At 40.2% G+C, this 72,089-nt stretch overlaps 1 protein-coding gene across 1 annotated transcript; it reads left to right on the top strand.

Annotated features, from left to right (window-relative positions):
- Positions 1-19,173: 19,173 nt before the first annotated feature.
- Positions 19,174-65,022, top strand: kcnh4b (potassium voltage-gated channel, subfamily H (eag-related), member 4b). The gene is made up of 17 exons (XM_056253670.1): positions 19,174-19,677; positions 29,168-29,401; positions 33,567-33,698; positions 34,040-34,170; positions 39,263-39,503; positions 39,885-40,042; positions 40,377-40,584; positions 52,970-53,164; positions 54,311-54,510; positions 55,138-55,387; positions 57,088-57,302; positions 58,691-59,097; positions 61,026-61,126; positions 61,198-61,274; positions 62,692-62,950; positions 63,095-64,067; positions 64,788-65,022. The coding sequence occupies exons 1-16, from the start codon at positions 19,602-19,604 to the stop codon at positions 63,781-63,783; spliced, it is 3,573 nt and encodes a 1,190-aa protein (XP_056109645.1). The 5' UTR covers positions 19,174-19,601; the 3' UTR covers positions 63,784-64,067; positions 64,788-65,022.
- The last annotated feature ends 7,067 nt before the right edge of the window (positions 65,023-72,089 follow it).

Below are 72,089 nucleotides of genomic sequence, written 5' to 3'. Positions count from 1 at the left end.
AGAGGGTTTTTATAAAATTGCCGGTAAGATATATTGATAGGGTGACATCACGTTTTTTTTTCTTTCAAAAAGCAAATTTCACAAATGTACTATACAGTAAATGTTAAGCATTATTTTAAATCTTTTTTTTATTTTATTCGGTTAATCTTATGATAGGATTCCCTATAGAGTCATTGGAGCAATAGCCTGCACACATGTTGCAATCTCCACTTCTCTAGGAGAACATGAGGCAGATTATGTTAATAGAAAGTCCTTTCACAGCCTTAATGTTCAGGTAGAGATTATGTGAACATGTGAAATTATTATTTTCTGTGAGATGAATCTTTAAATTAATAGTAAAATTAACAGATAACAATCTACTTTCCGTGAATATGTTGTGTCAGCGCTTTGAGGAAAGCTAGTTAAATGTGGTACAGTACAAAACACTGTTAATTTGAATTGGGACAGCAAAACCTACACAATAATCCCCTATCATGACCCTCATGTGTCAGTAAAACCATAGTAAAAGTTAGAGATGATCTTTGGCATCCTAAAGGCACGTTTCAACTGTCTTCGGCGCTTAAGAGTCACCAGAGTGGGCATCACAGATAGAGTGGGCATCACAGATAGTGTCTGCATGTGCCATTCTGCACAATATAGCCACCATAGAAAGGAGCCAGAACACCACAGAAAGCTTCTCCCCGATGAAACTGACCCGAACACGCTTGACCACCCAGCTGGTGCAAATGTAGTTGCAATCACCATACAATATTACACTTAATAAAAGCACATTGAAACTGCAGACAGGTCTCAAACTGTTTTATTGGTTTTGTGGGATGGGGGGGAAGAGAGCAATAGAAAGTTGCATTAATAAATATTCATGCTAAAGTGTTACTTGGTTAAATAAGTTCACATACTGAGATCAGATTAATCCAGCTGTTGCATTTATTTTTTAAATGTGGAGCCTCCTCAGCTCACAGTCAGGCTCCTTTAGTGTGCAGTCTAGCTCCATAGGCTCCTTTTGTAAAGGGCCCTGACTGAGTCTGTTTCCACCTGAAAAATAATTCCACCACAAACATGATCATTACAAGTTTTCTGGAGGTTGATCAAATCACAAAAAGTGGCATGACTATCTACAAACATAGGACTGACTGTAATTTATGTCAATGGTTTAAAGCATTACCTTGTTCACATTCCTTCTGTAGCCCATTGAGGTAGAGGCTTCAGTTTCTGGGGCAGGTTGTGAAAAATCCTACAATAAAAGAGATGTGTAAGGGCCAGTCACTTAATTATGACATTCAAATGTGTGCCGTAATAAAAAGCCCAGTGCATTCACCTCAGCAACTGTCTCAGAACACACAGACAGAGTGTCTTCATCATTTGGTTCACCCTAATAAATAAAAGGCAAATATAAAGCATAACTGTTATAAAGCAGGCTATGTTCATGGTGTTCTGTCTGCTGCATATACTGACCTCTGTGTGGGAGACTGTGTGCATGTGTGCTGGCTTCAACAGGGACACTGTATTTCCCTCTACTGCAGAACAGAGTCAGCCAAATTTAACCCTTTTTAAAACATTAGTAATGCATTGCACACACATACCCAGTGTCACTTGCTTCGAGGAGCCAGCACCAGGGTCAGACTGTACAGCACTTGCAATGCCATCCATAATCGGCCGTCCCTTATTATTACTCAGCGCCAACTCCTCGGCCACAGTGTAATTTTGAGGAGGTGGCCCTCCCCCAGTTTTCCTGATTTCACATTTTTTGCTGTTTGCTGCAAACAAGTTTTTATGAATAAATGTTCACAAAAATAATAAAAGGTTGTTGTAAATACTCACCACTTTGAATTATATTTTTATATTTTGTCTTGATCTGCTGCCAAGAACGTTTGGAGTTGGGGTTGCATCTAAAAATATATGAATATCAATCTTTCTTAGGAATAGCCTATACATTCACATTTTACATACATCTACACACACGTATGTACAGTATGCATGCATGCATGTATATCAACACGAATACACACATGTTTATTTTAGCATTTAATACATTTTTAATATGATTACATCATTTTACATTAATTGTTTAAAGGAGCACTTCACCCATTTCAACATTAATCTTTATTGAAAGTGGGTCATATATGTAGTCGAAATGTAAAAGAAATTTTGAATTTGGTGCCCTCTTGACCGAGAAAAGACAGAAAATAACTTTTGGGCGCATTTATATGTAAGACAACAACTCCCACAATGCACCACATTGCACAGCTCCGCAAGCCACTCCCACTAATCCAGAACAGCAGCGCAAACATCACAAATCACTCTTCCGTCTACAAGGCTAACGTTAGCTGCCAGCCTGCCACCAGAGTTAGAAATTCATTTCGCACAAAATTTATAGTTAGTTGGCTGTGGCGAGCAGGACGAGGGCGAGCCGAGGCACGTGAGATGACTGCGCGAGGCCGGTGGCGCGAGTAATAATGAACGACACCTGTGAGACGCACCGGTCTCTCTCGGAGGAGCGGACGCATAAAACGAGGAGCGACAGGGCAGATCGAGTGAGGAACAGGCCTGATTTTATGTTGTGTTTTGTTTCTGTTGTGTGTGGCCAACAGTGAGGGGCTGCTGGCTTATACTTTTGTTTTGTATTTGTTTATTTTACTATTAAAATGTTTAAATGTTTGCCGGTTCCCGCCTCATTCTTCCCACAACAACGAACCCCGTTACATTGGCAAACTCATTAGCGAATTACTCCTCGTTTGTATTACTTTCTATATGGTGAATTATTGAGTAGGGGGAGGCTGCAGACCTGGAGCCGGCAGATATACGCCCCTGGCAGTTTTACGCCCCGGCAGTTTTAGGACCCTGTTGTTCCTGATGCGTCCAGTAGAGGGATATACTGCGAAATAACATCATTAAATCGACGCTTAATAACCCGTCCATAGACTTGACAATTTTGTGTTTTTTTGTTAATTTAAATATAAACGTTATAGTGTAGATCTGCACGGATTAAATGATCTGTTTAACAAAAAAACAAGGGGGGTAAACGGACATCAAAAGAGATTGAATTAGGTTACACAAATCAATGCAATATTACATTTTGTCAATATAAAAACATGTAAGGTTCTTTACAACAGACTCAATGATATTATTTGTTTTATAAACCTTTGAGTTTAAAGGTTCTGACATTTTCTTAAAGGAAGAAAAAAATGAACTTTATATCAGAGGAGAATATTCTAGAATCAGGATTACTTTGAATGATTCTGTCTTTATGAAGATGAAACTTGCCCAAAAGACAAAGTAATAATACCGTATAAGCAAGTTTAACATCGTTAGAATTAAAATCTGACAAAAATAGATTCTGTCATTTGTATGTTAAATAATCTGCTAAAGTTATTGTTTTTTAGCAATGATGCAACATTTATTATTTATAAACGATTAGCTCGATAGAGCTAGGGTAGGTAGATATCAATTCATTTATATATCAATGGATGGGTCTATAATGTATTTTGACAGGTTTCTGTTCTATCTGGCTTAAACTTAGCTGACCACGTGTAGGTTTAGCTTCCCCTATCTTCTCTACTCAATTTAAAATTTTAATTTTAATTTTCTTTTGTTGCCTGTCTTTAGCTTGGCCTCTTCTGGTAAGACTCTGTTTACTCCTTGCATTAAAACATACTCCACATGGTTTATAGAGCAATATTACAGTAGATAATGGAAATATGTTAAAAAAATTTACAGTCTATGGTGTGAACACACAAAAGACACATTTATAATAGGTATGTAAATCTCTCTCTCTCTCTCTCTCTCTCTCTCTCTCTCTCTCTCTCTCTCTCTCTCTCTCTCTCTCTCTCTCTCTCTCTCTCTCTCTCTCTCTCTCTCTCTCTCTCTCTCTCTCTAAGTAGAGTTAAACTGCACACTCACTTAAATACGTTAACACATTAAAAACTTTCCCCATATGGTTTGAATGTAGATTCTGGTTTGAGTTGTTTCTTATAAATGAGATGATCTAATGATCTCATTTATATCTTAATATACATTTTTTCTTAAAATAGCTTACTGATCTGGACTCAAATGTAGGGTATGTGCACTTAATGTGGGTTTAATCATACTCTGTCTTTACCAAGTTCTCTTTAACTTGGATCTCATAAAGGTGTGTTTGCTTTAGCTACTTAAGGAAATACACACACACACACACACAGGGACAAGGTCAAATTCACCATGGATGTCCTTTTTAACTTTTTTAATGTTTCATTTTTAAATGTTTCATCAGTGAGCAGGAGCAGTTAAAGAAAAAAAAACAGTTAAAGAAGAGTGGCAAACCATAGGGGAGTCATCATAATTCATAAATGGTGTTAATAAATATTTTTTTGTGAACAACAATATTGTCTATATCTTCTAAATGGCCCATGGAATTTTAGAAAAGGGATAAATTGTGTTTGTCTTCATAAAATGCTGTGTAGGACACTGTTTTGTAGCTGTATGATGACCAATAGAATAGTACAGCAGATATTTCATCGAGGATAGGTACTGCATGTCTAATGGGCTAAATATAGTTAATATCTAAATGTGACTTTATATAAATTCACAAAAACATATTTCACTCAGTCTCCTGTATATAAAAACCTACGGTGAATTGGCCTAACTGCAGTAGGTCATAGCATCACCTGTCATAACACATAGTTGATCCAACTATGTGTATTTTTAATTTTTCAATTCACAAAAACAAATAGTCTTCTGTAGGTTGAGTGAAGAGAGTGAAGCCCAACTGAATATCTACAGAAAATTTAATCCGTGGAGATCTACACTATAACGTTTATATTTAAATTAACAAAAAAACACAAAATTGTCAAGTCTATGGACGGGTTATTCATGTGTAAGCGTCGATTTAATGATGTTATTTCGCAGTATATTCCTCTACTGGACGCATCAGGAACAACAGGGTCCTAAAACTGCCGGGGCGTAAAACTGCCAGGGGCGTATATCTGCCGGCTCCAGGTCTGCAGCCTCCCCATATAGGAATTATTGCATGATACCTGGTTCAGTCAGAACATATGCGCTGCGACACGAGGATGGTTCACATCACAACACAAACGTCCGTGTGCTCGTCTGATTCAGAGATTTCGTCCAGGAGAAATTGCTATCGTTGAAATTCTCTACAGCAGACGGACTCTATCTATGTCCGTAGCGCACAGCGAGAGCACAGGCACCAGCAGTCCGCCCAGCTCGAGCCAGTCCGGGCTCCTCGTCCGCCTCCTGTTCCTCCATCAGCCTCAGCTGCTCTTCACTATATTGCGGCTCGTATAAATAGCCACGAACATCAGTTTCGAGCAAAAGATTTTCAAAATCCTCGTCTTCCATATCGTGTGTCGTAAATTCAGGCATTATGGTAAATCTAACTCCTTGAGCGCTTGTTAGCTTAGCTTGCTGTCTTCCAAGCAAGATGGCGGATTAATAGTTTAGTTTCTTCAGGTTTAGTCCCACCCACTGATCTGTAATAGGCCGGTGGGGTGAGTGGGTCCCACGCCCTTGAATAATAATGAGCTAAAGGCTGTAGTTTTCTTAATATGCAATGAAATTTATCTTCCGTCCTATCGTGACGCAAAATGACGATATTTACGTCACGATAGGACGGAAGTAAAACACTTAAATCCTTTTTTCTCCCATCTCAGAAAAAAAACAAGCAAAATTCCACCATCATTATAATATATGACTGGGTTTCTAACAATACAAACCTTAATGCAAATGGGTGAAGTGACCCTTTAACTTACGCATTGACGCAATCAGCAATTTTCCTCCAAGAATCTTCTCTTGGTTTGGCAGCAGATACAGTGTTACTGCGTGCTTGAAAAACATTTTTTTATTCTTCATATTTTTGAATAATTATCTCTTGCTCCTGCGGAAAAATATATAGCTCTCGCTCTATCCATTTCGAACGCGATTGGTTGTTCAGTGCCGACGTCACTCTTTTATGTGCACGCGCTCGTGGATTAATCATAAGTTAAGATCAAAGCCTGAGTTGACAGAGAAAGTTGATGAGCTGCGTCATGGTACCAATAAAGCCTGATTGCATCGGTTAGGTTTTGTCAACTCAAAACTTATCCTGTAACCCCGAGTTTGTTCAGCTACCTTCATGGTACAGGCCCCTGGTTTCATGTATTTTGGTTTTTGGATTTCTTGCCCTGTTTCCTGGATTACTCTTTTGCCTCTGGTTCCTCCCTGTTTTGTTTGTTTGTTTGATTCTTTGTTTGTTTCTTTGTTTGGACTGCCTACCTGTGTTTTGACCCATTGCCTGTACTTTGGATTACGCCTTTGGATTGCCCACAAATAAAGCTGCATTTGGATCTTTACTTGCCTGTCTCAGAACAGTTTCGTGACAATAATATGACAAAATTATTTGATTTTGAATTGTGTAAATTTGAATTATTGACAAGTGTAATCTGACAAAATTGAAAATTATGTGGAGTTTTAAATAGTTCTGAATTATATTTCTTTAAACAAATATTGAACATTTGAAATTGAACGAATTGAAATGTTTTTATGGTTACATTTTATAGACATGTATTTTCAAACAGCTGTTTTATTTTGTTCTGAATTCATAGACTGCAAATATCAAGTTTTAAAAAATACAGATTCAAGTTTTCAAGATGAAGAAGAAATTCCCAAAGATAATTGAGGAATTTACCACTTCTAGGAGATCTGCTTCTAAGCAGTTTAACACACTTTTGAAAAAGGAAGTGGGGATTGTGTCAATGGCGCAGGTTGATGTTTTAAGGTGCTGTACTGTTTCTTCCAAAATGTTACCACTAATTTCTTCAAAATCAGACATAGTAACTTTCTGCGGATGTTAGGGGTGTAACGGTACATGTATTCGTATTGAACCGTTTCGGTTCGAGGCCTCCGGTTCGGTACGCATACAAACCGAACGATTCCTTGGACCATTTTTCGTGCAGACAAAATTCACGCTGGCGCGACCACCACAACGTTGCGCAACATCAAATGGCAAGCGGAACGAAACTGCGCTATTTATTATGTGCTTCACGGGTCGTTTATCAGTTCGGAGCAGCAACATCTGTGCAGCGCGAGGCGATCTTGTTCAAGCGACACTGTTACAACACAGCGCTAAGATCCAGTAAAGAAAACATTTGAATTCACCACTGAAGTAATAACATCGCTGCGAGATCTAGTGAGAAGCATTCACATTTCTCCGTTATTAACCGTAGATCTCTATTAGATCAAACAGCGCTGACGTGGACACCAGGAGAAATATTGTGCCGTGAATGAACTAGTAATACTTTACGTCCACAGACCAGCAACACTCACCATGGATTTAATATAGTAACACTAACTGTAACCAGTTTGGCTGGAATAGTGAAATGCTTTCAAGTACTTCACACATCTTTTTCCAGCACTTCAAAACTCAAATAGGCCTATATGAAGAGTTCAGATGCAAAAGCTAAGTGCCATTTGAAATTTTGTTCTAGAATGATCATTTTTATGAAGCTTGTATATTTAAGTTCAGTGATTTCACTCAAATGACAAATAATTGGTAATCTTCATTGCCATTTAAGTGAAATTACTGAACTTAAATATACAAGCTTGATAAAAATGATCATTCTAGAAGAAAATTTCAAGTGGCTTTTGCATCTGAACTCTTCATATATTTAAATGTTATTTTTAATGTGATGACCAAAACATTATTTGTTCATCCTTCAAAGATGACACCCATTTATAAACCTGAAAGTTTCAAGATGTAGGAAAACTCACACTTATTTAAAAAAAAAATTTTCTTTTAACAAATAGGAAATTTCTCTGGCATTTCTTACTTTTTGCTGTATCGAAAATGTACCGAACCGTGACTTTAAAACTGAGGTACGTACCGAACTGTGATTTTTGTGTAAAAACATCCTAGCGGATGTGGTCTGATCTGTCTGACCTCAGTGTCACACGAGGATATGCTGATTGCCTTTCTGATATTATTGATTTTCTCAGAGAAGAAGGAAGCAAACTCACTGCATTTGCTGTCTGAGAGCATTTCACTGGGAATCTGGCTTGGGGGGTTTGTTAAACTCTCTACAGCAGCAAAAAGAGTGCGTGTGTTGTTTATGTTTCTGTTTATAATATTTGAGAAGAAAGTCTGTCTAGCTTTGCCTAGTTCCACATTGAAAGCATGGAGGCTGTCTTTATAGATGTTATAATGGACTACAAGTTTTGTCTTCCGCCACATGCGCTCAGCTTTTCTGCATTGTCTTTTCATATTTTGCACTGCTGTTGAGTTTCTCCAAGGTGCCACTTTTCTTCCTGACTTTCACAGGAGCAATATTATCTATTACACTCTGTACTTTTGAGTTAAAGGACTCAAGGAGAGAATCAACAGAGTCCGCAGATATGCTTGGTGTTAAAGATATGGCCTTCATAAATAGCACACTAGTGTTCTCATTTAAGCATCACTTCTTGGCAGACACAGATCTAGCTTCAATAGTAGGAGAGATCAATATGTCAAAGAAAATACAGAAATGATCAGACAGTGCTACATCCTTAATAACAATCGATTAAATGTTTAGACCCTTACTGATAAGTAAATCTAGTGTGCCCACGATTGTGTGTAGGTCCGTGTACATGTTGAGTCAGATCAAAAGTATTTAAAACAGTTATGATTTATTTTGCCACATTGGTTTCTGCATTATCTATGTGAATATTAAAATCTCCAGCAAAAGCACAACATTCGAACTCTGAGGAAAATGTTGTTAATAGCTCTGTAAGGTCCTCAGCAAAGGCTGGAGAGTTTTTTGGAGGCCTGTAAATAATAAGTAAAATGCGTGGAGCACCTTTTAACACAATACCCAGATATTCGAAAGACGGGTAATTCCCAAATTATACTTGCTTACATTGATAGACATCTTTAAATAGCGCAGCTACACCCCCACCTCTCCTAACCGCTCTGCAGACACTCATAAATGTAAAGTTAGGAGGGGCTGTTTCATTGAGGACTGTTGCACTGCAGCTGTCTTCTAGCCAAGTTTCATTTAGAAGCATAAAATCCAGGTTGTTTGTGGTTATTAAGTCGTTGACTAGAAGATTTATTTTTAAGTGATCGGATGTTTAAAAGTGCTAACTTGACAGTATACATTTTTTTCCCCCACAGCAATCTTAGTTTGACATGTAACAGGCAGCAGATTAGATTGGCCTGCTGTACGGCTTGGGAAGACCTTAGATTTCTATTATGTAATATAACAGCAATAGAAAAAGATACAGAAACACTGGGTTCCCGCTTGTTCAGTAAACATCTGAAAAAGTTACTCTTATCATAGCGGGGACCCGAAAAATTTCTGAGAGCTGGTATCAGTTGTTTTTGGTTCACCTAGATCAGAAGGAAGGAGGGTGTGGGCCCTGGCGTTGTGGCAGAGGTTGAAGAGCTCTTAGGAGGAGGGGGAGGGTGAGCTGGGCCCGCAGGCTTTGGTGGTCGCCCCTTTTTGGTTAATATCTGGGGGCTTGCAGCAAAGGAGTGGGATAGTTTAGTTCCAGCATACACCAGTTCCTCCAATTTCTTGGAGAAGCACAGAACCGGGGAAGCTGGAGAGAGGAATAACATGTCTGGTGAGAGGGGCTGTTGCTCTGGTGTTACCGGAGGCTGTGATATGTTGTCGTGGTTTTCCTGGCTGTTTTCCAGAAAGTCATCCTTTGGTACTTAACCCTCTGGGGTCCAAGGTGTTTTTGGGGTCCTTGAGATGTTTTGACATACTCTGACATTTGTGCTTTTTTCAGTTGCTTATAAACAAATTACTGGCAAAAGGTGTAATTACACTCTATTTAGCACAAACAGGGCTACCATAATATGTTATCAACATGTATGTACATGTTTGTATTTTTGAGAGAATATTGTTTATGCGTGGTTATTGAAAAAACTAAAACTTAAAGTTTCTGAAATAAGGCCACAAAACACATACTAAATATGTGTCCACAAGACTTTTGACTAATGGATGTTGTCGCCTAGAGTTTTTTCTTCAAAATGATCTGAAAATCATCCTGCCTTATCATTCACATAAAACAATAGATTGGTTTAAATTTAAAAATGACACTTTTTGTTTGGAAAGGCAATATGCGCAGGGGTGTGACCTGCTGTGATTCACACCTGAGAAGACAATGGGCCCGCATAATGGGGCTGCATACTAATGACCCTTTCATTCAGGTGTGTCACTGAGCCACAAGAATGCAATGACAATATATATATATATATATATATATATACACTCACCGGCCACTTTATTAGGTACACCTGTCCAACTGCTCGTTAACACTTAATTTCTAAGCAGCCAATCACATGGCGGCAACTCAGTGCATTTAGGCATGTAGACATGGTCAAGACAATCTCCTGCAGTTCAAACCGAGCATCAGTATGGGGAAGAAAGTTGATTTGAGTGACTTTGAACGTGGCATGATTGTTGGTGCCAGAAGGGCTGGTCTGAGTATTTCAGAAACTGCTAATCTACTGGGATTTTCACGCACAACCATCTCTAGGGTTTACAGAGAATGGTCCGAAAAAGAAAAAACATCCAGTGAGCGGCAGTTCTGTGGGCGGAAATGCCTTGTTGATGCCAGAGGTCAGAGGAGAATGGCCAGACTGGTTCGAGCTGATAGAAGGGCAACAGTGACTGAAATAACCACTCGTTACAACCGAGGTATGCAGCAAAGCATTTGTGAAGCCACAACACGCACAACCTTGAGGCGGATGGGCTACAACAGCAGAAGACTCCACCGGGTACCACTCATCTCCACTACAAATAGGAAAAAGAGGCTACAATTTGCAAGAGCTCACCAAAATTGAACAGTTGAAGACTGGAAAAATGTTGCCTGGTCTGATGAGTCTCGATTTCTGTTGAGACATTCAGATGTTAGAGTCAGAATTTGGCGTAAACAGAATGAGAACATGGAACCATCATGCCTTGTTACCACTGTGCAGGCTGGTGGTGGTGGTGTAATGGTGTGGGGGATGTTTTCCTGGCACACTTTAGGCCCCTTAGTGCCAATTGGGCATAGTTTAAATGCCACGGCCTACCTGAGCATTGTTTCTGACCATGTCCATCCCTTTATGGCCACCATGTACCCATCCTCTGATGGCTACTTCCACCATGTCACAAAGCTCTAATCATTTCAAATTGGTTTCTTGAACATGACAATGAGTTCACTGTACTAAAATGGCCTCCACAGTCACCAGATCTCAACCCAATAGAGCATCTTTGGGATGTGGTGGAACGGGAGATTCGCATCATGGATGTGCAGCCGACAAATCTGCGGCAACTGTGTGATGCCATCATGTCAATATGGACCAAACTCCCTGAGGAATGCTTCCAGCACCTTGTTGAATCTATGCCACGAAGAATTGAGGCAGTTCTGAAGGCAAAAGGGGGTCCAACCCGTTACTAGCATGGGGTACCTAATAAAGTGGCCGGTGAGTGTATATATATATATATATATATATATATATGCCTATATAATACAAAATTGGTTCACAGACACAGTTCCAATTATTTATTTATTTTTCAAATTGTGCTTGCAAATTGTATAATATCAAATGTAAACATTTCTAGTAATTGTGCAGTTAATTCTCATACTGTTTTTTACAGAAAGTTTGGGAATATATCCCAAATGTGTCACTAATAAAACACAATACAAATAATTTAAAGAGGAGGCTTATATTGAGCTTTTAAGATTTACCTAAGATTTATTTATATGTAGCCTACATATATTTTTGCTATTTTAATAAAAAGGTTACAATTACAACAACAATTAAAATTAACTATATTTCAAATGTAATCTTTCTTTGTATATAGTAAAGTATACATTTTATCATACATATTTCACAGTTGCGGATTAATTAGTTTGAATATAGCCTACAATCGAACAAACACTATAATAACATCTTAGCAAACAAGCTTATTTGATGTGGCAGTATTTTACAGTAAAAACGACATCTTGTCTTTCATATGTAACATATCGTTTTAATGATTAGGACATATAAATGTTAATTTGCAGTTTAATACGTTGCTTATACAAAATTATTTTATTTCAACATATTTCAGTCGATTTTTACTCATCTCAGTATTGGAATATAGTTAGGTAAAAGCTGTTCATTCATTCACACACAAAAATGCGATTCACATTCAAACAGTCTTTTTGTTTACAGACTCTATTTCATATCGCGATTAGAACAAAGCACTTGAAAGTAAAGAATGTACCTATTCCTCAGCTGGATCCGTTGCTCCTCCAAATGAAACTACCTGCACTTCTGAGGTAATTTTTTCCAGGATTACTATTAAGATAGTATTATTCCTCACAGCGTCGTAAATATGAGTCTCTTTCGGTGGGTTATCCAGCTGATGTGGGCGTGGATCGCCTCAGAGCATTTGTGTTTGAATAGAGCGCGCGCTCCGTGGGCGTGGTCAAATTAACTTTAATGACCTGAGACGAGAACGACTATCATCTCTCTTTTCGTACAGATTACATAAAATGAGAAAATTTGTTTTTTATATAAATTACTTCATTTAAAAAAAGATAATTCAGGCTTCATGCCTGTGTGCCTGTATACCTGTTTGACTGAGTATTTGCAGAGTTACAGTTCATTTTTCGGACGCGTTTCAGAATGGACTTCACTGACAGAGAGAACGCAGAACGCGCATCATGTTTATTTTTCTTTATTAGGCGAAAAGCACAACACTTTGTTTTTATTATGAGGTTCCACAAAAAAAATACAAACTTAACAGGATCGAATGATGTACAACACTTATATGTAAGATCAAAATCAACAGAGTAATTTGAGTCTCTTTTGCACTGATAAGGAAAAAAGTGAGCTGGTATCGCCGACGAGACCGCCGACCCCAGAGGGTTAAACTTCGAGCAGTTCTAATCCGTCACAGTCTGTTTGTGGTGAGCTTTGTGGGCAGGGCTCAGTTGAGATTGTGTCCGTGAGTAGAGGTTGTTGTGGCTGCATGGTGTTATCATTGTCCTTGTGTGATATGTCAACCCCATGTCCATTCAGGTGCTGGAGTGAAGTCCTGTGTTCATTTAAACTTTGTCCAGGTGTGTGTGTGACATTCAGGTTGAGTGGATTGGCCCACACTGCTGAAGGGTGATGGAGGGAGTTAATGTTGTCCTTTAGCACTCTTGTACCAAGTTTGTTTGGGTGGAGGCCATCCTGTTTGAACAGTTGCCTCTGACTCCAGAAAAGATTGAAGTTGTCAATGAAGTTTACTCGTTTTATATTGCAGGTTTTTTGCAGCCAAGTATTAAGCCCAAGCAATCGTGAAAACCGATTTGTTCCTCTCGCTGGAAGTGGTCCACTGATGAACGTCTGAACTTTCAGTCTTCTAATTGTTTCTAAAAGTTCATGGAAATCCCTCTTGAGGAGTTCTGACTGCTCTTAGTATCATTCTTCCCCACATGAATGATGAGTCGATTTGCAGTCTTATGTTTCATCAGAATGTTCTGAAGTTCCCTGTTTACATCAGAAGTTGTTGCTTGTGGAAGGCAGCACGTAGTTGTATCCCTGCTGCTGCTCGTTTGGAGATTCCTCGGTAATGCTTTATTTTACAGCACAGTACTTACGTGTACTTACAGTGTACTTACCTAGAAAGTACTGGCTAATATAAGGTAAGTACATGGGTTAGGGGTAGGTTCAGGGTTAGTACCTAGTTATGACCCAGTAATTGTAATTACTATAATAAGTACATAGTATGTACATGGGTAACAGGACTGTAAAAGGAAGCGTTACCGATTCCTCATCTACATTCATTAATACTTCAAATCTGTTCTCAAGATGTAAAGGCGGTGGTAGGAAACCAGTGTTTGCAATCCTTGTCGTAGCCGTATCTGGGGTAGAGGATGCTACTGCGGCAATATGTGATGCTTGTGACAATCTGATCTTGAGTGCCTTTGGGTCTTGCTCCCTGTTTGTGCCATTGATTAGTGTGTTGATCGGCTTGTTTCTCTACACTCAGTATGGCCTGTCGAAGAGCACTAGATTCATTGGACTCACCAGTTGTATGCTGGGGATGTCCATGACGAAGCTCTGTTGTGTGTTCCGTCTGGTTTGGTAGTCCCGTAAGTAACTTTGTTTCAAGAACTGCAATCCTTTGTAAAAGTCTGTGGCAGTTTGTGCAGCAAGTAGATTCTAGAAGAGGCATTTTCTTTCTTATCCTTTTGGATGTAGGTGTTTTCCCTTCTCCGGAATGTAAGCTGATGGCAGTGAGAGGCTGGTCGGATAGGAAAACCGCTTTTTTTGTAGAAATCTTCCAGTCACAAAAGTTTCTAGTTTTAACATTGATGCTAAGCTATGTCGATTTAGCACTGTGCTGATTTGCTGAAGTTAAAATTAGGAGATAAAATATAAAAGCAATAGAGCAACACTGTAAAAAAATTGCTGTAGTTATGCAGCTGTTTGCCAGTAACTTACTGTAGATTTAAATTGATGTATATTTACCGGCAACAGTTTGTTCAAAGTTAAATGAACATTAAACAATTAACAAGTCTTTGTCTTTACAGAATAAAATGATAAAATAACAATCTAATGCAAAGCATTCTGGGAATCAGAAATCTTCTTCAACCTTTTTTTTTTTTTTTTCTTCTTCAGATTTTGGTTCCCAGAATGCTTTGCATGAGGCTGTTATTTTAGTTTTATTCTGTAAAGATAAAGACTTGTTAATGTTTAATGTTCATTTAACTTTGAACAAACTGTTGCCAGTAAATAACATCAATTTAAAACTACAGTAAGTTACTGGCAAGCAGCTGCCAGTAATACTGTAATTTCTACAGATTTTTTTTACAGTGAAGGTGCAGTGCAGTAAGCAAGAGTGTCCGAACAGTCGCATCCTTTTGAGATATAAATTATAATACATTTGAATAAAATGCAAGGCCTACATCATAAATAAAAAATCAAGCTGAATTCTTGTTTTTCGTTTTTTTTTTTTATGAAAAAAAAAAACGAAAAGGGACAGTTTTCTCATTTTTCTACTTTCAATATTAAAACAAAAAACAACTGAAAGAATGATACAAAGATTCTCTTGAACCACCACCAGAAAACTACTGGAGTGCTGCTCTGTAATTGGCCGAAATGCTTCGTTCGGCTTTTCTGAGATCCTCTACTCTTCCCTGTTGATGACCTGTGACCTACTTTCTGTATGATCTGAATTCTGCGTTTTGAATTTTATAAAACGGAATTTGAAGTTTCAAATTTTTTCTTAATCTTGAAAACTTGAATTTGTATTTTTTAAAACTGGATATTTGCAGTCTAAGAATTCAGAACAAAAAAACAGCTGATTGAAAATACATGTCTATAAAATACATAAAAACATTTAAATTCGTCAAAATTCGTTTAAAGAAACAAATTCAGAACTATTTAAAACTCCACATAATGTTCAATTTTGATAATTACACTTGTCAATAATTCAAATTCAAAGCATTTTTTTTATATTATAAGCTCCATAACATTTGACCTACCATTAACTAAGTGCTTTTATTCATAATGAAATTTCTCAATCTGCATAATGATCCATTTCCTGTATAAATGAGGCAGGGTTGAATGTCCTGAGCACACAGTGTGGGTATCCTTTGGTGACCCAGAGAGGATTTACAAGAGTGCATCTGTCAATGTATACTGTGGAAAGTCATTCCAGGGATTTCATCCATCTATCTTTTGCATTTCTTACTGTGAGTGAGAGATCATGGGAAATTCCTCTGAGAAATTAAAATCTTTGGTTCATTTAAACAGATGGAAGTTTTTTTTGGCAACACTTTCTATGAAGACCATGCTTATAATGAATTATAGCCCCATTTATACTTATTTATTATGAAGTATTACTATTCTATAAATATTTATAAAGACTCATTAAGACCTATACTGCATTATAAGAACAGTTAAAGTTACATTTATATTATTTTTATTTGTCATGCATTTGCTTTTTCAATGTGCATACACATAATCCATTATACACTGATTTATCAATGATCAAATATAAAATAGATCCAGAGACACTTGTTTGCTGTATACCAATTAGTTATCAATTATGTCTTTAATGGCTAATGTTTGCATTAGAGGTCATGAATGGTAATTTGGATTTGTTAAAATCTATATCTCCTCAGCCATATGCATGATATTGCTTATAGAAGTTTGGAATTATACTTTAAAAAAAATATACTGTTGTAGGGTTTTGCTAGTATGTAACATTATATATATATATATATATATATATATATATTAACTGTTTGTATTAATGATTAATGGTTCATATTAATGTTTTCCCCCCATTCTTTTATTACAGGAATTATTGTTCAGTTACATTTACAAGTAAACAACTTAAAATGTATAATGAGCAAATCTTCATGATTTCTTAACATTTGCTTTAGGAAAATTGCATCCTATGTTTTCACTTTACTTAAAGCCATCAATGATGAATTTATAGATGTTAGTAACTGTATTATCACTCACAATAAGTATAACACAACATGGATATTAATAACAATGTATTCACTTATTTGACAAAAATAAATCTGAATTACTAAAAAGTCATAGTAACTATAATATAATAACATTTTAGCAATGCTGGTTGCATCTTTATAAATACATTCATGGAACCATACGACTGCCTAATTAATTCTTATAAATCAGTGTATAATGATTATGAGTATGTGCATTGAAAAAGAAAATGCATGACTCATAAGTAATTATAAAAAATAATTTAAATGTAATTATAACTGTTCGTATAATGCAGTATAGGTCAATGAGTCTTTATTAATGTATTTATAAAATAGTTATGTTTACTTTTAAATAAGTTTAAAGGGGTGGTTGATTTTGATTTCACTTTTCTAACTTTAGTTAGTGTGTAATGTTGCTGTTTGAGCATAAACAACATCTGCAAAGTTACAACCCTCAAAGTTCAAAGCAAAGGAAGATATTTGCTTTTAAAGAAATTGTTTTTTAAGGACTGCAACTGTCATGATTCTGCCCTCGTGTCCTTGATTTTCTCTAGTCTTGAGGCAGGATCATGACAGAATCATGTTTTGTGTGCAAGCACATGGTCTTGTGTTTTGGCCATGTGCTTGTGTTGTCTCGTTCCCTTGCCTCGTCTGCACTTGGGTTCTTCTGCTATCATCATAACAGCAACAAATGGCTGGTAGGGACTACACGACATTCCTCCTGGGTTAGTGACATCACCAACCCTAAAATGTATATAAACCCCGCAGTCCATGTTGAGAAGAGAAAGAGTTGTTGTAGTAGAGCACATAGAGTCTGCTCAAGCTGTCGCATCCGTCTTTTCACATGCGCAGTAAGTAACACAATTCCAGTTCCCACACGAGCGATTTAGAGATTATCATGACAGAACATGCTAATCAAAGACTTGAAGAAAGTTAACTCCACATCAGCGACAAAAATCCATCAACTAACCATTCAGAAACGTTCTGTTGCATTCTACATGTTGTCACTTCTTGAGTCTTTCCATCATTGTCCGACTTCAGTTTAAACATAAAAGGCAGAACAGTTTCTGACATTTTAGTGCTTGTCTGCGTGAGGTAATCGGAGCTTCTAAAGCCTAGTTCACACTACAGGATTATAAGCCCGATTTAAGCCCGATTTGCAAATCGTTGAGCTCGCCGACAGGTCAGGGTGTTATCGCGTGCAAATCGCGCGGATTAGCGGACGGTGGACGCTTGCCAATCTGTTAGTATGAAAGAGCCAACAACGCATCAAAGACGCTCGCTGACGCCTCGCAGACGCGTCGCCGAGCCCAGAAAAATATCTAGCATGCTAGATATCCAGAGCTGTCGCCCGACTCAACCTCAGTGATGTCATGAGCTACAGCCAATCAGAGCAAGGCATGGGTTGCTCCAATCAGAGCAAGGCATGGGTCTTCGTCTTCTTCGCTGGGTATTAGCGCGCGTGATGTTTTGCGTCATTTCCGGTTCGTTTTATCGCGTGATTTTTTGTAACAAAACGTGGTTTGTAGACAAGATTGAATCGTTGGGTGACAGAGTTGTTGTCAACTCGTGTAGTGCGTTACCTCCTGTTGCGGATCAATCACGTTGTGTCGTGTGGTGTGAACAGCTCAACAACTTGAACACTCCTGATTTCACAGAGAGCAAGTCATGTAGTGTGAACCGGACAGTTGAGCCCGACGTTTTAAAATCATGTAGTGTGAACTAGGCTTAACACACACATGTCTTGAAGCTCCGCCCTATGTGCCGGGAGCAGCAGCTGATTTGCATTTAAAGGGACACACACGAAACAACCCGTTTTTACTGACCCTCAAAAGGGGACAATTTTAACATACTGTAAAAAAATAAATATCTGTGGGGTATTATGAGCTAAAACTTCACATACACCCTCTGGGGACAACAGAGACTTATTTTACATATTGTAAAAAGGGGGGTTATACCACCCCTTTAAATGGAGCTATAGTTCATTATAACATACAGGATGTACTTGAATGAACAACCAATTTTCACTCATGATGTACTGTTCAGATCTTAGATAAACAATGTCAAGACATGAGACTTATACATTATAACTATTTATAACTGTTTGTTTTCTGTAGGATTGTGGGATGCTGGAGCCTAACATTATAACTCTGGGAACAATAATCAATTACACCTTAAGTGTATAATACATGCTTCATTGTGTGTTAATATCATAAAAGTATTATAATTAACTATTCATGAGATGATGCAACGTATTACCTTTTCTCCATATAGACATTATTCCTCATTTAGAACCTTTTTGGCATAAAGTGTTCTTTAAAATTGAGTTGAGAAACCTAAGGTTCTATACTGAACTCAACTGAACCTTTTTTTTCTTTGATTGTACAGTAGCTCTCCAGGAAAAGCATTGGCATTAAAGAATAAGCAAATAATAACAATATTCCCTTTGAAAGTTCTTTTGAAGTTTCTCTCATTATTACATGAATGTTTTTGTAAAATAATATGAAAAGGCAGAGGACATTTAAAAAGACCCATTATTACCCACATTTGTTTCTGCAAACTGAATTATAATTTCGCTGTGATTCTGGAGGTTATTGTGACTGTACAGGAATGATATGTAAAGATGAGTATGTGTGATAGATTTCTTTCAAGAATGTGTGTGTGTGTGTGTGTGTGCTCTCAGTGGCTGAAGAGAACTGGAGGAAATGAATAGTGGGTGTGGATAAAGAGAGAAAGAGCCAGAGAAGGAGGGGTGAAGACAAATGTAACTGTCTCTGTAGCTCTGCCACAGTGTATTACAGAACAAAAACAAACCCAGACCGTTTAAGAGATGCACGGCTTGTGAATTCTCCTGTCATGCAGGTGTACACAGCTGAGAGAGACACACCAGGGAAGACAGAGGATAAGGAACTAAGTGGAAGTGTTCATCACGGTATGCATTAAGGAAGGGGATTTGTTTGTTTCTTGATCATACATCCACTGGACTGAGGAAGTATACAGTGAGGAGTCATCATTTGGGGGGTTGTTCGCTCTTTTAGGATGCGCTCTCTCTGCTGTACCTCACATCTGCCCTGGCCACCCTTTCTTTGGGATGTAGTGAAGATTGATGCTTCATACAGGCTTTTCCCCTAAACATTTGCTGACTCTGGAAACCTGGCATCATGCCAGTGATGAAGGGGCTGCTCGCACCCCAGAACACCTTCCTGGACACCATTGCAACTCGTTTCGATGGCACTCGTAAGTACTGGCACAAATACACACACACCAAACCCATATGCATGGAGAGAAAACACTCAAGCTGAAAAAAGAAATACAGTTGGTACCATAAAGGTGAAGGTTTTTCATTTCTGTAGGTTTATCAAATGGATGTGCAAAAATAATGGCTTGTGTCTTGAACAAACTTATACTTTCATAGAGTCTTCCAATTTACTATTGACATGTTTATAACTGCTACCAGAATTACTACACATCTGGTTTAATGACCCCCTTGAGCACTGAGGTGTGATACTGCCATAGTAGCGCAAGAGCACACATTAATTATGTACAGTAAGGCTGTGCTTTTTGTTGAGTGTTTCTGGCCTGAAAATAAAGTGACTTAACTGATCTGACCCTTAAAAATAACTTCTGTTAGGCAAACTAATGTTGTGTGGTTGATTCAGCCATAAATAATTTATCATCTTTAATAATTCTCTGCAATCGCATAGGTCATGGTGCTAGCTAGCAACGCCAAGGTCATGGGTTCATTCCTAGGAGATTGCATGATTGGATAAAATTTAGTAACTTAAAGTTAACCAAAAAAAATGTTTTTACTGTACCATTTTCTTTTCAAATGACAAACATTTTGGTAGCACTTCATTTTACAGTCCTGTTCCCCATGCACATACAATGGACTTATTACAGTAATTACAAATAACTGGGTAATAACTAGGTATTAGCCCTGAACCTTAAACCTAACTTTAACCCCTGTGGTTATATTACCCAGTGTTTTCTTACTAAGTACACCTGTAAGTACGCGTAAGCACATGTAGTGTAAAATAAGCCATCAACATTTTTATAGATTTTTGAAATGGCTGGATAAATCTTGAATATCAATTATCAGGTTTTTATTATTGTTATTTTACTGTTCATTTAACAGCAAAATGAAGGCATATCATAAGCTTTAAAGTGAAAATAACTGTGTTAGCAGTTAATACTGTATAAGAGGTGCACAGATACCATACTCTTGTGTGTTTGTTCTTGTTTTATCATGGGAGATACATCTCATGTTTTGCAGTAGCTGGAGTTCTCTCATGGCATTAGTCTTTGAGATACATGTGTGTCATGGGAAAAGTGGATGTCAAGGGACTAGCTGTTTGTGTAATCCTTTTATCCTGAACCTTCTTAGACACTAGTTAAAACACTGATTACAGGTTAAGGTTCTCATTCATAATAATAAAACCAGGATGTGAATTTTACTCTATTGCATCGAAATATCTATCAAATGACTACGATTTTTAGTATTACAACACAAAATACTAAAATATAATCATAAAGCAAAAAAAAAAAAAAAAAAAAAATTTGACACAATTCAACAAAGTTTTCAAATCTGAAGAAATTTGATAATATTCTTCTATAACAGTTTTTGTACCAAGATTATGAGCAGCCATACCACACAAATCTGATGACATAAAAGTAGCATACAATCCTCCCATCTGTGCTTTCTTACCATAATGAAGAAACCCCTTCACACAGCTTACATGCAAACTTAATCTCTTCTGTTAGATAACACCTCTCTCACACAAACCCACAACTGCATGTTCATGCATATTCACAGCTTCTTATTTTAATAAAATGCTATGTTGCAAGATATAATTATACTCTGCATGAGTGTTTGATCAACTGAATTTGGCAACATTTACACTGTTATTTTCCGGATTATTAATATTAAGCTGCTTAGCAACAATCAGTTTTGTATAAAGCACTATATTTTAGCACTACAGGCTCACACAACCTCAGAGCATTATCACAACAACATCTATCAAGGTTACCAAGTGCTGGTTAAAAAAAGTTTTTTTTTTTCTTTGACTTGTTGGTGATGCTGAAGTGTTTGAGATAGAAGATAGTGTTTGAGAACGGGCCGTTTATCCTATCAATGTGCCAAATTTCACTTTTCAACTTTTTACCACATTGTGCTGTGGGCTGCCATTGACTCTCAGCAGGAAGAAGAAGGCATTTTATGTGCTTGTGGATTCATTTCCTTTTTCTTCACTTTACTTATGTCATGTTCTTCACATGAGGATTCATTTGACATTATGAGGATGTTTTCTCACATGGGTCTTTATTTCTTACAACAGTTTGAGATGAAGAATATGTGATGTGTCGTTAATGTTAACTTCTCCTCTTGAGATACATTTCTCTGCTCTTTCTTCACAATGCTGGATGTTTCTGGGTAACAGAGCACCAGTTTACTCACGGCCCAAAATAGCTGCCCTCTTGTTGCCGTAGAGACCAGCTTTCCTGCGCAGTAAACGCAGTGAAGCTGAGCTTGTGGTACTAACCAATGACTTACTTACTGAAGACGCTTCTACAAACAACAAATGTTGATCATTTCGCTTTCATTGATTATATAACCTTTAATTTTATTCAAATATATCATGTAGATCAGGGCTAGCTGTCACACAATTTACTTCAGAGAATATTTATCAGGGTAGTTCATATTTTAATGTCCATTTCTGAATAGGCATATACCGTGCTAGTAGCTACAGAAAACACTATGAACATTTCCACCGTTACTGACCAGGAAGAAACATGCATTTCATTTAACACGTATTGACCCTGCTGTTGGGGCATGTTGTCACACTATATTGGGTAATTTATCACAATAGAAAAGTTACAGTAAACAGCCTTACAGCAAAATGGTAGATTATTATCAAGCAAACAAACAAATAAAATCTATTTATGAAAGAGCAAAAATGTTAAAGCTATACAACCTATCAAACTATTGTTTAGGGCAACAAATAAAGTGTTTGTCCCCATCTGTATTTGTGAGTTTGTGCACATTTGAGATTTTATTATAGATTGTGGTAGTATATAAATAGAGTCAGGTGGTTTCAAAAGTCTTCCACCAGTTCACAAGTTCACACTTACAACCCAGAGTACTTCCCCCATTTCCCTGGCTGGGATGAGAACAGATAAGAGTGAGGAGTGAGTTGGGGTGGAGGAGGGATGCTGGAAAACTGTCATGGGACAGAGGTGAGTCTGCTATATATAGGCCTCCTTTTGCTGATTGGGTAGATTATCTGAATGTGCTCCTTCTGAATCTTGTTAATAAAACATAAAGAGCTAATTGTGGTGGGTTGTTTTTTATTGTTTTGGATAATGAACAGCTTTTATTTGTCTGGCCCTGCCCATATAAACCAGACTATTGCCTGAATTAGATTGAACTTACATTTACATATTTAGCCTATATGCATTTATCCAAGGTGACTTACCTTGCATTCAAGGTATACTTGATAGAGCCATGCCCTACTGTTTGAGCTACAGGAATGCCTTGACAAAAAAAAAGACTAAAGCTTGTTAGTCTGGAAAAGGTCAAAAAGGCAAAACATTTTTTTTTGTATTGTTTTGTAAAAGTACGCACTGATTTGTTGCTTGAAAACATGTGTTACGTTCATTATTGGCTTACTTACATTCACAACGTTTCAGCACATGTAACACACACATAAGGGGGTTTATTTTATTGTCATTAAAATCATTTGTCAATTGAATTGTAATATACTGTATATTGATTAACCTGTCAAGGTACCTCCACAACAAAAGCGCTGTGAACATACGCAAAGTTTACTTAAACGGGTGAACTTAAGTGTGTGCGGCTACAGAAGGATTGCTGCGAAGATCATTTTGATTAAGCGGAATCAAAGGAAATGGTAACACATAACTGTTTTTTGGGGGGGAAATTCTCTGCTTGCTTTCTGTGTCCAGGTGGATTTTTAAATTAGTTAAAATAGTGCACAAATAAATAATTATGGTAGTAAATGAATTATAATGAGCAAACATCATTTTGAGCAGTACTACATTTTTGATAGATTAAATAGATTTATTGACATAGCCAGTGTAGCCAGTGTAGATGTAGTAAGTTATGCATGCGAGATGTTTTTGCTAGTTTTATGTATAAAAAAAGTCATGTGTCGTTGAAACATCTCAGCCCAATGTTCCACCTCCAGATCAGCAGATGGTGCCATCTCTCCATAATATTGAACTGTTTCTCTAGTTTCTGTCACGTGTCTATTACTGTCACATCCACCAGCTGGAGTGCCCATGATCTCCACTAGAGGGCACTCATCCTGACTCTTATGCTATTTTATCATGGACTACATTTCCCATAATCCACTGCTTGGACTCATTAAACTTGAATTCATTCAGCTGTGTCTCATTATCTTGTTAACTTTGCCTAAATTAGCCCTGTGTGTTCTGTCATTCTTTGTGAAGTCTTGTATGTGTTACACTGCATTTCTGCCTGGTTTCATGTGTCTTGGTTTACCCTTTTTGCCTGTGTTTTCTGCCCTGTTGCTTGTCTGGATTGTTTGCCCGTGTGTTTGACATTTTGCCTGTTTTATGGATTACGATTCTGGATTGTCACAATAAAGCAGCATTTTGATCTTCAACCCAAATCTCGGGGCAGTTACATAACAATTCCTTCTTGTTTGTTCAAATAAAAGGTCTCAATTACCTGCCATGCACTGTCTGTTCGAGCCCTGATCATTCTGGTTTCACACATTGTCGTGACAAAAAGTTGTGCTTCCAGTGTCGCTCTCCTGACCACTCCCGCTTTGTTTGTCCTGAGAGAGTGAAATCTCCATCTTCTCAAAGGGCTGGGAAACTAGAATGGGCCTCTGAATTTAATTAAGAAGTATGAGTCGACCTCTGGGGAAACCGACTGTGGGGAAGCCACCGACTTTGTCCACAAAATCCACTTGGTGGACGAGAAACGATGTACAGCCCCATGCCACTACGATAAGCTGCGCACTGTCTTAAATGAGATTGAATTGAAGGGCATTATAAGGAAATCTCAGAATGAATATGCATCTCCGCTAGTTTTAGTGTGGAAAAAGAATGGTGACCTTCGTATTTGTACAGATTTTAGATGGCTGAATGTGAAGACAGTGAAGGACACCCACCCACTCCCCCACCAAGCGGATGTACTCGCAGCCCTGGGAGGCAAGGTTTTCTTTTTGACTGTGGACTTGACTTCTGGGTTTTATAATGTTCCATTGTTTGAAAAGCATAAGAAGTACACCACTTTTTTTTCTCCTTTCGGTCTCCATGAGTACAATCGGCTACCTCAGGGATTGACCAGCAGTCCAGCAACCTTTATGAGCATGATGATGTCCATTTTCGGTGATGGTAAACGGATGGTATAACCCCTTCTCAAAAGAAGATCAGATCTTTCCTGGGTATGATTTTATATTATCAGCATTTCAATAAGGACTGTTCTGCTAAGGCAAACCCCATTTTTTAGTCTCCAATCAGATCGGTCACAGAACATAGCTCAAAGGAAATGTGGTCAAATAAGGAGGCCACTCAGTGTCATTGAAGCTTATACCAGAGAATTGGACTAGTGAGTGTCGAATGACACCCAGATTTCAGTCATCCCTTTATTCTCTCTGTTGATGCTACATTGAATGGCATAGGTGCTGTGTTATCTCAGGTGCTGTCTGGTGAGAATATTGCATGCCCATTTGCTTTTGTAATCAAAACACTCCCCAAGTCCCAGATGAACTACTCAGCACATAGACTCGAATTTCTGGCTTTAAAGTGGGCCATTTGCGACAAGTTTAGCCATTGGCTAAAAGAGAGACATTTCACTGATTGGTCTGATAATAATCCCTTGTTCTATATTCTAACCAAACCCAAATTGGATGCGATTGAACAGTGATGGGCGGCGAAGCTACCTGCATACGACTTTGATGTGAAGTATGTGCCAGGAAGGAAAAACATTGTTACAGATACCTAGAGCAGAGAGCCCATTGTTAAGTCTTGTGTCAGCCATCGTCTGTTGAAAAAAACATGTTTCTCTCTTGGATGAGGTGAATGGTGTTGTTACTGGAACTGTGCATAATGCCTTTCGTGTGACTAAAAACTGTCAAAATGTGCAGGCTACCAGTGACAGCGAAGCTGAGAACGAGCTGCAGGATGACGTGAATGGCTCATGTCCAGGATCCTTCGATCCTGCTGAAGTTTCTCCTGTCTTGGGTGCTCACTGCGATGGTGGAGTTAGTCCGTTGACCGTGGCCAGTCCAACGACACTCCAGCTCCCTGCTGAAGATCCATCTGTTGCGATCCAGTTTTCCAGACTTGTCCATCTCCAAGAGCGGGACAACATAGTTGGTAGAGTCATCTGTTCTGAGTCATAAACGTCCTTCAAAGAGTGAGAGAGCAACGGAACCTAGCTCTGTGACAAACCTTTTGAAGCACTGGAAAAAGCTATTTTCTAAGAAGGCACATGACTTCCCCTGTCACAACCAGTTTGCTTAGCAAGTTGCCCATCGCCTTTGGAATGACCTCTTCTGCATTTATGAGAATGAGAGAATGCATTTTCCAAAGAGAATGCATTCGGACCAGGGTGCGTATTTTGAAAGAAAAATCTTTAAGAACTTGCCTGCGATGGCTGTTGTTCAAAAATCTCACACCACACCATAACACCCTATGGGTAACGGTTTAGCAGAACAATTCAACAGGACTTTGGGGAATATGATAAGAGCTCTCCCAGTCAAATCTACGTCGAGGTGGCTACAGCTTCTAAAGACGTTAAGTGGGGCGGCAGTGGCTCAGTGGTTCATGTAGGTTGTCTACAAACTGGAAGGTTGGTGGTTCAATCCCTGGTTCCACCTGACTAAGTGTCGAGGTGTCCATGAGCAAGACACCTAACCCCAGCTGCACCCGACGAGCTGGATGTCGCCTTGCATTGTTGACACCGCCGTCGGTGTATGAATGGGTGAATGTGAGGCAATATGTAAAGCGCTTTGGTAGCCATTGGGTCTGTGAAAGCGCTATATAAATGCAGTCCATTTACCATTTTACCATTTAACATTCAGCTACAATGAATTGTACTGAAACAACTGGGTTCGCAACTGGGTTTATCGTTTGGGAGTAAGGCTGCTGATTGACAGCATGTCCTTCTTGATGATAGATGATCAGCCAGCTTGAGTTTGTTACTGTCCTCCAGCCCCACCGCTGCCGGATGTCTCTAGTGCTTCGCCGTCTCCGGGGATTCCCTGGTGTGACGTCGAGCCTCCAGTCTCTGATCTCTTTACTCCATCTCGGCCTGTCGACCTTCCGGCTCCGCCTTGACTCCTCCCACTTTCGGCTTCATCCATTCATCACAGAATTTGTCTCTGTGAATTCCACCACCATCGAAAGCCAGAGTGTTTCCTCCACTGTGTGTTTCCCAGAGGAGAATGGGGAGTTCCAGGATGTTTGCAGCAAGCAACTGGCCACTTCCACCTCATCGGCCATGTGACTGTGGCACCATGCCCAAAGGGAAAGTCTATCCTATGTCGATCCCGGAGCAGAAGGTCATGGATGAATACATCAAGGAAGCCCTGGAACAAGGGTTTATTCAACCACCGCTTCTTCAGAAGGTCTGGCTCTCTACCAGTGATATCCTTCTCTGGCTGCCATCCCGCAAGCGAAGTCCCCGATTTATTGGACCATTCACCATTCAACGACAGATCAATGATGTCAAGTATCGCTTAAACCTACCTCCTCAATATAAGATTTTTCCCTCCTTCCATGTGTCACTGCTTAAACCTCACTATGCATCTCTTCTCCCTTCCTCCACAGGGCCACTCCATCCTGGATTCCCAGCACAAGGCGGCCAATTAGAGTACTCAGTGTACTGGGAAGGATATGGCCCAGAGGAACGATCCTGGGTACCACAGGATGATATACTGGATCCTACCCTTCTCAGGTCCTTCAGCTCCACCCATCCGTTCACAATCGCCTGAATTCTAACCATCTGTCACCACTTGATTACCTCCCCGACATATACTCACCATCCACACTCACCTGTTTTCCGGTCTCGTCAATCTCTACATGAGAACGCTCTTGCCTGACTCCTACTTACCTGTATGCTCACCTTCTACTCACTATATGCATCCTTGGACCTATTTTCCCCATCTCATCCGTATACTGCTTCATCACCTGCAAAAGAAAGAAAGATCAATGAGCTAAGTGTGACTGACTGCAACCTATCTGTAAATTACTCATTACCTGTTCAATAAAGTACTTGTTCAACGATACCTGTGTTCCTTCTCCTGTTTATCTGTGACACCTACCAAAAACCATTTCTTAAAACTTTGTACAAGTATAAGAAAAAACATAACAGACAGACAAGTGTAATCACAATTTATTTATTGCAAAAAATGTCAAAAGCATTACCAAAAGGCGTTTAAATGACGATGTGTTGCAGTCGCAGTCCTCTCTGGCGGTATTTATTAGGAGGTACAGAGCAGAATTTAAGTTTTTAATCCATGAAAATTTTAATCCGGCTTCACTCTGTGAAGGTGCGCTTTACCAATTTCAAATGTATATCGACTGAAACACTGCATGTCGCAATCTGTGACGAAGCAGGTCAGAGCCAATGAACTTTTGATATCACTGCCGTAAAACATGTCGTAACGCTTCTTGAGGGTGCAATTTTTTTATTTGAATTCATCATAATGAGAGCAGGATTTGACGTTTACGGTCCCTGCTGAGAATGGAGATGAAGATCGCTGGATAAAGGGCTGAATTTGGATCTGTTCCTCGCAAACGTATGGACTCTAAAGATTTGGATTACAGCGAACAAATTCTTTTGTGAATTTATGTTGTGGTTTGGTGTATTTTATGGTTATTTTGTCAGTCGCTGTATAGGAGATACAAACTAAATATTACAAAATGGTTAAACGATTAAAGAAAACATTTTAAGGTTTTAAAGTGTAGTCTTGTTTAACATTATGAAATCTTTCTAAATGAGTTTGCAGCAGAAGTTACGAACAGAGCGAAATGTTGTTATTTCTTATTAAGTAGATGAGTAAACTGCATTTAATAAATGTGACTAAAAACATGTAATTGATATGACAATTGAATACAATAGAGTCAAAACATTAATGCCACGATTTTAATATTCATAAATAGGAATACATACAAATGTGTACCTCTGTAAAGTTGTTCATAAGTAAATTTACATTTTAGTGTTGTCAATATGTAAATATTTTATGTTTTAGTGCTGTCAATATGTCATTATTCTACATTTCAGTGTGTATGAAAACGTAAGTAAATGTACGTGTGGAACACTTTACGTAAAAATACACACATATTCTCATGTCACGTTATTCTGTCGGTACAAGTCAAGTATAAGTGCAATTTTAAGTATATTCCCCAGAAGTACATAAAGTATATTTCTGAGAACATACAAAGTAGACTGAAAGTATACTTTCTTATTTTTAGTTTAAAAAGTAAAATAGCACACTTGAATAAACCTATTTTTCGTAAGGGGTATTTACATCCACTTGAACAAAATAACATCCACTTGAACTAAATACCAGAAATGCGTCATGTAAGTAGAAATGCAAAGATCCCACGTAGGAATATTGATTTGGAAATTATAAAACAGTACAGCAACAGTACTGCACAAAACACAATACTCACAACTAACTTTACAATGTCTTTCAAAACATTAATATTCATCACTTTATTTGTTCCTCAGACAGCAACTTCCTCCTTGGGAATGCTCAGGGTCACCGTGGCTATCCCATTGTATACTGTTCCGATGGATTCTGTGAGTTGACGGGATTTGGACGAACAGAGGTGATGCAGAAGAACTGCAGCTGTCATTTCCTACATGGCTTGGGCACTAGTGAGCAGGTTACTCAGAGTGTGGAGAAAGCTCTAGAGGGCAAGGAGGAGTACCAGGCTGAGGTGCAGTTCTACAAGAAGAATGGTAATAATACTGTAGTAATAATACTGTACTAACTTCAATTGACAACTAATATGTTGGATAATCACTGCCATGATGAAAAAACAATGCATATAAATTTAGGCGTATCGCCCAACCCTAAGCAGTTTCATAAAGAAGTTAAGTTGCCCTGCCCAGTGTGCAAGCCAAATGCAACTGTGGCAAGGATGGAGAGAAAACCTTTAGCGAAAACAGGCAACACCAGGATGCCAGTTCTCCTCTGGCTATACAGTTAAAAGTCAAAAATAGATATCTCTCTTACTATAGTTATTGAAGTGTTAGATTAAAGAGTATAAGTTACTTTGAGTTCAAGGTAGGAATGAATGAGAAGATGCATCCTGAAGCATACAAATTAAAACCCACCTGAACAAGCTAATCAAGGTTTTCAAAAGTACTTAAAAATTGCAGGTAACATAGATTTGTAATTTTAACTCAAACTGATTCATCACTGAAGACCATTGTGAAATTGATGCTGTTCCCCTGTTTACAATTGTAAAGCTGACTTGAAGCAATTTGTATTGTATAAAGTGGTATATACTATAAATAAACCAGACTTTTATAAACCAAATAAACCAAACAAATTTTCTGAATGAAATGTGAGCAGTGTTCGCAGATCTTGTCATTACAATTGGGGTTTCTGGGTGTTTGCTTGGGCATTGCTTTGCGGTTGCTTGAGTTTTTAGGCCTTGTCTAATATCAAGTAAAGTCAGGTTTATTTATATACTGTAGCACAGGGGTTTTCAAAGTCTGTTCACAGTGGGCTTCCTGTTTGACACAACGTGCACAATGGTGCCTCCCCGCCCCCCAATTTTTATATATTTTCAACAGTGATCAGTGCGCAAAGAGTGCCGCAAACACACGGTTTGTTTGTAATTGTAATCAATAACGGACTCGTGTGCCTAATGTTCGACTCCTGTATGTCACTGTAATCGTCTTTACCTTGATTACAATTAAAACTTTATTAGCGCAACACTGGTTTGCTGTATCCACCCTAGAAATTTAGTTTGCATATCATATGCTCATGCAGTGGTTAGGTGTTTTGAGCCGTCGTTCAGTCTGTATTTAACAGCAGGATGAGAAACAGCTTGGGCTGCTCCGAAACAATCACAGAATAGGAGAGATTGTGCTTTGAAGCCAAATACACTATTCTCTCCACCATCTCAGATGAAATCGGCCGGGTTTCCTCTGCATTAGGGCTGTTTTGGACTGACTGTTTGAATGCATTCGCTAACTGGATCCTTGGACTGAAAACGTCTAGGTTACGACTGTAACCTCTGTTCCCTGAGAACAGGGAACGAGAAACTGTGTCGATGACGCTATTGGGAACGCCCTTCATGTGAACCGATGTCTGAAAAGCTATCCAATCACGGCAATCGATATTGACCGGCGACAGCCTATGACGTCACTACTAGTGCGACCCGGAAGTATAAAAGGGGCACCTAGTGAACATGCCATCCACTTATCGTCTGTAGGGACTGTTCAGCAAGCATCCCCGAGGCATGGCTACCAATGCAGTGTCTCGTTCCCTGTTCTAAGGGAACAGAGGTTACAGTCGTAACCTAGACGTTCCCTTTCGAAAGGGAACTCGCACTGCGTCGATGACGGTATGGGGAACGAAGTACAATCCCACCATGCTGAGGGGAGTGCATGCCAAATATGGCTTGTGACAGAAACGTCAGAAATGGCAGTTACACTGAAAATGCCAAGAAATACTCCCCCTCCGGGTCACATATATGCTGTCAGTGACAGTATTCCCTATGGTCACTGTCCAAGCTATAAGCCTCAAAGTGGCCTCCAAACAATGAAAGTCCTACCAAGCCCGCTCAAAGGTTTGGAACCAGCAGCTTCCAGGGAAGGGGTTCATTAAAGGGAAAGTTAAGTATTCACACAGAGCTTACTCAGATAGATTCTGGAACACTATGCTCAACCTGATAAGAATTGACCAGGCTCTGGGCTAAAATCAGGGAGGCTCCATGGAGCCTGCAACGTGATACTTAATGCCTTTGCAATGCTTAGCATCCAACTCATTGGGGAGCTGCCTTCAAGGAGGCCTGTTAAGGCCTATCTACTTGATAGCGAGGATGTTAGCAGAGCTAGCCTTCAGAAGCCTAGGTGCTCTCACAGACATTTCTGTGGGCCTGGTTATACTTATTTAACATTGCCAACAGGCAGTGTACTCAGCAGAAGTGCTATCGATCCTTTAAAGCAAGGAGAGTATAATCTTACGCTACCGGAGTATCGAGGAGGCCTACTGTAAAACTCTGACTATCACAGGCGTCAGCCTGGGCAGTGCTTTGGCTCTAAGGGGGCATACTCAACCATTCCAAATGGGACGGAGTAACTAATGGGTTACTATGGGTAGCAAAGTACTCCAATGAATGACCCTAACAAGGGGAGCACTATCAGCATGACACTGAGGAATGTATCAGGGTCGAGGCCTATTATCTTGTATTTTTACAAGACAGATTTTATATTCTCTACTAAACCCAAGGGAATGGAGGCCTCAGTAAGTGGCCAACAGCATTCGACCTTATGACTTGAATTATTTTATTCAAGGGCTCAGGAGAAAAATCCTTTTTTAACTTAAGGCCTTGCTGCTAGCTACTACACTCAATGCTGTAAAGGGCGGAGGCCTGAGCACACTGCTTCTTACTCTCTAGAAAGAAAGACCTGACAACGCCCATAGATATCTGCATGGGAGGCTTTTTGAAGGTAGCCTGCTACCTATGCTGCTATCTACCCAGTTACACCACTAGCATTTACACCTAATGCAAAAGGTGGGCCTTGGCCAGACGACTCTTGCAGTAAGAGGGGGCCAGATGGTCTAAGGAACCTACACTCAGATACTGAGAGACTCAAGGCGAGAATGCTTAGCAGACCGCCACCAAAATCCTAGATACTAAGCCTAAGCCAGATATCGAGGTGGCCCCATGAGGGCAGACACACGAATATTATATATCTGAAGTTCAGAGCTATAATCTCAAAACGACTCTCTAAAGTGAGAGGAGAACTACTGCTATATAAGTATAAGGTGGCTATCAAGGTGGCCCGACGAGGGCCAATGCTTGATTTTGTAGTTCTATCTGGAGCTTGACAGAGCTGAGGCCTCAGTAGAAAAACTCCCGATAGGGAGGAAGCCATCTCACACAGAATGTCTGTTTGATGCTCAGATGAGCGGTGGCCTGACTAAAAAAGTTCCGTATAATAAGGCCAACCTGTTCACTAGCACAGATTGGCTCAGATTCTAAATCAGAGGAGGCCTATGGGAAGGGAACTTTCTAACAGGGAACCGAGGTCTACTGTTCAACCTTACTAAAAAAAACTCTCGTAAAGGGAGGAGACCTACAGAGCTCAACCTGCTGCCCGTAGAGCGATGGCCTAAACAACATACACAAAATGGAGGCCTATCAGTGACGTCATAGGCTGTCGCCGGTCAATATCGATTGTTGTGATTGGATAGCTTTTCAGACCCTTGTTCACGTGGAGGGCGTTCCCCATAGCATCCCCTTTCGAAAGGGAACTTTCCAAGAGTTTACGGTTTAAAATTATCTGATCGAAACCAGAGGCGTCTATTGTCCAAAAACCTGCTTCTTTTCGCTTTTTAAAGTATTGTTTCTGCTATAATATATTGATTGAAATTATCCATCATTAATTAATTTATTAATTTTTAAAAATTTTACCACTATGGCGCCCCTCTGGGGAGGCATGCCCCACACTTTGAAAACTCCTGATAAAGCACTTTTTACAATACACATCATTTCAAAGAAGCTTTACAGAATGGATTGTTATTTAACCATTACTATGATAGAAAATGACCCGTCTTTTAGTAGCCAACCACATTTTTTATATCACCCACCTCTAGGTATATTCTTATCAGGGAGCAGCTTGAAAGTAATTCCACAATTCTTTAGTCGCCCAATGAGCACTGTTGCGAAAAACTACATTTTGGTGTTATATACACGAAAATATTGCGATATTGGGGGGCCAGTTCTCTTCTGGCTATAGAATTTAAACACAATGTCAACATTAGCTAGCTATATGTTACTATATTGTTCGGACTGTAAGAGTTAAGTGTCTTTGAGGTTTGTCCCCAGATTTAGAGGTAGCCATATATCTCTGTGTAACTCTTCTTTTTGATGTGTTCTCACAGGAAGTTTGTTCTGGTGTCTGTTGGACATCGTGCCCATTAAGAATGAGAAGGGGGAGATGGTACTTTTTCTCTTTTCATTCAAGGATATCACAGAAACATATGGCAAGAGCCATCACAGCAGCAGAACTGATGGTACTGTCTTCACTAAAAAACATTATTCTCACTGTCTTTTAAATGTTTATAAAATAAATAGCCTTGAAAGCGCTTCTTTCGTTGTCGACGCTTATCATTGTTTTCGACATTTGATAAGAAATAGCAAGTTTAGAAGCTAGAGGGCACATCTACTGTATAATGAAAATAAATTATATGAATAAAAAGAAGACTTGTGTCTTCACAAACTGGTGGGTACATCTACAAAATGCACAAAACTGCTAAAACACATGGAGGAACATCACTCATGGACACACTGGCACAATCTTACTTTATAATTTGTAAACTGTCAAGGCTATTAAGGCTATTTTAATTTTGTGCAGATAATAAGCCATTCAACAGGACCACTGGAAACTCTCATATCAGTAAAGCCAGAAGGAGGGGTCGCACCATGATTTACCAGCTAACCAGCCAGTTTACCGGTGACAGCAAAAATGACGTCAGCCTAAGTCAGGTGAGTACAAGTATGAACTACTTACTAAAACTGTGAAACTCCATTAAAACATCTTTCATGAAATTAAATTCTAGGGATGTAAATCGATCGTTTATGATTTACCAATTTTAATTAACATTAATATTTAATTGAACTCTCTGAAAATTGAAAAATCTTGTATCCCAATTGGGAAATGCATAACAAAAAAAAACTCTAGTTTTTCAAATCATAATAATAATAAAATTAAAAAATATCAAGTTGCACATGAGATCTTCAGTCTTCTGATTGTGCAATGAGATACGCAATGACAACAGTCAAGAATGACTTTCAGTCTTCTGTGCTCTCTAAAATCTGCAAATCTAGTTCTTGCATTATACACAACAATATGAGGTATACTCCAGTTGTTGAAAAAATACATTTACAGAAAAATAAATATACAAAATTAAGTTTTTTAAACTTATCATATTTGATGACATCTCATCTCATTGACAACAGTCAAACAAGTATCGTAGTAAATCTTATAGATACATAAAAAATATATAGATATCTTTTTGATTTATCAATACATCCTATTGGTAGTCATTTGATTGATGCATCTATCCATATCAATGTACTGTATCATAACACTTCTAATAAATACGATAAAGGTAAAAATCACCCATAGTACAAGGTTCCCAAAAAACCTTTCTGTGAACAATTCTTAAAATAACGATTTTAATAAAGAATCTTTTTACACTTTACCTTTTGTGGAATTGAAAGTTTGCATATATGTTAAAGATTTTTAATGGAACCATAGATGCCAATCAATAACCTTTATTTTTAAGTGTATAATTTACACTTTTTTTTAATTATTATTTATTTATTTGCAATACCTAGAAAGAGGACATACTTAGTCAGCACTTAAAAAATTCAAGTTTCCTGTTTGTAGAATTTTGCAGTGTTACAAGTCTCATTGCACTATGGCAAACATTATATTATCAAGTAATTTACTTAAATACAGTTTTAGAGTAGGCCTAGACTTTACAATACAAATCTGTGAGAATTGCCTTGCCTCTGCACAATGTTCTGCCATGATGGTGACATTGATATGTTATTGTGTCGTTTATTGGGATGGGATAAGCTGCGTGCTTAGGACTGGGGTTTGTTCAAATCACCAACCATAAAGAGCACTGATAACATTACGCCAATAACATGCATTATATAATGCTTAACAGGCCATTCATGTTTTCAAATAGTTAAGAAAAAACATGTATATATATTCACAATAGAATGTGCATGATACTGATCTGTTAAGATTTTAAAATCACTCTTAAAGGTGCAGTAAGTAATTTCTGAGAAACACTGTTTAGGATGGTGCATGACGTCACTTTGTAGGCCAACCAACAGTTAGCATCATGCTGGTTCCCTCGACAAAAACCAAATAGGATTTTCTCATAGGCTTTTGGGTTATCGCTAAAAACAAGCTCTGTGATCGACAAAGGTTTATGATACTTGCACGTTTTGTCCATAAAGATAATTATCACAGATGAACACAACTTTTATGAATTTTGAAGCCTGAATGCAGTCGCCAGAAGTAAAAAGCTAAAGGTAAGTTATAAACTAACTACACCACGGTCCCACAAATTTAACGTCACCACCACTAAGCTTCCACCATCTCTTTTAATCTTTATCTAAAAACAAATCTTAGAATAGTTAGAATAGTTTGTAAGATCACAATTATAAGCATAACAAGGCTGTAAAAGCGGACAGAGTTTACCTGGGCAGGATCCTATTTTCCAGTGACAATTTGACTTGTTGTTCAAACAGTGTAAAAAAAAGTGCAGGCCGAGAAGTTTTTAGGATGTCTAATTCTCCATGTCACATGTCACATGGCAATGGTGGAACAGGAGGGCAGACTGGCAGGTCACACTTCCGATCACTCCTGGTAACAGATGGCCATGTTTTCAGCTCGGCTTCGCTCTCAGCAGAGCCACCTGGCTTCGTTCTATCACACTCCAACTGACTGAGAGAAAAATAGGCAAACAAAAGCATCATGAGCAGTGCTCAACAATAAGGATTTTTGGCCCAGTAGGTCATGAATGTGCCTGCCAATATTTTCACTGACCTCATAAATAAAATAAATAAAATAAATAAATTCTCTTAGCAACATGCCAGTGTCAGAAATGTGTATGTAGTTTTCAATAAATTATAATTACCAAATAAAGCTGGAAATTCTACAAGAGATTTTGTGCTCAGGGGATCCAGTTTCCATGCCACATATCACAATTCCCCTCTCCCTCCCCAGCCTTCCAGTCTAAGCTCAATAAAAAAAAAAATTATATTCAGCCTGCATTACTGATGTGATCAAAACCTCATATATCAGCCAGCTAGATGTTCAATATATACAGAGCAAACATATGTTTATTATATATGATTTAAAGTGTTTTTGATGACTTCAGCCACCCACATTAAGTGGAAAAGCAACAACTGAGACCGTTTATTTAGCATTATGACCATCAGACCATGGAACTCTGTTCAAATCAGTTTTATTTGTACAGTGCTTTGAAAAAAATACACATTGCTTCAAAGCATTTATAAAATTAATGTGTATAATACATTAATGCCTTATTGGCCATAACACTCTAGAGCTGGGCAATGAGAACAATCATCCAGTTGAGATTTGCTATAATTTATATACATTTATATTAAACCAGTTATTTTGTAAATGCATGTCTATATATTAAAAATGTTTTTTATATAACTACTCAATATAGGAAACAATGTATTTCAAACCTGTCTGCAAATGCTGAGCAAAAACAGTTGCTTGCAAGGAGGTGCAGCTTTGATTTAAATAAGATTAAAGTTTGCCTAACACATCTTTCAACCCCTTGAAAAATTTAAACTTGAAAAACTGAACATTAATTATTGAGAAAAGATTTTATGGATTTAGGGTCCTGGACTATGGAGGAATAGTAGAATAAAGGAATAATGTCAGAATCCCAGTGCACAATATCTTCAGAGAGAGTAATAAAGGCATGAGGTACTGACGTGTGTTCAGCTGCATCATGGGTCTGTTCTTAAATCTTAATGAAGAGTGTGGCAGATGAGAGCATGCTGGATTAGAAACTTGATTTGCTGCCTCAAACTAATCCTGACTATAAAGACCATTAGTTTGACCCTTCCCCTGACCTATGTGATGTAAAAGTTAAATTAAAGAAACACCAAGATTTGTCATCTGTCATGTGATGTCCTTGCAAATAAAGATTAAATGTTGTGGTAACACTTTCTATGAAGCCCGTATTTATAATGCATTATAAGGGTATTCTCAATGCATAGTAATACATGCATAATGCCTTATAAACAACCTTATGATATGTTGTATCATCTGATAAATAATCTTAACAACAGTTATACATTATTACCTTGTGGTTATAACTTTCAAGATTATAATGCATTATAACACCAGATGAAGTGGTGTTATAATGCATTATAACACCAGATGCACGCATGATGCATAATAAACAACCTTGTGTTGTATCATCGCATGAATAATCATAACAACAGTAATAATACCTAATTATTAGATTTGGTAAAGCCTTGTAATTTTACAGTTTTTATAATTAAAAACATGATTTGCATTGTGGATGTATTGTTCTTTTGTACTTTTCCACACAACTTTGATTTTACCTTAAGGGAAATGTCTTATAACCACTTCATGATATCTTATGGCTGTTTACTTAACTGTTGTCACTTTACTTGAAGCAGACAAAAGACCACTTATAAATATTATGACCACATTCTAAAGCTTTTTAGATGTTTAGAAGACTTTGTTTTTGTCACTTTACTTTAATCAGTAAAAGACCACTCATCTTAAGTAAACAATATCAAGATATGAGACTTGGGAAAGTGAAAGATATGAAACTATGGGATATATAATCCATTATAACGTAAGTGGTAAAACATTATGTTCATTGGGTGTTATAAATCATACTTTTAATAGTTATAACCTCAATTGCAGGCTTCATCTGATGAAATAATCCATACTCTTAAAAGTAATAACCACAAATAAGTAGAATGCATTTCTGTCAGGAACACTATCGTCAAATACGATTGACAATTAGCATGCAGTTGGGATTGGCGGTATGGTTCTGTTCTGGGCGAGAACTCCCTGCGCATCCATGCAGTCTAGCATGGATAAGAGCAGGGAGAGCAGCAATAACTCCTCTTAGGGTAAACAGAACAGAACCAACATGAATGTATTGCAGAAATCATTAATTCAAGATTTTAAAGAACAACATAATTCGAGAATTTATTCTGATTTTAAGGGGAATAAGAATGTCAAATCCTGACTGGGTGAGAGGAGGAGCTGGGGATGGAGGAGGGTAATTAGCTCCTGAGAAACTCGTTAGCTGCTGATAATACTGAAAGAGCTTATATATGTATACAGTGATAGGCGTCATATTCCTATAGGTAGACGTGGATCTGCTGAGAGTCAGCTGACGCGAGCTTGACTAACGTGACCTGTCAGAACTGACGCTACGCTTAATTGTAACCGTTGTTATGATTATTTATCAGATGGTAGAACATGTTATACATGTTGTTTGTAAGGTATTATACATGTATTATAATGCATTAAGAATACCCTTAATAATTAATTATAAATACAGGCTTCATAGAAAGTGTTACCAATGTGGTTTATTGTTCTTTAATGAATAAGATTTTTCGGTCAGTCCTGCTTCTCTATTCCTCCAAAAGTCAAAGTTACTTACTGTTGAGAATTTTCTAAGGCAGTGTGGCAGTACATAATTTGTGTAATATTTATAAAGGATATTTAGAGATTCATTTCTGAATAATAATCAAGTGACATCATAAGAAGTCTATATGGGCAAAAAAAGAGGATGGCACAAAAAGTATTTTACATTTGCATTAAAATATTTGATAAGGCATTCATATTTTCAAGTATATACTGCATATATACAGTATAAAATTACTTTGGTTAATGTGGTATCATCAAACTTTCACAGGAGAAACAAATGAGAAGCAAGAGACTTCGGAAAATCTCCTTATTTGCTCATTTAATCTCACAGCTGCCTTTAAGACATGAGCTCATCTGTGGCTTTCTTTCTCTCCTCAGGAAATATTTGAAAAACCGTCCCTGCCTGAGTACAAAGTGGCAGCAGTCCAGAAGTCTCGATTCATCCTGCTGCATTACAGTGTGTCCAAGGCATTGTGGGATTGGATGATTCTGCTGGCTACATTCTATGTTGCTGTGACCGTGCCGTACAATGTGTGTTTCACTCCGTACAGCGATCTGGAGACTGCAGGGAGGAGCACCATAGTGAGCGACATCGCAGTGGAAATGCTTTTTATTCTGGGTGAGTTTACTAAGAAAGCAAGAATCTGAACTATAGAACATTTGAGTGACCTAGCATCAGATGGTTTACCATCAGCACATCAAACTGCAGTCATCAAAAAGTAATATATGAAGAGTTTGTCGTGCAGTTGAGTTGGGCTATATTTGATATTTCTCATAATAAGCATATGATGCAAGAACTTGAACAATATGATGATCCAATTGTTTTCCCAATCTCTCTCTCTCTCTCTCTCTCTCTCTCTCTCTATATATATATATATATATATATATATATCAGGGATTGGCAACAAAAAAAAGTGCCTCGAAAGAGAAAAATTAAATAAAATGTGACTTCCAAAATGAGACTTCCAAGCAAAAGTCATTAACCTGCCTTCTCTTTCAGACATCATTATTAACTTTCGCACCACCTACGTGAGTCAGTCAGGGCAGGTGGTGTACGAGCCTCGCTCCATCTGTCTACATTATGCTACCACGTGGTTCTTTGTGGATCTGGTGGCCGCGCTGCCCTTTGACCTGCTCTATGCATTTAACGTTACTGTTGTAAGTTCCAATGTGTGATTGTAGAAACTAATTTGTATAAATTCACATTTGTATTTTGTTCACATGTGTGATTGTAGAAACTATTGTAGAATTGTGGAAATTTCAAATAGTGGAAAGGATAGGTTGTTGATGATTCAAATGAAATCTCCAGAGGTCCTTTACAAAAATGTGTGGTGGTACCATGATCTACTTATAAACGCCATGGTACAGAATGATTGCCATGTTCAATTATCATGACATTCCATTTTTTATAATTACAGTAAAATATGTGATTACATGTTATCAAAATGTATATAGGCTACTGACACACCACTCATGTTTGTGCTTGTTCAAGACATCTCTAGTGCACCTGCTGAAAACTGTGCGATTGTTGCGTCTGTTAAGACTGCTGCAGAAGTTGGACAGGTATTCGCAGTACAGCGCCATGGTGCTAACACTACTCATGTCGATGTTCGCTCTGCTGGCTCACTGGATGGCCTGCATCTGGTATATCATCGGGCGCAAAGAGATGGAGATCAATTCCAATGGAGTCTGGGACATTGGTGAGATATTCACACACTCTGATCACTATATGGGATGTTTGAATAAAAAACAACACTCAATCAGAGCAAGTCTATTAAAGCCCTCTAAACATGACAGATTTCAGCCCATTTATGTGCCCCTGATCCCCAGAATTTGCATAATGCCACCCAATCAGATTGGCAATGGCTATTGCAAACAGTGTGGAGGGAGCACAGCTGTTGATAGACATTGCTCTTACAGGCCCAAAATGTACAGTATAAGGTGTTAAATATGATCTTTTTTGCCTGACAAAGAAAGTCAGAGAAGTCAGCCGCAGTTTCATTACTTTTATTGTTTGTACAGTATATATATATATATATATATATATATATATAAAACAGACAGGGACACGGCTTAACCTTGACTTAACTTTTATATGAACCTCTCTTATATGTCACCTCTCTCTTTCCTATTTTTCCAGTGTCTTTTGGACTATAGCAGAAAATATGCTCTGTGACCAACAAAAGTCCATAATTCTTACCAGGGATGCACTGATACCACTTTTTCTGGCCTGGTTGGGTCAGTGGTTCAAATGTTTAGATACCAGTGATATATCACAATTCTCTACAAAATTACAATTTTAATTCTACAACAAAAACTACTTAAAACATTATTAAAAACATGTAAACAGTCAGTAATAAAATAAAAACAAATAATCCAATAACAAGTACAAATAAATACAATAGAACAAAGAAACAAAGTGCTTTTCAGGTTTTCAGTTAGTCCTAACAGTAGTTCCCTTTCGTTGTCACTCCGAGTTCCGTCGGATGACGACGAATGGGGGTTTCGCTTAGAAAGCCTATCGACTTCGAGTATACAAAAACGAGCCAATGGCAAAGAAATGCCATGGGTCTGCGGAATTTGCATAGCGTAACTCCGCCTCACCTCGTGGGTATTTAAGGAGAACGCTGGCAGCAAATAGGCATGTTTTCGCTTCGGAGCCAAGAGCATCTCTTCACTCCACAGCCATTTCTGACTTCACTCTACGAGACGAGCCACTCTCTCCGGTGTTGGTGTGACGGCGATCTGCAGCGAGTTCACATTGCCTGCTGATCTGTGCAGTGATCTGCCAATGAGTGTGTTCTCCCTGCTCGCTTCAACATCGCGGAGTTGTTTTTTCCTCTCATAAAAGAGCTCGCACGCGGCACGTCTTTTTAAAGACGGCTCGCCCGTGCATTTCTGGTTGCGGTCGACTCATTTCCGATTTTGATGGGCACATTCTCTGCTCTGCGTGCTTGGGCTTGATCACGCTAGAGCAGCGTTTGTGGATAATAATAATAATAATAATACATTTTATTTAAAGCGCCTTATCAGGACACCCAAGGACACTGTACAGAACAGATAAAAACCATTAAAACAGTAAGCAATAAAATTGGTAAGACAACATTGAGGTGATATGGGTCAGGCGGAATATGATTGTCTAAACAAGTGAGTTTTGAGTTTGGATTTGAAGAAATTAAATGAGTTGATGGTACGAAGATCTGGGGGGAGAGAATTCCAAAGATGGGGAGCAGAGCGACTAAACGCCCTGTTCCCCATTGTGACAAGACGAGCAGGGGGAACAGAAAGCTGGCAGGTGTGAGATGATCGGAGTGAACGAATAGGGATGTTTAAATGGAGAAGATCTGAGATATATGGAGGAGCCATGTTATGAACTGCTTTGTAAGTAATGAGAAGTATTTTAAAGATGATCCTCTGTTTGACAGGAAGCCAGTGAAGTTGTTGCAAGATGGGAGTGATATGATGAAAAAGGGGGGTCTGAGTAATCAGGCGTGCAGCAGAGTTCTGTAGGAGCTGCAGCTTCTGGAGCGACTTATTAGGGAGGCCAAACAGGAGTGAGTTGCAGTAATCTAACCGTGATGTGATGAGACTGTGAACCAGGATGGCGGTGGTTTTTGGAGTAAGAGAGGGACGGAGGCGGGAAATGTTGCGCAGGTGGAAATAGGCTGACCGGGTGATGCTGTTAATGTGAGAGTGGAAGGATAAAGTGCTGTCAAGGACGACACCCAGACTCTTAACCTGTCTGGGTGAGGGGAGGGAAGGATAGTTGAGTTATCAATGGTAATGGAAACTTTATTAGCTTTAGAGAGGGTGTGGGGTGTGCCCACCAGGAGGACTTCGGTTTTTGAACTGTTCAGTTTGAGAAAGTTGGATGAAAACCAAGAGTGAATTTCTTGGAGACAGAGGGTAAGAGAGGTTGGCGGGAGTAAGGAAGATGGTTTAGTAGAGAGGTAGAGCTGGGTGTCGTCCGCGTAGCAATGAAATTTAGTGTTATATTTACGGAGGATGTGACCAAGAGGGAGGATGTATATGATAAAAAGGAGAGGCCCCAATACAGAGCCTTGGGGCACTCCGACGGAGACAGGGAAGGTAACGGATTTCTGGGTTTTTAGTTGTATGAACTGTGTGCGATCCGAAATGTATGAAGTAAACCAGGCAATGGGAGTGTGAGTGATACCAATAGATGATAATCGACTGAGAAGGGTGGGATGAGAAATGGTATCAAAAGCTGCTGTGAGGTCCAGAAGAATGAGAATTGAAAGTAACCCAGAATCAGAAGCCATAAGAAGGTCATCTGAAATTTTGATGAGTGCGGTTTCAGTGCTGTGAAGGGGACGGAAGCCAGATTGAAACTGCTCGTAAATGCTATTCGACATGAGGTGAGTATGAAGTTGAGAAGCGACTGTTTTTTCCAGGATTTTGGATATGAAGGGTAGGTTAGATATGGGACGGAGATTGCTAAAATTAGTGGGGTCCAGACCAGGTTTTTTCAGAATGGGTGTGACTGAGGCAATTTTGAGTGAAGGGGGGACTGAACCAGAGCTTAGGGAAGAGTGAATAATCTCAGTGATGAGAGGGGCAAGTGAAGAGCAGCAGGATTTAACCAGGCTGGAGGGAAGTGGGTCGAGCTGACATGTGGAGGGTTTAGATTTATGAATAATGTCCGAAATGGCTTGGACAGAGGGAAGGTCGAAACTTGAAAAAGTAGTAGTTGGGAATGGATAAGGGGTGTTAAAGTTGCCTCCAGAAGCAGCAGCTCCAGATGAGGTCAGGTCTTTATGGATGTCTGTGATTTTGGAAACAAAAAAGGACATAAGTTTATTGCAAAAGTCTTGAGATTGCATATGGTAGGGAAGAGAGTCAGGAGGTTTTGTAATGGACGTGAGGATGGAGAACAGAGTTTTAGAATTAAAACCCCGCGGGAACGTGACCATCGCGTCATTACGGTCGAGACTCAATGATCTCGTTAGAGAGAGAGTCCCCTCATCCACACCCCGATCTAACACTCTCCACGTGAGGTGCTACTTCGGCTGGTGGCCAGGGTGACCTGAGGGTGTGAGTGTGGAACAAATCCGCCGACTGTTTGTCCGTGGATCACGCCCCCCTCTTCAGTGACGCAACCCGCGAGTGTTCAGGGGATTCCCCGGGTCTATTTTCGGATGCCCCGCGGGTTTCCCTTGACGCTCCAGAATCGGATCTGTTGTCCATCGCAGCATCACAGGGCGGGCTAGAATCTTCAGGAAGTGAAGATTCGACAGTGCTGCCACTTTTGGGTGTGCATATGGCATTTGTCGAGTCAGATCCTGAGATGACGGCCATGCTTTCCCGGGCCGCTGCGAGCATCGGACTAGAGTGGAACCTTTCACCCTGTCCGAGCGCTCGCTGCTGGACGATTGGTTTTGGGTGTGGCCGCTGACTCCTGTCGGCGTCCACTCCAATGCCTTTCTTCCCGGATGTGCATCAGGAGATCTCGAAATCCTCGAAGACCCCCATGTCTTTCAGCGATCCCTCGTAGATCTCCTCCGCCCTTCCTTCCCTCGACGGGGCCGCTGCCCATGGGTACACTGGGGTCCCCCCGGTTGAACGCTCTGTTGCGATGCTACTGTGTCCTCAGAGTGCTTCCTCTCGGCGCGATCCTAAGCACCCGTCCAAAGCCTGTAGTTTTTCGTCTACACTTGTGGCGAATTCCTATAGCGCTACAGGACAGGCAGCCGCCTCACTGCATGCCATGGCCATTCTGCTGGTCTACCAGACCCAGATGCTCACGGACATGCACGAGGGCGGGACTGACCCAGGGCTCTTCAATGAGCTGCGCGCCGCCACTGACCTTGCTCTCCGAGCGACGAAAGTGGCCATACGCTCCCTGGGTCAGGTGATGTTCACCATTCTGTGGCTGAACCTGTCTGATGTGCAGGATGTCGGGCGGACCCATCTGCTTGACACCCCCATATCCCAGGTCGGCCTCTTCGGCGGTGCGGTTGAGGGCTTTGCCCAACAGTTCTCAACCGCCCACGAGCAGACTGAGGCTTATTCTGTCCCGACGGCCCCGCCGTCCGAGTAGATACCTCGGTCTGCCCACCGCCGAAGGCGCCCTCCTGCGGCTCCCACCCCGCCCGTTCACCCGGGCTGGCTCTGGAAGCCGCAGGGGGACGCCACAGCCCTCTCCAGCCCCGCTCCCCGCTATACGCCGGGTTAAGCGGCACTCTTGAGATGGGCTGCTCAGAGGTGGGACTCAGTTCTTTCCAGGAGCTGGTAGCAGGGCCACTCCTTTCCCTGGTGGAGGGCCGGGGAAGAATCCTTATTCCAGAAAGAGATGACTCTCCCGTCTCTGAGCACACAGAGTTCTCGGACGACACGGTGCGCCGCCCCCGGGCCGTGCACCCCTCGTCCTCCTCTGTCCCAGAGCCGGATGACAGTGCGCGCCGTCCCCGGACCGTGCCGCTCTCATCCTCCTCTGTCGCCAGACCCCTGGCAGAGCAGACCCCCGTGGAACGTTCGTCCTTCCCTGGTCTCCTCCGTCAGGACGCGGTCTATGGCTGTACCCCCACACCGGGCCGCTATGCCGTCCACGTCTGGGTCAGCCATACCGCCTCGCTGCTCCACCGACGGGAAGTCTGTGGTTCGCATGACCCCGCTGGTACAGTCCTTGGGAGCCTGGATAGAGCTTCCCAACCTGTCCCGCTGGGTCGCGCGAACGATCAGGCTCGGCTACGCGATTCAGTTCGCGCGGTCTCCTCCCCGCTTCAGGGGAGTCCGCTCCACTATGGTCGGTGGCAAGGCCCCTATCATGAGAGCGGAGGTTGCTACCCTGCTGGCGAAGGGTGCGATCGAGACTGTCCCTCCAGCCGAAATGAGGACCGGCTTCTACAGCCCGTACTTCATTGTCCCGAAGAAAACCAGTGGGTTACGGCCAATCCTGGACCTGCGCGTTCTGAACCGCTCCCTTCACAGGCTGCCGTTCAAGATGCTCACCGCCAAACGCGTTTTCGAATGTGTGCGGCACCAGGATTGGTTTGCAGCGATCGACCTGAAGGACGCCTACTTTCATGTCTCCATCCTCCCTCGACACAGACCGTTCCTGCGGTTTGCTTTCGAGGGGCAGGCATATCAGTACGCAGTTCTCCCATTCGGGCTAGCCCTGTCTCCTCGCGTCTTCACGAAGGTCGTCGAGGCAGCCCTTGTTCCCCTCCGGGAACACGGGGTTCGCATTCTGAATTATCTCGACGACTGGCTAATCCTAGCTCACTCTCGAGATCAGCTTTGCGAACACAGGGACTTGGTGCTCCGCCATGTAGCCCGTCTGGGCCTTCGGGTCAACTGAGAGAAGAGCAAACTTTGCCCCGTGCAGAGGATCTCTTTTCTCGGTATGGAGATCGACTCGGTCGCCATGTCCGCGCAGCTTACGAGCGAACGCGCGCAGTCACTGCTGACTTGCTTGAGACAGTTCGAGGGCAAGAGTGCGGTTCCACTGAAACTTTTTCAGAGGCTCCTGGGGCATATGGCATCTGCAGCCGTGGCAACACCGCTCGGATTGCTTCATATGAGACCGCTTCAGCTTTGGCTTCGCGACCGAGTCCCGAGGTGGGCATGGCAACACGGCACTCTCCGAGTACCAGTTACTCCGACCTGCCGTCAGACCTTCACCCCGTGGTCGAACCTCAGTTTTCTACGGGCCGGAGTGCCCCTGGAACGAGCTTCCCGGCATATTGTTGTAACGACAGATGCCTCTACCATGGGCTGGGGTGCCATGTGCAATGGACGTGCTGCCGCGGGCTCCTGGACAGGACCCCACCGCCTATGGCACGTCAATTGCCTCGAGTTGCTGGCTGTACAGCTCGCCCTGCGCCGCTTCCGAGCCGTGCTCAGGGGCCAGCATGTACTAGTCCGTTCAGACAATACCGCAACCGTAGCGTACATCAACCGTCAAGGTGGTCTGCGCTCCAGCCGTATGTCGCAACTCGCCCCGCCACCTCCTCTTATGGAGTCAGAAGCATCTGAGGTCGCTTCGTGCCATTTATATCCCCGGAGCCCTGAACTGTGCAGCCGACGAGCTCTCACGGCTTCAGCCCCTCCCGGGAGATTGGCGACTCCATCCCCAGTCGGTTCAGCTGATTTGGGACCAGTTCGGGGACGCACAGATAGATCTGTTTGCCTCTCACGACTCGACCCATTGCGCCCTGTATTATTCCCTGACCGAGGGCACGCTCGGCACGGATGCACTGGCGCACAGCTGGCCGCGGGGCCGCAAATATGCGTTTCCCCCAGTGAGCCTTCTTGCGCAATTCCTGCGCAAGGTCAGGGAGGACGAGGAGCAGGTCACTCCGGTCACGCCGTACTGGCCAACCCGGACCTGGTTCTCCGAACTCATACTCCTCGTGACAGCACCTCCTTGGCCGATTCCCCTGAGGAAGGACCTCCTTTCTCAGGGACAGGGCACCCTATGGCAGGTTTGAGTACCCTACCACCAGCGGTGGTGGCTACCATCACTTCCGCTAGAGCGTCGTCCACGAGACACGTCTATGCGTTGAAGTGGAACCTCTTCGTCAACTGGTGCTCTTCTCACCGAGAAGACCCCCGGAGATGTTCGATCAGTGTCGTGCTTTCCTTTCTTCAAGAAGGGTTGGAGCGAAGGCTGTCTCCCTCCACCCTCAAGGTCTATGTCGCCGCCATTGCCGCACATCATGACCCAATAGAAGGTAAGTCTGTGGGGAAGCATGACCTGATCATCAGGTTCCTGAGAGGAGCGAGGAGACTGAATCCTCCTCGCCCTCCTCTCGTACCCTCTTGGGACCTCGCAGTGGTCTTAACTGCCCTGCGCAGCGCTCCCTTTGAGCCTTTGCAGTCGGTCGAGCTTAACTTCCTGTCAATGAAGACAGCGCTTCTGACTGCATTGGCCTCCATCAAGAGGGTAGGGGACCTGCTCGCATTCTCCGTTGACGAAGCGTGCTTGGAATTCGGGCCGGCTTACTCTCACGTGATCCTGAGACCCCGGCCTGGATATGTGCCCAAGGTTCCTACCACTCCCTTCCGGGACCAGGTGGTGAACCTGCAAGCGCTGCCCCCGGAGGAGGCAGACCCAGCCTTGGCACTGCTCTGTCCAGTACGTGCTCTTCGCATCTATGTAGACAGAACGCAGTGTTTCAGGACCTCAGACCAGCTCTTTGTCTGTTATGGTGGGAAGCTGAAGGGAAAGGCTCTCTCCAAGCAAAGGTTGTCTCACTGGATAGTGGACGCCATTGCTTTGGCATACCAGCAGCAAGGTCGACCGTGCCCCCTTGGTGTGACCGCCCACTCCACCCGGAGTGTGGCGTCCTCTTGGGCTCTAGCGCATAGCGCCTCGCTAACAGACATCTGCAGAGCTGCAGGCTGGGCGACACCTAACACATTCGCCAGATTTTACAATCTCCGAGTGGAGCCAGTCTCCTCCCATGTACTGTCTTTTTCAAGCTAACATGGGACCCGTTAGGTGTCTTCGCTTGCTCGCCATTCCACTCCACGGACTGGATACGTGCGATATTCTCCTCAGGTGAGCTTCCCCGAAAGCCCTGAGCTCCTCCAGCACTGCTGACGCTGGCGCCAGTGTCTATTGCCTGCGCGTCGGCTAGGTGCCTTCCGTGTGCATGGTTCCTCCTCTGAGTAACCCCCACATGTGTATTTCCACTGTAAGCCTCTTTGAGCATGTGTCTTTCCCTCGGCAAGCCACCTTGCCACCCCTGGGGTTGAAATATTCTACCTGCGGCTGGACACCCCAGTGATTCCCCATATGCATCCTTCGGGTCATATGTGTATTCTTAAGTCCCCCCCTCTGGGTTGCCAGTAATTGCATATTCCCCTAAAATCTGGGATATGCTCCCCAGTGTACCTTGGTATTCCTGTGCTAAATAGGAGTCCTTCGTCCGTGCTAGTCTCACGACAGGGATCTCAGATTTACGCAGGGCACTGGAAGACAGCTGAGAAGGTGGCGTGATTAGACTGGTATCCCCATTCGTCGTCATCCGACGGAACTCGGAGTGACAACGAAAGGGAACGTCTCGGTTACGGATGTAACCCTCGTTCCCTGAGTAGGGAACGGAGACGTTCCGTCTTCCTGCCACTTTCCGCTGTACCGCGGGGATCGCCTGAGCTCAGTCTTGGCTCCTCAGCGAAGAAACATGCCTATTTGGTGCCAGCGTTCTCCTTAAATACCCACGAGGTGAGGCGGAGTTACGCTATGCAAATTCCGCAGACCCATGGCATTTCTTTGCCATTGGCTCGTTTTTGTATACTCGAAGTCGATAGGCTTTCTAAGCGAAACCCCCATTCGTCGTCATCCGACGGAACGTCTCCGTTCCCTACTCAAGGAACGAGGGTTACATTCGTAACCGAGACGTTTTCAGGTACAGAATTGAAATAAAGTAATCAAATGTAAAATAACACAGCATAGTCTTCACTGTATTAATTAAATATATGAATCTTTATTAAAGTCATTCAGTCAAGACAGTGAGTGATTTTTTTGTTCTTTGTTGTTTGATCAACATTAAAAGCACTGCAGCAGATTTATAACGTTTTTTATCTCAGCTGTTTACATTCAACTAAGACATAACCAACTCCAAGATGGGCGTTTTTACATAATTTTGTGTGAATTCATCAGTTTGAGCTCAAGAAGACATGAAAGAGACAATGCAGTTTTCAAAGTGTGGCTTTCTGGTGTTCTGGCGCTAGTGTGTCGCTTCGGTTGTTTGCGCATAGTAAACTTTATGTCCTGTAAACTTTCCGTAATAATGTATTGGACCACTAGTTATACAAAAATCACTGTACCTGTTCAAGTTTTTACTTAAAAAACATTTCCTTGAAATATTTGAATTAAAATACAGGTCCTTCTCAAAAAATTAGCATATTGTGATAAAGTTCATTATTTTCCATAATGTAATGATAAAAATTTAACTTTCATATATTTTAGATTCATTGCACACCAACTGAAATATTTCAGGTCTTTTATTGTTTTAATACTGATGATTTTGGCATACAGCTCATGAAAACCCAAAATGCCTGTCTAAAGAAATTAGCATATTTCATCCGACCAATAAAAGAAGTGTTTTTAATACAAAAAAAAAAGTCAACCTTCAAATAATTATGTTCAGTTATGCACTCAATAGTCAATACTTGGTCGGGAATCCTTTTGCAGAAATGACTGCTTCAATGCGGCGTGGCATGGAGGCAATCAGCCTGTGGCACTGCTGAGGTGTTATGGAGGCCCAGGATGCTTCGATAGCGGCCTTAAGCTCATCCAGAGTGTTGGGTCTTGCGTCTCTCAACTTTCTCTTCACAATATCCCACAGATTCTCTATGGGGTTCAGGTCAGGAGAGTTGGCAGGCCAATTGAGCACAGTAATACCATGGTCAGTAAACCATTTACCAGTGGTTTTGGCACTGTGAGCAGGTGCCAGGTCGTGCTGAAAAATGAAATCTTCATCTCCATAAAGCTTTTCAGCAGATGGAAGCATGAAGTGCTCCAAAATCTCCTGATAGCTAGCTGCATTGACCCTGCCCTTGATAAAACACAGTGGACCAACACCAGCAGCTGACATGGCACCCCAGACCATCACTGACGGTGGGTACTTGACACTGGACTTCAGGCATTTTGGCATTTCCTTCTCCCCAGTCTTCCTCCAGACTCTGGCACCTTGATTTCCGAATGACATGCAAAACTGAGCAACAGTCCAGTGCTGCTTCTCTGTAGCCCAGGTCAGGCGCTTCTGCCGCTGTTTCTGGTTCAAAAGTGGCTTGACCTGGGGAATGCGGCACCTGTAGCCCATTTCCTGCACACGCCTGTGCACGGTGGCTCTGGATGTTTCTACTCCAGACTCAGTCCACTGCTTCCGCAGGTCCCCCAAGGTCTGGAATCGGTCCTTCTCCACAATCTTCCTCAGGGTCCGGTCACCTCTTCTCGTTGTGCAGCGTTTTTTGCCACACTTTTTCCTTCCCACTGAGGTGCCTTGATACAGCACTCTGGGAACAGCCTATTTGTTCAGAAATTTCTTTCTGTCTTACCCTCTTGCTTGAGGGTGTCAATGATGGCCTTCTGGACAGCAGTCAGGTCGGCAGTCTTACCCATGATTGCGGTTTTGAGTAATGAAACAGGCTGGGAGTTTTTAAAAGCCTCAGGAATCTTTTGCAGGTGTTTAAAGTTAATTAGTTGGTTCAGATGATTAGGTTAATAGCTCGTTTAGAGACCCTTTTCATGATATGCTAATTTTTTGAGACAGGAATTTTGGGTTTTCATGAGCTGTATGCCAAAATCATCAGTATTAAAACAATAAAAGACCTGAAATATTTCAGTTGGTGTGCAATGAATCTAAAATATATGAAAGTTTCATTTTTATCATTACATTATGGAAAATAATGAACTTTATCACAATATGCTAATTTTTTTAGAAGGACCTGTAGTTTTGCAAGAGCGTGATTAAAAACACAATGAGGCTGCGAAAGCTGTGAGTGTGCTACCTGGCATTTAACGTCCCTACTGTACATCGTCTGTACCATTTATCCATTTGTTCAACTGCCTTCTTCAAGACAAGTAAAAGTTTTCAAAAACCATGAGTTGGGTATTACGAATGTATTTTATGTCGTACAATAAAATGTGTGATATCTTGAATGTGTGTTAACCACAGACCTGATTTCATGCATTTAACCAAAAAAACCATTAAAAAAAAACCCATTGAATACAAGATGATGCTTCCAGAAGTGCTTATGCTAATTCACTCAAAGTGCACATTGAGCAGCGTTCATGTTCTGAACTTCCTTGACCATTGGTTGCAAATGCCACAGTTAGAGGCTCTGCTATAAAAACATAGCTGTTACTCAACTATCCACCCATTCTGTGCCTCAATGTCAACCGTGGGAACAGTCTCTTTTTACAGATTTTTACCATTTCGAGGACATATTTTTCAATACTTAAGTCACTTTTTCAAAACTCCTCACACGTTCTCCTTACCAACTTTCAGCTTGGTACAGCAATACATTTTACATCCAAAATGCACTAAAATGTTGTCTTATTTAGATTTATATTATGCTTACCAGGTTTGAAATAAGTATGTAAATGTGCAAATTGGTCTGTAGGTAGGCCTACATAGAGGTTTGCTAATGGTTGTGTCTGAGAGAGAAAATAATTCACATAATTTGAAAGATGTAATTATTGAATGTATTTTGTGCCAAACCAATGGAAAGCTTACCACAGTTTAGGTCTTAAAGAGTGTAAAAAAAACTGTAAGATGTCCAACTCTACTCAGTGACTATATATGCGCATTTCACAGTCGAGCACATGTAAGCTATTCATCAGTTTGTGGCATGTATGAAGCTAGGGAAGAGTGCCTTAGAGCTGTGTCTGCCTCTACGCCATTGGGGACTTTATGCACATGAGATCTCTTCTGGCTGAAACACTGTGTCCCACAACAAGTAGTTCAGTTCACAGTACATTCTGCCCCACACAAGCCCCATCTCTGCACTTATAACATGCATTTGGGTACGCAACATGCCAGGTTAATGTTTACCATTTATATCTTTCCAACAATTTTGTGAATATAGCATTTTTTGCACATTTGTAATGAGAAGCAGGTACCTTATGTACCTTTTGTCAAATTAACACTTACATTTAAATAAAAGTCTAGTCTCCATGCAGTTTTCCACCAAAATAAAAGCTTGATGGTTTAATGTTGAAATAAATATTATTTAAAAAATAAATAAATATTAGTAAATTGTATTGAAATTTCACTAATGTACTGTACAATAAATTATAGTACATATTCTATTTTATCATTGTAATCACAATTATAATGTGAATGCATAGAGCATTTTTTAACTCTGACTTTGTGGTCACTGAAAATTGTCTTGGTTGATTCTTGTAAAGTGTTTACTCTTACTTTACTCTTGTGAAGAGTGAACACCCTTAAAAAGCAACTATTTCTGCTGGCAGGGCAGAGTGTGTTCTCTTTGTTCCACATTCTGGAGATCACAATATTCTGTTTAACAAAATAATTGCCATATGAGTTTTTTGCCAAATTGTGCAGCGCTGACATGCAGTTTAACATGTTTCTTTCTTTACGTCAGGTTGGCTGCATGAGTTGGGCAGACGTTTAGACAAGCCCTATCTGAACAGTACAGTTGGTGGTCCTTCAGTTCGCAGTGCCTACATCGCCTCGTTGTATTTCACCTTGAGCAGTCTGACCAGTGTGGGCTTTGGCAATGTGTGTGCCAACACTGATGCTGAGAAGATCTTTTCTGTTTGTACTATGCTCATTGGAGGTAAGAAGCAACAGAATTCCTCCACAGAATTCTAGACAATTTCATTCATGGAAGTAGCTCTTTGGAATACCTCATACCTCATCACAACATGCTGCTCCATTTTTACAGTATTTGACAATAGAGGGAATCCATTGACGTCACTTTCCCGCCGGAACACGCCCCCCTCAGCCGGACTGAGTGGCAAAAGAGCTGCTGCGTGACTGGAGTTAATAGGGGAAACTGCGAAAATGCGAGTAAAACAAACTATTATCAGTTTAAACTAAAAGTTGGACTCGATATAGTGTTCCTTACAACTTATCAAAGATCCAGTGATCCATGGATATTGACATGCAGCCAGGAATCGTGTTTCCTGACACATGTGCCTGATTTCGACGCCGGGGAAATAAATTTGCCTGTAAACGTTTTCTATAAATACAATATAGATAGGTCTAAATCCGAGTGATCACTTACATTAATGTTATACTGTATATCATCATATCGTCCAGCCCTAAAACTTGTATAGTTTTTTGGCAGTGTTTATTTAAAAACATCCAATTATGCAGAATATAGTCTGTTCTGTAGCTTTTTGCAGTCTGTAAAAATATACAGTACCTCAGATTTCTGGTCAAATCTAGTTGCACAGTCAATCGCAAAGCTCTTTCCCGTTTTAGATGTGTTTTGTGTGTTTTTCACGGCATTCACGCTGCAAACAAATGCTGCCGCTCAGTCTTTTTGCCACTTGTGGGCGTGACCGCATTCACTCCGGCCGGCGGTGACGTCATGCGCATACCCTCTATTGCTTACACACAATTAGTAAAACTATGGCTCCTTTTCTTTAAACTCTACAGACTTAACAGATCCTAACATTATCTTCTATGATGTAACACAAACATCTTTGTTAACATCTCAGGAAATGTGGTTGAGTGTTTCATGACCCTTGATCCGCACAAACTGAACACAATTATCACAATAATTTTCACCATGAGAACATAAAATCATCCGCAGCCAGAACCTCCTAATAACAGCCAAAAACATCATCACTGACTTTTTTCATAGTACTGTACATGTTTGCATGTTTAACATTACATGTTTAACATTAGCCTGTTTAATGACCTTGTCGCTAATTTGCTAGATCAAAAATCATATTTGGTTCTTTCTCTAACGCAGCTCTCATGCACGCTGTGGTGTTTGGGAATGTGACAGCCATCATCCAGCGCATGTACTCACGTCGCTCACAATATCACACGCGCATGAAAGATCTGAAGGACTTCATTCGTGTTCACCGCCTGCCACGGCAGCTGAAACAACGCATGCTGGAATATTTCCAGACCACCTGGTCTGTAAATAATGGCATTGATGTTAATGAGGTAAGAATGTCATTGGCTTTATCTATGCAGGGATATCTTTTTATTTTTTTTTTTTAACACTAGTTTTTCTTATAAACAGCTAAATCTACTTATTTAAAACCTACATTTTTCTCTTCAATATACTAATAATAAATTGTGGTTGGGTATATGGTTCCCAGCATTTGATGTCAGTCATACTAATCCACACCCATGCTGCATATGATGAAGTGCTCGTTTTGTGTTCATGAACTCTTTAGAAATTCAGATCAAGACATTGCGTCAGTAGCTGTGATCTATAGAAAGTGGTGGGGGACCGATTCTTTCGACTGAAGGACAGAGAGTGATATGCTCAATACGAGCATTCAAGCACAGTAATGTGGTCAGCTTAGGCAAAGTTTTGTTCCCTTCGTCTCAGTGAACTGAGGTTGTCCTAGAGACATGTTTGGTGAAACTCAGCCAATGCAGATGTTGGTTGGGGGGGGGGGGGGTAGTAGGCAATCCGAGTTGGGTTTTAAGACCGGCATATTTCAATGCTTTCTCCAGCCAGAGGAACTCTGAAACAACATTTTTTTTTAAAAACCATCAAAGTTTTGTTTTATATCATTCTTTTCAAACAATGGTAAAGGAGGTTTTCTGTCTTTTCTGCAGCTCTTGCGGGACTTTCCTGATGAGTTACGTGCTGACATAGCCATGCACTTAAACAAAGACATCCTGCAACTGCCTGTGTTTGAGGGGGCTAGTAGGGGTTGCCTGCGTTCTCTCTCCCTCCACATCAAAACCTCTTTCTGCACGCCGGGAGAATATCTCATCAGACAGGGGGACGCATTGCAGGCCAACTACTTTGTCTGTTCTGGGTCACTGGAGGTTCTAAAGGACAACATGGTCTTAGCTATTCTGGGTTTGTAACACACTTTGGGTTTGTAACATTTCTTTGATGCTTTTTTACCTTTTGACTTGTTTTTTCTACATTCTATATTGACTTTCCTTCTGAACACTACACCTGATTTACTAATGCTACTGGCACAGTGTAATAGTAGTAATAAACAGTATGTTGAAGGAATGTTTCAGGGATCAATGTACAGCATGTGTGACATGCTGTCAATTACCACAATGCCACTTTCAACTGTTCTCCAGTTTGTGAAAACAAATAAAAATCAAGCTTACCTAAATTAGAAGTCTTAGTGTAACGGAGGCGAGCTAGTAAAAAGCTGTGCAAGTAAACCTCACTCCCCTATTCTCAAGAGGTGCACTGGCAAGTCACGACTGATGTTATGTCCAGTACGATTTTAATCAATCCCAGATGAAAGATGACCAATCGTGGTGATTTCTGTGGTCGTGGCTCCTAAACGGTTGTCCAACGTCGTACATTGAGAGAGGTTCAAAGATGGCCTTGTCACGGTCTTGCGACCAAAAAATTTCTGACAGTGTCATAAATTTAGCATGATCATCTCCCTGTGTGTTTGCTGCTACGACCTACATCTATACTGACTAGCCAATAAAAATGCAACATGAAATTCTGTTGATCAAGCAACAAAACTATTACCTCAAGCTCCAAGTTGGCCTCTTTTCCCTAGTCATGACTGCGTCGCTCAAAACCACAATCGCCAAAGTGTGATTCATCTTGCTCTATTTGTTTACCACTAGCACATGCTGATGACATTTTATTCTTCTATACTAACTCATAGCCTACAATTGAATAGGAGTACAGTCTATAGATGTCGTACCCAACTTTATTAGATCCATGTTGTACAGTGTGGGATTGCCGAAATTACACACTCTGTTGCAGGGATTAGATCCTGTGGTCTTTAGCATCGTTGTTAACGCACCCACCTCCCATGGTTGGTTTGAATCCCACTCGGAGCAGTGCGAGTAGGACCAGTGACAATGGTGCTGTAACTTTGATGGAAGTAAGGCTGGGTTGAGTGTAACGGAGTCAAGCTAGTAATAATAATTTGTTACATTTATATAGCGCTTTTCTTGGCACTCAAATGGCGTTACATGGAATGGGGAATCTCCTCAACCACCACCAATGTGCAGCATCCACCTGGATGATGTGACCCCACCACACACCAGAGGAGACAGAGTGATGAAGTCAATCAGTTCATATGGGGATGATTAGGAGGCCAGTGGGCAAATGTAGCGTCTTTGTTAGCACGCCCACCTCCCATGCCTGTGACACTGTTTCGAATCCCGTTGGGAGTGGTGGGAGTAGGACCAGTTACGTTAGGAGTAATTCCTTTGTATAAAAATGTGTGTTGTTTAAGCTGTACAGTTGTCAGAAATACACTTCTAGTAGTGGGATTACTGGTCTATATAGTTTAGTGTAATTTAGTGTTTAGTGTACAGAAGTGGTCTCATGTTAAATGTAAGTCTATGTCTTGTTATACTTTTAAAACAATGTGTAGTGTATTCCAGTGCAATACCTTGCCCTTTAGAGTTCCTTTGTAAGTGCATTACTGTAAAAAGTATATTGAACCCAAAACATTCTTTTAACAACTACAGTATTATACATAGATAAAAATAATTAAACATTAGATTGATATGGAATTGATGTCATTGATATCATTAATGTCATTGATATCGTTGATGTCGTTACAGGAAAAGGAGATCTGATTGGCTCAGACCTGCCAAGTCAGAATCATGTGATCAAGACAAATGCAGATGTGAAGGCATTGACATATTGTGACCTGCAGTACATCAGTGTGAAAGGTTTAAGTGATGTGCTTGAACTATATCCTGAGTATGCCAGCATCTTCACTACCGACATCCACTGTAACCTCACATATAATCTGAGAGAGGGCAGTGAGACTGAGGTATGGCTACGATCTATAACACACATACTTACATACATAGAACACTAAAACAAGACATTATCATAATCAAATCTGTCATATCAAAAAAAATATATATTTACTTGCATATTCACTGTCACTGTCACAAAATAATCTGTTTGTGAGTGCCCAGTCTTTATGTAAGAGGCTCTATGACCAAAAGAGCAAATCTTATTGTTTAGGCAGTTTTTTTTCTGTTCTTAGTGGAATGGAAAAGTGATTCTAACACCTCTCCATACAAAACCAAAAATCAAAAAAAAAATCTGTTCTATTGGTATACAAATGTTTAGGTTGGTGTGAACAGACACATTATCGGCCATTCATTCAAATTAAAATGTTTATTGCACCAAATCTTCACACCAATTGTGCGTTGGTGTAAACAGGCCTTTAAGCGTCCCACTGAAGGAAATGCTAATTCAGACCCGTACAGTAAAGGGCGAAGCACCAATGGACTTTATTCAATGTTTTAAACATTTTATCATAATTTTAGACACATTTTTAAAGTAGTCAATGTATTTTAAGTGTAATAGTATTAACAAATTATTTTTAAGAGACCATGAATAAAAAGCAAAATCTCATATGAGTGTTCAGTAGTACTGTTACATTTAAGTCTATATAATGTAACATGTGTTTTTATTCCGCTAATCAAAAACTTTCATTAATTGGAACTGATGGATATTTGAAAGTGCTTTCCCTCATTTTGACAGATAAGTGTTATATTCCCTTGCTTTAGAAACATTTCAGTAAACAATGCTATTTGAAAATTACCTTTTAAAGCACCCGTGTGAAAACAAACCAGGAAAGAGACATGAGTGAAGGTTTGGGGAGAAAACGATTCAGCAGTCTTCACAGTATCTGTTGTCTTTTTCATATTGTTAGCAGAATACAAAGAAAAGCAGAAAAGAAAAAAAAACCTTTTGCCACAGATTCTGGTCATAGTCATACCAATGTCACAATAAAATACTAAGAGTTACTTTATTTTACTGACAGATAAAAATAGGGCATGAACATTTTTGTACAGATGTACAGTTCCTTAATTCAAATGGAATGATAATTTATTATTTGATAATGATTTGTTTTCATCTTTAGAGTGGAAGTTCCTCTTCAAACTGGAAGTGCCACTCATAATTTGAAACCTCTTTTGGTAAAAGGTGGATGTACTTCATTTATGTAGCCATCAGAAAACCTAACAACAAGCTATATTCTTTAAAACAATGTTAACCACAAAACCAACAGAAACTGTTTTACATTTCAAACAAACTAAACTGACTCTTTCACTTAAAAGGCGGGAGTTACTAAAGTTGTCATACTGAGCGTTCCAGTTTCTCATATACCACTGTTGTCATTTCTTTGTCTTCTCCCTGCCGCAGAACTACCCAGATTCCTGTGCATCAACTGAGAATAAGCGTCCATCCATTGTAGAAAAGGCTGATGATGCAAACAAGTACTTCCACATCCCACCTTCTTCCAATACATGCCGAAATCTTCTTCTGCCAAATCTAGTCAGCCCAGTGCGACGTACATCCTTGGGGAACCTTTTAGGGGAGGAGTTACTGCAATTCAATGCCCTGAGACATTGCCGTTCACCCGTCAGGGGTTGGAGTCCAAACCCCTCCCCTAAACCACAGACCAAAGTACAGAAACAAACCTATCCACCCTCATCTACACCTAAACCCAGCCATAGGACACAGATAGATTCTGAAGGTACAGGACGCAAACCAGCCAAACTGCTCATCCCCACTTTCAACTGCTTTGGACCACCAGATCTTAGTCCAAGGTAACAGACAGTCTTAAGATTTACCGATTTTTACAATCACTGGGACACATTTCTCAATACTTAGATCCCTTTTTCAAAACTCTTCGCACAGTTTTCCTTGCCAAATTTCAGTTTGGCACAGCAGTAAATTTCAAATCCAAAATGCACTAAAACCACCAAAACACTTCATTCATGTCTCAAATTAAGTAATTCTTCCATAACACTAGCAAAGGTTGTCAACCAACAAACATACTTTGTTACTCATAAAATAATGCCCTAAACACTAACAGGTACATAAAGCATTATACAATGTTTTCTTTTGTAAAATGCCTTTACAAAACAAGAATGACACCTATCTACTGTTTGTAAGTCACTGCAGTATCCATGATACGTGATCCATGTTTACATTACAGTCCAAATTATTCATAAGTTGTCACCTTTTCATAGATGGTAATGAAATTGAAAGACAAACAACCATGTACGTGTTCAGCTAATTGCTTTGATGGTATTTAATTTTTTATTTTATATATTTAATAGTAGGCCTATTTCATATATTTCAATATGGTAGTCTTGTTCAGTTTTGTATTTTGAACTTGAGTTTAAGCATGTAAACGTGCGTAGCTGGTCTAAGTGAGAAATTAATTCATGTCATTTGAAAAGATGTATTTTGGGTCAAAGCAATGGAAAATTGTCCAGAGTTTAGCCCACATAGACTGATTGGCTTGGTTAGTTGGGGACATTAAATTTAACATTAAATTTAATATTCAACAATAATATTGATCTGCCAGCATTGACACCATTATATGAGAACTGAACTGAGCTGGACGATGACATCACGGTTTTCTCCAGAGCGGCTATAGGCCTATATACAAAAATTAACAACAAAAATGAAATATCACTGAACTTACTTAAGCTGGACTGTGGTGCTATTTTCTTCTGGAAACAAACTTTGTTGCATTATTTTCCTGTTATCTCTGTAAAGCTGCTTTGAAACAATCTGTATTGTAAAAAGCGCTATATAAATAAATGTGACTTGACTTGACTGATGTTGTGCTGTGTGAAGAGTGACTTAAGTGACTTAAGTATTGAGAAATGGGTCCAACTGTAGAAACTGTATTACATAATCTTAAAGATCCCATTAAATGGTTTAATGAATGCATTTCTCTTTCCTGTGTTGAAGTATTTCCTATTAAAAAAAAAAAAAGCAACATTTTTGGCATTCATGCCACAGCTCTGAAGCTCAAAAACTGAAGTGAAGAGAAAGTGAAAGACTATACAACAAATCTGCTATAAGTTGGTCAACATCCGCATAAAGACATAAAACTCTAACTCTGATTTGATGGGGTATTTAATGGTATTAGATCAGGGCTGGGCAACTCTGGTCCTTAAGGTACTTAAAGGGTTAGTTCACCCAAAAATCATGTCAGTAATTACTCACCCTCATGTTGTTCCAACCCCGTAAGACTTTCGTTCATCTTCGGAACTCAAATTAAGATATTTTTGATTAAATCTGAGAGCTGGATCACTCCTCCATAGGCTTGTTTTGTGCGCATAAAAAGTATTCTCGTCGCTTGATAAACTTAAGATTGAGCCACTGTAGTCACTCTGACTATTTTAACAATGTCTTTCATAACTTTTGGGCCAGCCAGTTTCGATCCCTTAAGAAGCCTATGGAGGAGTGATCCAGCTCTCAGATTTAATCAAAAATATCTTAATTTGTGTTCCGAAGATGAACGAAAGTCTTACGGGGTTGGAACAACATGAGGGTGAGTAATTACTGACAGAATTTTCATTTTTGGGTGAACTAACCCTTTAAGGTTGAAAATTTAATGAGTCAGTTTTAATCAATAATTGCATTTTATTGAGTCATTTTAAAGAAATGTAGAGTTTTTGTACAATTGATATTTGTGCATAAAAGACTCAGTAACTGACTGTATGGCTTTTTATAGAGTTGTAGATGGTATAGAGGACAACGGACATGCATTTCATTTCAATGTGGAGGACAAAACTGCCAAAACAGTGACATCATTGGGTGATAAGACACTGGACGGTAAGGATATTTTAATCTTAGTATCTAAGTAACATATAGATCATTTGGGTCATTGCTTTGTTTTATTTCAGGATCTGGTCAGGTGAATGCTTCACTGCTTCAGGAGACAAAAGAAGTGAGAGAGACCATTACCCAACTCAACAAGAAGGTACAATGACATTCTATCATTCCTAAACACAGAGATATTAAATCCTTCTAAAACGTTTATACGCTCAGCAATCGGAATTGGCATGAGGTGCATTCAAATGAAAATGAAGTATTAGGTTACAAACATTACTAATATTAACAATTCAAGTTAAAGCTGCAGTCCGTAGCTTTTTGGGGGTTAAAAATTATCCAAAATGCATATTTGAGAAAATACATAACCAGCCAGTGTTCAAAACTATCTGCTTGCCGTAGCTCGACGGTGGATTTCCGCGGGAGATTCGAGCATGTCTTTGCGTCATTACGTCACATCTGTACACTTAAAGAAGGAGTCTCGGCTAGTAGGCTATATTGCGTGTGAGGATGCTGGAGGTGGAGATTTATGGCCTTTTCTCACAGCACTTGATATAATTAAACATCAATTTGATGGCGGATCCAGAAAGGTTCAAACAACAATCACCAGTGACAACTAGAGATTCACCCGCTGTAAAATGCAAAAGACTTCGTTTGGACTTCGGAGTGGCTACAGAAGAAAAGAGACTGCAACCGGACCCATGCGAAAGCAAGGATACATAACGGAAGGACATTACCTGTAGTCACGCAATGCTGGCATTGTTAACATTAACAATTTGAAAACAAAGTATAATTTGCACGGTTTTGCGTGATATGATAACTTATAAGCGATTGTTAGATTTAATCAGCGCGATTTACTGCAATGTCAGAACCAGAACAAAAGTGGATGTTTCTTTCTTACTAGTTAAGATGACATTTTCCGGTGAAAATTCTTATGTTGGTCATACTTCCAAAAAGAATAATCTGTGATTCTGAATGACAGTATCCACACCGGTGCGGTGACTGACAGCCTCACACTCTCCTCAAACACTGTGTTCATCCGCGCTGTGCCGTGTCGAGGGTGTTGAAGTACAACTCACGTAAAGTTGATAATTCCGCGAATGACTGCAATTGCGAACAGAGATGGCGACAAAGAGGAAAAAATGCCGGACTGCAGCTTTAAAGGGATAGTTCACCCAAAAAATTTCTGCAATCCTTTACTCACTCTCAAATTGTTCCAACCCTGTATGAATTTCTTTCTTCTGCTGAACACAAAAGATGATATTTTGAAGAATGTCGGTAACCAAACAGTTCATTATCCCCATTTACTCCCATAGTATTTTTTTCCTATGGAAGTCAATGGGTCCCATCAACTGTTTGGTCATATTTTTCAAAATATCTTCTTTTGTGGTCAGCAGTAAAAAAGAATTTCATACAGGTTTGAGAAAAAACTTGAGTGTAAATGATGACCCAACAGATGCCAGATCAATCCAACAGTTCATGAAAATATTACACGACACCCTCAAATACCATGTAAATGTACTACTTTTTAATATATTTTAATACAATTACTTTATAACTCTCTCCAGATGGGCAATCTGAAAGAGGAAGTGTCACTTCTAACAAAGGATCTGCATCACATAATGCACCTGCTGCAAGCACAGATGGCCGTTCGTCAGTACGCAGCTCCTATGTCTTCCTGTCCCTATGGACACATGATGTCCAATTCTTCTGTCAGTTTGTCTCCGGCCTACATCTTGGGTTCTAGCATCCACATGCAGCACAAAGACCATGCTGTCCCTGAGAGTCACCTGGGGTCCACATCATGGAGTCATAGCAGGGCTGGTGGTATGACCAAAAACTCTGTATAGTTTTTGTTTGTTTTTTTCATTGATGAAACCATTTGCATTTCTCTACACAAGTTTACCTTCTAAAGAGACTTTACACAATCTTTGGCATCATTTGATTAAAAAGTTTCTCTGGTATGTGCAGGTGGATCTGGTTTTGCTCAGCACACTGAGAAACAGGGACACTTGCACCAGCATGAGTCTAATCAACACTGTCCCGTCACAGCAAATGACCCCTGTTCCCATGACTGGAGCTCCATCCACTCCTCAACCAGCCAACATCACTTCTCTACTGGATCCACTCTCCTTAGCATCAGCCCAGGAACCCATGGGCCAAAACCTGGAGAAGGCCCCCGAGCAGAGGGCTTATCACTGGGCGTTTGTGCTGGAGCTCATGCCAATATCAGCCAATCGCAGCCTGTTTTGCACCCATTTCTTTCACAAAACTTGGGCGGTGCCTCTTTCTCCTGCAAGGTCACACCTAGCTCATATTCACACCTACACCTTTCCACAGAACCAGCGTTTTCCTACTCCACTCCAACCCTAGGTGAGGTGATCATGACTCCAGAAGTGGCCCTCAATCAGAACCAAAATGTGGTTCCTTCCACTTCCCTACCAGAGAATTATCCACCTTCTCCAAAGGAATCGGGTGTTCACTGTTCTCTTGGGGAGTCATCTGAGATAGAGCACACCAGTCAGGAGTGCCTACTGGGTAATCAAAGGCTGGGCGAAGACGGTGAGATATCAGAGAGCAGGTCTAGTGGATCCAGTGCAGGACTTCAAAGCCAATCAGAGAGCACAGAGACCACATGGTGCTTGGATTTGATAGAATGATATAGGAAAGACTAAAATCAAGACAATGGAAACAGATTCTGCAGCCAAAATTTCAGTTTGAATTTCCATTGACACAACAGTCCTTTCATTGTGAATTTCATAACTTCATGAGTATGATTAATGGGAACTAGCAGCACAGCAATTAAGCTTTTCCTGTTGTACTGCAGAAAAAGGCAGTTCTGGTGTTGTTGAAAATTTGGCTCCGCACTAGCCTCTAAAACCTGCTGGTCTTAAACATAAAAACCACAAAATATCAGAATCTGGGGGCCGGATGTTCTTTCCAAGTAAGTTTACAAAACTACAACAACTCACACGAATGACACTCACACAGACACAATAAATGAAGCTATTATCATTGTTAATAGTATGCTTATTCAGTTGATGTACATCACACATAATTTCACATTCTTTGAAAAATTCTGTCCCACGTCATTTTATTCATGTCTGAAACACAAACGAAGATATTTGTAATATTCTGTCATCATTTGTCATTTGTCACTGTCATTGAAACAGCAAGTTTCAGGCTTCAAAAAGTTCACGAAGACGCAGTAAAAGTAATCCATATGAATGAATGAGTAATCCAAGTCTTCCGAAGAGACACAATGAAAAGATTTACTTTTGAAGACCTAAGGTTGAATGACTAAGCTGTAAACAGTGTAGAAATAGCCAGAACTGATTTACCAGTATTCTCAAGAGGTTCTGTTAACACGTGACCTCTAAACAGTAATCAGTAATTTTGCAGGAAAGAATGTGCGTGTGAACTCTTCAATTGCACACATAATTCTGCTCAGTTCTCGATGCAGGACACTAAAAAAAAAAAAACCTTTAAAGAGATGGTGCTTTGAAAATTATCTGCTTGAAGTTTTTTCTATTAAATCTTTTTCAATAAGTTTTATTCTAACTTACAGACTACATAAATATGAGCTAATTTTCCATTATCTGAGCACACTCATCACACTGAATTTTAATGCACACTAATCTGAAAACTGTTTTTTTCTTTTCAGAAACTTGGTTCCTGGTATTCCATCATTTTTTTTCAAAAACTGTAAAACTATGCAAAGGCACATGTGAATTATGTCATTAAATGGAGAGCAACTCTACTAAAAAATGGACTGTTTTATCTAGGTGTTCATGAGTAAAGTAAACTAAACTTGTTAGTTTGTTACTGTGGACATCAGCTGTAATTTTAAAGACATTACAAAGAATCACTTTTATTGAACTATGATTTAGATGGTAGTTTTTTTTTTCTCCTGACTTGTATAGTTGTTAATTATTTTTCCTAAAGAAAATGTATTCTGAAATGTTGAATGAATATTCTAAATGTTTGCATACAAAGAACATTTACATACTTTATCATTTTCCTTTGTAGATCTTGACTGTTTACGCAGATGGGACATGTAAAAAAATAAATAAATAAAAACAGTCAAGTGCACTTAAGGAATAAAACAGTTTTGGCAGCAGACTGTTCTGACAAACTGCTATAATCTATGCCCGTAATGGACCAGCTTCATTTTAATATTTCAATCAGATGACCTCATGTAGCCAATATACAGATATAAAGAAAGCCTCTTTAAAACCTATATGCACAATTGGCAACGGAAAAAATACAAAATACTGCATGACAAATTAGTAAAGCTAATTAAAAATGTATGCATTGTAAAATATGCTGAGTAATGCTGTCTTTGCTAAATCTGTGCACGTTGCATGTTGTTGGAATTCCATTAAAACATATGATGCTTTAAAAATCTGCTGCCAGAATTCCAGTAGTACTCTATTGCACTAAATAACTGAATTTAATACTTGGATTAATGAGACTCAGGGTTGATTTTTTTATTTGCACAATATGTGACCACTGCAATGATTAGGAGCTATTACAATTTAATGGACTGTACATTATACAACATGAACCTGCACACACATGACTTATGCATGTAATTACAGTTTATGTGGTAACACTTTACAATAAGGTTTATTTGTTAACATTAGTTAACTACATTATTTAACATGGAATTACGGTAAGAATAACCAATACTTCCTCAGCATTTATTGATGTTAATTTCAACATTTACTTATACATTTTTTAAATCAAAAGTTGTATTTGTTTACATTATTTGTTAAGATTAATAAATTTAATCAAATATATTGGTCACTGTCAATGTTAAGTAAGGGAATAATTTACTACAGATCGTTGAATTTCAGTGGTTTTTTTTTTTTTTTTTTTTTTTTTTACCATTGCTAGGACACATTTTTTAATAGGTCACTTTTTCAAAACTCTTCACACAGTTATCATTACCAACTTTCTGCTTGACACAGCAGTTAATTTCACATTCATAATGTACTAAAACCACCAAACCTCCATACGTCACAAATCAAGTCATTCTTCCATCACACCAGCAAAGGTTTTTAACCAACAAACACACTTTGCCACTCATAAAACAATGACATATAAACACTTAAAACAGGAGCATTACACGTTTTCTTTTGTAAAATGTATTTTACAAAAAAAAAACCACTGACACTCATAACTGTTTGTAGTTCATTAAGCTACATTATCCATGTTTACATTACTGTACAAAATTATTCCTAAGTTTTCCCCTTTTGTATAGATGGTAATAAAATTGTAAGACTAACTGTGTGTTCAGCTACATCTAATTATTTTGATAGTATTTAATTTTTTAGATTCTTAATATAGTTATATATAATAATTATATAATATATAATAACAATATAGTTAAAAATATAATATATAGTATTACTGTAAAATGTAGCAAATTTCTGTCTTCTGTCTGTTAGGATTTGAACTTAAGTTTAACAGTTTTGAAAATAGTATGTAAATGTGCAAATTGGCCTGTAGGTGCAGTATAACTAATGTTAACAAATGACACCTTATGTAATAATAACGTTTTATTTGGTTGATCCTTTATTGTTTAAACATTTGAGTGGTCATAAAAGTAGCATTGCAGTGGCAGACTGGGGAAACCTGATTTTGAGTGTATTTTTTTTTACTCCAAAACTATGACACTGAATACTAAATACAGATTTGCATATCGTTCTGTATAGAGGACTGTTAATGCTTTTATTGATTGACAGTTTTAGAAAACATCTCTTGATTGTTAAACTCTTTCATTGTTCTCATTTATATAACCTTGCATCTTTTATAAAATGGTAGTTTTTCTTATTTTACCATATTTTTTAGCATGGTAACTTATTTCAATTGTAAATTTGCTTTGTTTTTGTGCATGCAATTATATTAAATTATGAGGATTCCAATAAAACAGTTTTTCCTTAAGTGTGTTCTAAATATCGTTGTCTCAACTTCCATTTCGACAAGACAAACATGCTGGATTGGGGCACAGGAAGAAATCCTGATCTGTTTTGGGCAGGGTCAGAAATTAACTTTTGCATTAAGGGGTAATATTTGCCGCCCTGAAAATTATTTCCATGGGGCATTTTTTTTACCTTTATAACCTTATAAAATGTATCTGTGTTGTCAAATTTAATTAATGAATATAACAACTATGAATAATGAGATACTCTATGGTCTGAAATTGTTCATTAACATGTTTTTATGCCCAAATGTAGCAAACATGTATACACAACAATTGCATAATGTTATGAAATTAATGTTATTTTGAATACATGAAGTAAATTTCAGGTTGCTCTGATGCCTCTTTTCATTTACACAGAACTAAAACAACTGTCTTTTTGAGGTGGGTCATATCAGATGTTATCAAATATAATATGCTTGTATATATACTCATTTTTCCAGGTTATGATTATATTCTATCACTTTGGATGTTATTGCTATCAGAGCCTTTAACAAGCCAAAAAACAATGAGTATCACTTTGGTACACTGGCAAGGAGACAAGATGCCACTTTTTCAACACTCCCAATATGATTGATAAATGCTGCAGATTCAAGACGGTTGCCAAAATTGCCCTCTGGCATCTTTATTGCGAGTTGCGACACTGCTGGTAAACCCACTGCATTCAGAGAGAAACATTTAATAATATGCTGATGGAAAGGGCATGAAAATTGTATTATGAAAAAATTATAGTGCTGCAGTATAATTTTGTCATCACGGCATGATATTTTGTGGTATGATTTTCATGATCAGATGCCTTAGGATTAAGAACAGGTTGTCTTTTTGAATGGATGTCATTGGAGGAGAGGCTTCAATATACAGAGTTCAGTGTGTTAATTGTTTGTAAGTTAACAGCTGATTACTTTATGAATTGACAGCCTGTCTGTTAATCTTCAACCTGAGGGTCATAAGCTTGTTGTCATTGTTACTGTATCCAAATTCCCTGAATTTACCTTCTTTCAGAACACTTTTTCAGAACCTGAAACTGAACTCAATGATACTTTTATCCATTCATTACAGGGATTGCAGTTTGGTGAAATTCTGTTCCAGCGACGTGATTGGCTGTTGTTCCAGATTAACCTAGGCATACATGATCCTGAAATGTTGAATTTTCACCCATGCATTCATTTATACCTCAGTAGGTAAGTCTGTATATATTGTTGTCACAAACAGCATTCATTAAGCGTGTACAGATCTATGAATGGATATGGATAAGGCTTACACCTCAGAAACATGACTAAGCTATTGAACATGCTATCTATTTCTGATACAGAAAAGTTAGTACATGCATTCATTACCTCTAGACTAGATTAATGTAATGCATTACTTGGCGGTTGTCCTGCATCCTCAATAAACAAGCTACAATTAGTTCAATATGCAGCCGCTAGAGTTCTTCTTACCAGGTCAAGAAAATATGACCATTTAATACCAATTTTATAATCTCTACATTAGTTACCTAATAACAATCTTCTATCGCCCTTCTATCCATCACGCTCTTTAAGGTCACAAAACTCTAGGCTTTTGGTAGTAGGATATCCAAGTCCACTAAAGGAGGGGGAGCACTTTTGCATTTGGATCCTAAACTCTGGAACACCCTTCCTGGTGATGTTCGGAGCTCAGATACACTACCCCAGTTTAAATCTAGTCTAAAGACACATCTCTTTAGCCAAGCATTTACATAATACATCTCATAACCTTGAAAGAGCCTGGGAAGATGCAACACTCCTAGTAGAGTCAGCTCTAATGCCCAGAGGTGAAGGGAGCTTCCACACCTCATAAGCCAAAGAAATTGCATCTCTCACCAATGAGAGATCCTGTGCTTAGAGGAAGCGAGCCCTCTGTGGCCAGCCCCAAAGCATTAAAACAACTGAGAGGACTTGCGCCACTGGCCAGAGCAGTCCACATACAGTCCTCCATGCAAGGCACACTCACAGAAAGAGCCTACCTAAGGGGATCTGGTCTGTGTCCCGACATGCGGCGATAGCCGCGATGTAAACTCTCAAAGTAATCGCAGCCACTCTGGGCGCAAACTTATCCCCCAGGAATTCCAGCACTGAACCAACCAGCAGCTGACTGGATCCACTGCACGAAGACCTTCCAATTTAAAAATACAGCCCTCTAGTAAAAGGTACACGAGCGTAATCAATTGTCTCCCAAACATTAGCCGAAAGACCAGAAGCCCCTGAATGGCCACACTCACAGCCTCCATATCTCGGGATGAGGATGCTAAATCCTGCCCTGAAGCTAAGACATCAGAACTATCCTGATTGGAATTTCCCACAGGGACCCTTCCACCAAGGACTCAGCTCCGAAAACCACGTCTGGGATGGCCAGAACGGGGCTACTAACAGGAGGCGAATTCCGCACTCCCTCACTCTGCAAAGGACTGTAGGGATTAACTTGACCTGAAGGAATGAGCAAAAGCATCTATCCCCAAAAGCGCCAGATGAGACAGGGGTTCCAAATCTGAGCCACCATTTGGTGGTGCAGCATCCACTACCCCGACCTAAATTTCTGTCTTGACAGGAAGTCTGCTGCAAGGTTCAAGGCTTCTGGAACGTGAACTGCTGTCAGCAAAAGGAACCTGTCTTGAGCCCATAGAAGGAGGAGGTGGCACGCATGCCTGTAAAGGGTGCATGACCACGAACCTCCCTTGCGATTTATGTGGGACACCACTGCCATGTTGTCCATCCTGACAATAACATGACAGCCCGTCAGGGCCGGAAGGAAGTTATCCAGAGCCAGAGAGACGGAAAGCTTACCAAGAAGGGCAAATGCTCCTGAGTTTCATCCACCACAGGAATGCCCTCAAATGAAGTAGACCCGAAGGCAGCTCAGGAGAGGCTGCTGCCATGAGCCCCAGAAGTCTTCGACATGTGCCCACTGCGACGTGATGGCCAAGCCTGAACAGGCCAAGCACGCACGAAGACTGGAAACTCAAGCAGGAGCCAAGCAGGCCTGAATTGAGAGTGAATCGAGCTGGACCCCAAAGAAAATGGTCCGCTGAGAATGTGTTAAGACGCTCTTCTGAGCATTCAGCCTGAAACAAAGAGACCGGAAGAGGTGGAGGAGGACGTCCCTGTGACGACACACTATCTCTCTGGATTGAGCCAGAATGAGCCATTCGTCTAAGTAATTTAGTACATGGATGCCCTGGAGCAGAGTCCTGCACGGGTCCTGTTTGAGAAACCCGAACCCGCCCCGCACCCCCAGTTATTAACAGAACAACCGACCAGATATCCGACTGAAACACTAATTTTAGTCCGTACCCGACCCGACACATTTGACATAAAAACCACAACCCGAACCAGACCCGCATCTCCTACATGATTTAAATAATTAAAAAATAATTTTCTCATAGGCCTATAACACAATAAAACCAACATTAGGCATTCTGAGTCAATGCAATTAATTAAACATTGCATTAAACAACACAAGTAAAATAAAAGAACAAATGTTTTAGTAGGCCTATTTAACTGTAAGCTTAAAGCTAGTAAATATTTTAGCAGATTCACTCGGCATTTAAACGCGGTTGTCTCTTCTGAAACTCAGCAGTGTTGGCCCCTGGTTGACTCACCTGGCCCCTGGTCCTCTTTGTAGCAGCATGAAAAATAGGCTAAAACTTTTATTCAAATTGTGAATAGCTATATTAAATACAAAAAGCGAGCTCCCTTTACTATAATCACTATAGCTTTCAATCAGATGCAGCTACAACGCTCAGCGCTTCAAATCGTGCTGTAATTTGAAGCCTTTAACGGTCTTCAGACAGAGCGTGAACACAAATAAGCACGGGACCATTTGAAAGCAGCTGTCAAATACACAGAATTAAGTTGAAATAGTCTTGGCTATTGGACCCGCAGCCCGCCCGTGCCTACCGCGCGTCAGACCCGCAGCTGCACCGCACCCGATATGTAAACATTATGCCACCCGTTGCATCAAATATTAGCGGGCCGCCCGTCGGATACCCGCGGGTACCTGTCCGCATGCAGGACTCTGCCCTGGAGTCTCAAAGGGGCCAGAGCTGCATCCATGCGCTTGCAGAACGTCCGTGGAGCCAAAGCCAGACCAAATGGATGGACCTGATATTGGTATGCCTTTACCCCAAAGGTGAACGTGAGGTATCTCCTATGCTGTGGAATGACCTGGATGTGGACATAGGCGTCCTTCAGGTAGACAGTAACAAACCAGTGCCCTGTTCGCATCTGCGCCAGGATTTTTTTTTTTTTTTAAATATTAGCATCTTGAATTTTCCTTGTAGAGGGAAAAAATCAGACGACGTAGGTCCCATATAGGGTGCAGACCCCATCATTCTTCAAACAAAGAAGTAGAGGCTGAAAAAGCCCAGATTCAAGTCTAAAGGAGAAGCCTCCTCTATCGCTCCCTTCAGGAGGAGCGACGTCACTTCCTGCTGTAGAACAGAAGCCTCTAGGGCGCTGTACGTAACAGTGGGATGAACCCCATCAAAGCAAGCAGGATTGCGACAGAACTGGAGAGTGTATCTGAATTGGATCATGTGGAGAACCCAGCGTTACACACCTGACAGAAGCCTGCACGCTGCCAGCTGTAAGATAAGGGTCGAATGGGTTCTGGCAGGAGCTTGGAGCAGACTTTCTGTGTGGCTGCCAGCGAGAGTTGGTGGACAGGCACAAAGCCAGAGTTACTGGAGGAGGGCCTGAGGCGTCCTCAGACAGTGAAGACTGGCCCATGAGGGCTAATGTAGAGGTTTTCTCATTTCGGGGTCTAGCATAGAGGCTGGAGCATCCGACGCGGGGAGAAAGCAAGATATGTCTCACCCAAGGTGGCGGGTGTAGTGGAAATTTCCCTTATCTAATGCTAACCTATAATCTGACTATCCGCTTTCCTAAAATGTTCAAGCTCTCTACGTCCCTTACGACGTCTATAGCTTCCTCAAGCTCTCTACGTCCCTTACGACGTCTATAG

The sequence above is a fragment of the Rhinichthys klamathensis genome, unplaced genomic scaffold, assembly GCF_029890125.1.
Source record: "Rhinichthys klamathensis goyatoka isolate OS25496 unplaced genomic scaffold, OSU_Roscu_1.1 h1tg000108l_1, whole genome shotgun sequence".
NCBI classification, from domain to species: domain Eukaryota; kingdom Metazoa; phylum Chordata; class Actinopteri; order Cypriniformes; family Leuciscidae; genus Rhinichthys; species Rhinichthys klamathensis.
Note: the sequence above shows the minus strand (reverse complement) of the source record. Positions and strands in the feature narration are given on the sequence as shown.

Excerpts from the sequence above, each read along its gene's own strand:
- kcnh4b (XM_056253670.1), top strand. The coding sequence starts at position 19,602 with ATGCCAGTGATGAAGGGGCTGCTCGCACCCCAGAACACCTTCCTGGAC. Across the intron at positions 33,699-34,039 it reads TCACAGCAGCAGAACTGATG|ATAATAAGCCATTCAACAGG; the intron begins GTACTGTCTTCA and ends AATTTTGTGCAG. Across the intron at positions 59,098-61,025 it reads CCACCAGATCTTAGTCCAAG|AGTTGTAGATGGTATAGAGG; the intron begins GTAACAGACAGT and ends GGCTTTTTATAG.